This window comes from Tachypleus tridentatus, chromosome 3, assembly GCF_004210375.1.
Source record: "Tachypleus tridentatus isolate NWPU-2018 chromosome 3, ASM421037v1, whole genome shotgun sequence".
Lineage (NCBI taxonomy): Eukaryota > Metazoa > Arthropoda > Merostomata > Xiphosura > Limulidae > Tachypleus > Tachypleus tridentatus.
In genome coordinates, this window is record NC_134827.1 from 54,732,442 (window position 1) to 54,797,391 (window position 64,950).

At 35.9% G+C, this 64,950-nt stretch overlaps 2 protein-coding genes and 1 long non-coding RNA gene across 4 annotated transcripts; 2 read left to right on the forward strand and 1 right to left on the reverse strand.

Moving 5' to 3' along the window:
* Positions 1-1,317: 1,317 nt before the first annotated feature.
* Positions 1,318-33,640, forward strand: LOC143246890 (uncharacterized). Its single transcript, XM_076494146.1, has 3 exons — positions 1,318-1,450; positions 29,465-29,728; positions 33,504-33,640. The coding sequence occupies exons 1-3, from the start codon at positions 1,411-1,413 to the stop codon at positions 33,596-33,598; spliced, it is 399 nt and encodes a 132-aa protein (XP_076350261.1). The 5' UTR covers positions 1,318-1,410; the 3' UTR covers positions 33,599-33,640.
* Positions 33,641-37,279: 3,639 nt separating this feature from the next.
* LOC143246889 (uncharacterized) lies at positions 37,280-44,412 on the forward strand. 2 transcript variants are annotated; one of them, XM_076494144.1, is made up of 4 exons: positions 37,280-38,302; positions 39,581-39,842; positions 40,872-41,025; positions 41,339-44,412. In XM_076494144.1, the coding sequence occupies exons 1-3, from the start codon at positions 37,280-37,282 to the stop codon at positions 41,021-41,023; spliced, it is 1,437 nt and encodes a 478-aa protein (XP_076350259.1). In that variant the 3' UTR covers positions 41,024-41,025; positions 41,339-44,412. The 2 variants fall into 2 exon arrangements, with proteins under 2 accessions (XP_076350259.1, XP_076350260.1); XM_076494145.1 differs by having other exon boundaries at positions 40,875-41,025.
* Positions 43,974-47,350, reverse strand: LOC143246891 (uncharacterized). The gene is made up of 2 exons (XR_013026224.1): positions 45,928-47,350; positions 43,974-44,813 (listed from the first exon to the last, which is right to left on the reverse strand). It is a non-coding gene; the product is annotated as an uncharacterized LOC143246891 (long non-coding RNA).
* Positions 47,351-64,950: the final 17,600 nt, after the last annotated feature.

Below are 64,950 nucleotides of genomic sequence, written 5' to 3' on the forward strand. Positions count from 1 at the left end.
CGTTTCATTTCCACTCAGTGTTCTCCTGCGTTAACAGTAATGACGTTTCATTTCCACTCAGTGTTCTCCCTGCGTTAACAGTAATGACGTTTCATTTCCACTCAGTGTTCTCCCAGTTAACAGTAATGACGTTTCATTTCCACTCAGTGTTCTCCTGCGTTAACAGTAATGACGTTTCATTTCCACTCAGTGTTCTCCTGCGTTAACAGTAATGACGTTTCATTTCCACTCAGTGTTCTCCTGTGTTAAAACCGTAATGACGTTTCATTTCCACTGTTCTCTCCTGTGTTAACCGTAATGACGTTTCATTTCCACTCAGTGTTCTCCTGTGTTAACAGTAACACGTTTCATTTCCACTCAGTGTTCTCCTGTGTTAACAGTAATGACGTTTCATTTCCACTCAGTGTTCTCCCTGTGTTAACAGTAATGACGTTTCATTTCCACTGATTGTTTTCTCATGTGTTAACAGTAGTGACGTTTCATTTCCACTGATTGTTTTCATGTGTTAACCGTAATGACGTTTCATTTCCACTGAGTGTTTTCATGTGTTAACCGTAATGACGTTTCATTTCCACTGAGTGTTCTCCCGTGTTAACTGTAATGACGTTTCTTATCAAGTCCTTTTTAATCCTGTTTAACTTGCACCTTTTCATCAAAGTTAAATGAGAAATTTTCTCCAAACTTTATACAGAAGTTTTAAACTAAGCTGGATACGTAGCTGACGTAAACAGTTTGTTTTACAATCTGTTCCGAACAAACACATTTTTTAAACTGACTTAAGAATACTGTGATTATAAGGTAAACTGTTAGATGAAACATACATGTCTGGAGTAATTGTGTGTGTATTTGTGAACTGTGTTACTGTTTGAAAGGAGTCCTCCTACCTCTCACAGTCGGTGATTCAGAATTTAACAAACCGCTCTGTTTTGATCACCGCTTTTCAGTTAATTAATAAACCTTGCTTTTCTTCCAAGTCCTTGGTTCGGTGTTGACCTGAACTTTGAATTTAAAGTTTTGAATTGATAAACTCAGACCGAAGTTCAATGACCAATACTCTGCAGTTCGTTTAGTTCTGTAGAAAGTTTCTTTTCTTTCAATAAAATACTATTATATGTCGGTGTGAGCTGCGCGAGTCGAAAGTGGTATAAAAAAAGAGGTGAAAAGCCTGGGTATGAACCGGCCGGTTTCATTCATTAATAAACCATTCGTTAAACAGGAAAGTAGTTTCTAGTGGTATGTTGTATTTGTTTTGAGGTAACTAGACCGTGTAGAAACGGGTGAACGCGGCTTTCAGGCGCGATGTCTGAAAGCACGCATCTTACGACAACTGATCATGCGCAAATCTAAACCAATGATGAAAATTTATGTTAATGAATATAAGTTTACTGAAACAGTTTACTTCAGGGGAAGATGGACAGATGTCAGTACTATTGGGAAAGAGCTTATGTCGGTAGGTACTTGGTTACAAGTTCACTTTAAACAATAGTAAGTGTAAAGCGGACAGATGTCAGTACTACTGACATCACCTGTCAGAATATATGGGGTAAAAACCCCATCAATTATAAACAACCTAAACCTAGATCAGTAGAAGAAGACAGATGTCAGTACTACTGAGAATATTTTCTACTGTATGATCTTGTAACTTACAGTTTAATCACACTGTAACTATAACCCTAGTTTTACTTGTAACTTCATTGTATTGTCGTTATACAATACTCTGTGTTTGAGTTTTCTTACCAATGAGCATATTATATTGTTTTGTTTTTTAAATTTCGCGCAAAGCTACACGAGAGCTATCTGCGCTAGCCTTCCTTAATTTAACAGTGTAAGACTAGAGAGAAGGCAGCTGGTCATTAATATCCACCGCTAATTCTGTGAGTAACGAGCAGCTGGATTGACCGTAACATTATAACACCCCTATGGCTGAAAGGGCAACCATGTTTGATGTGATTGGGATTCAAACCTGCGCCCCCACATATGCGAGAGTCAAGCGCCCTAACCACCTGGCCATGCCGGGGCCGCATTTTATATTACAACTTGTATCTAGTAACAGAAGATAATTAAATGAAGTAATTAGTTCTCTTAACAGTACTTATCCATTGGTCAGAGATTAAAAGACTTAGTTCTCTTAACAGTACTTATCCATTGGTCAGAGATTAAATCCGAAGACATAATGAAGTACTAGCGGGAGGGCCCTCCTGTTGGCATGAATACAGGCCTGGATCCTTCTTACTTTGTTCCTAAACATCGCTATGCTAAAGCTGGCTTGAAATAGACTGAATAAAATATGATTACAAACTGCACAGTGACTTCCTCTAAACATCTTGTATGACAAGAAAGTCAATCGTTTGATTGTTATCATTTATAGAATGTCCCTCTATTGAATAAAAAACTAAGTTTTCCTTATTTACAGCAGGAGTTAAAATATTTGTGTAAGAATCAGAAACGAGTAGGTTTTCAAGTGAGTCCTGTTATAAAAATAGTGTGTTGTTTCTATCGTGTCAAACCAACTCTGTTTTAGTGTCATTATAAAAAACGGGGAAGTTAAGAAAAAATTTGGAACCGTGAAACATGTACAAATACATCACATCCGATAGGCGACCGTAGCGCCATCACACTGATTTATTTTCAGTCGCCTTCATCTACACTGCTAACATAATTCGGTTTATCTAGACGTGAGGTTTAATTTACGTCAATGTATATTCTACAAAATAGTATATAGTATTAGCGCTAAAGGGTATTGTTTTATTTTATATATATGTCTTTATTAATTATGCACTCACCACATTTGATTCAAAAATATGTTTGGCTTTTTGGCGTACAAAAGTAGTACGTCTTGGATTCTAACGAGAACGACTGGTTTAGAGCATTCTTAGCTACTTAAAGAAGTCAGCCTCTGTTCTGTAGATAGACCAGTGGCACAGTAGTCGGCCTGTAGATGTATTTGTACAGCTAGAAACAGGGTGTCAACAACCGTTGTGGACAGCGAGTAGATATTCCATTGTGCAGCTTTGTGCTTAACTTTAAGCAAAACAAACAAATGATGTGGATAAGCAGTGACCTCTGGTGGAGACTCTGATATTTTAATTCACTAGTATCAAATAGGGGACCCTCATGTTAATTTTGTTTCTGTACGTTATGCCATAATGCATCTTTTACCATTTCTATTGGCCTGGCATGGGCAAATGGATAAGGCACTCGACTCCTGAGGGTCGCGTGGTTCAAACCCGTCACACCAAACATGCTCGCCCTGTCAGCCTTTGAGGCTGTAATAATAATGTGACAATCAGTTCCACTATTCGTTGGTAAAAGAGTAGCCCAATAGTTGGTGGTGGATGGTGATGACTAGCTTCCGCTTTCCCTCACTCTACATTACTAAATTGAGACAGCTAGCGCGAAATACAAAACCATTTTTCTTTATTGTCCCCTGGTATTACGTCACTATGTATCAGTATATCCTAATTTTTTGATTGATTTTAAAATGTTCGTGTGAAGTTCCAGAAGGGATATCAACACACAACCTCAGTAGTGTTGTGAAATGATAAACCAGAAGAAATGCACACTGACTACCAAACCTTGAGAGACTTTTATTTGACCGAACGCTGTGCTGACAATTATGTTCCTATACTCGTGGTGTACAGAGCAGAAATAACCCCTGTGCAGCTTTGTGCTTAGCAACAAACGAACCAAACAGTGGAATTTGACTGTCATTTTGTAACGCACCCACAACCTCAAAGTGGGGCGAGAGAGTTTTGGTATTGTTGTCTTTTTTTTTCGTCAACGTAGTATGAACCATGAATTTCCGGATCCACACCCTTGGTACGCTAATCATTAGGCTATTGGTACTCACCGTATACCCAATAAGAAACACGATATATATTTCTATAATTCATAGTCTTATCTCAAACAGAAAGTTTGTGATTAAACGAACTTTATTTATTTAAAAGGAAGTAAACTGACAAAAGACTGAGTGAAGTGAAGAGATGCGACATTACACGGACATCCATTACCACGTGTTGTGGTAATTGTTATTAACATTAATACATTAAAACGCATCACTGCATTACTATAGATCCTACCATCAATTACTCTCCCCCAAGAGGGAGGCGCCCCACACTTTGTAAAACGCTGATCTACGTGATTTCATGTTGAGAATACTTGTTTACCGTATCCACGTTCGTCACGTCACAGAGAGAAACTGGACCATATTTTAGCTGGAAACCTTTATAATTATCTGTTAAAATCTGGGTGACCTCATATATAAATAAATGCATGTAGCCTACTTTATATCCTGTTTTAAAATGTCTTCATGATTCGACTGATGCGCTCCACTGTTGATCGGTGAGCTACTGTGTGTCTATATTTGTATATTCATGTTTTTATTCTTCAAGAATTTAAATTTTATTACTCATCATGCAGTTTGAGTAAAGTTAAAATGACAAATTTCGTTACTCCTGTCTTCTTCACCCAGTCATGTGTATATACCGTTTTCCTCCTTTATTGGTTCAAAATAAAATTTCAACAAGGGTTAGGTTTTCCACGTTTGGTTTGCTATAATTTCTAATCCTGTTTATTTCTGCTCTGTAAAAAATAAATTTGTTTGTTTTAATTACACGAACATCAGAATAGTCAGGGTATGGCAGTTAGTTTCACTGTTTCAAGTAGCTTTGTGTGAAATTCAACAAAACAAAGTAGATAGTGGGTTCTCAATGAAATTTTGCTACAGAAGGTGGAAGAACCCTTGTCTGTTTGCGTAGTGAGTCCCAATTTGTCTCACCGAGACAAGGGAAGGCAGCTAATTAACTCTGACACTGCCAACTGTTGGGATGCTCTTTACCAACGAATAGTGGAATTGACCATCACAGTATAAAAGCCCCACGGTTAAAAAAGACGATCGTGTTCAGTGATGGGATTCGATCCCGTGACCGAATGTAGTCCCTGACACCGAACTATCCAATCTTTGAAATGGACTCAATGTTTTTATTGTTATCTTTGAAGGAATACAAAAAGGTTATGTTAACACTGTAACACTGCTGAAATCACATTCAACCTTTTATACACTTAGTCAATAAATGAAGAAACGGAGTTTATCAAATTAAGATTATTGTTTCTGTTTAAATTCAGTGATGAATAATCCAGTAGCATAAAACAAGGTTCAATATGCTCAGAGCATGTTAAACCAATTACTTGATAGGTTTATATTTTTAGAAGATTTATTCTATCTATATAAATACTGATTTATATAAAACTTATGATCACCATACTACTTATAAAGAGAACAGGCCAGGTGGGTTAAGGTGTTCGACTCGTAATCTGAGGGTCGCGGATTCGAATCCCGGTCGCACCAAACATGCTCGCCCTCCCAGCCGTGGGGCGTTAAAATGTGACGGTAAATCCCACTATTCGTTGGTAAAAGTAGCCCAAGAGTTGGCGGTGGGTGGTAATGACTAGCTGCCTTTTCTCTAGTCTTACACTACTAAATTAGGGACGGCTAGCGCAGATAGCCCTCGAGTAGCTTTGCGCGAAATTCTAAAACAAACAAACAAAGAGAACATTTCTGAAAATTACTTATGATATGTTTCGAATGTGCGCCAAAATAATAAATAAATTACTCTTAAGAATAACATTTAAACAATATTTTCCTTTTAAGAAGTTCAGTTAACTCAGAAACGTGTTTTATAATCACAATGCTAATGGTATGCACGTGTATAAATGTGTGTGTATCTAAGTTCAACAGACAACTCATCCCAGTCTGTATCCTTTTCCTTCTGATGAAAATTAGGCCACACTCGAGGTTTGGAGTCCGTTTTGGACTTTCTCTAGAAATTCATGGTGTTGTAGCGCTTTAAATTGGCTATAATTCATGTTTTCCTATATTTACATAATATTAACCTGTGTGTATTTGACACAGATATCCTGTTTAAAGAAACCAAACTGTAATTTGTTCAGCGTAAATTGGTCTTTTGCGCTTATCGCTTCAAAAAAACATTCATAGAAATTAAAACTAATTAGCCTAGCTTTTTAGTAAAAAACACCTTATTGATTTATGAATAGCGATTGTTTTCTAAAGTTGTTTTTTTTATGTGTGGAAGGGTCTTTACTAAAACTAATTGTTAGCACTAAGTCTGTTTATAATAATAGATTTAGGGTAGACTTGTCCGCGTAGTGTGACTAAAGTATCAGGATTAGAGTCACCGTTACTGCAAAACCCACGTTCTGTACCTTGTGGCCATAAGTGTGCTACTGAGTAAGTTTAGTTATTAGGGCTTAGTTATATAGTGAAGGTTTTAGTGAGAAAGTAGGGTTAGCTGTAAGTAGTGATTACCAGGTGTAAACAGTTAATGTTCTATAAATGTTGGACAGTTTACTGTATAGTGAAGGCCTTTAGTGTAAAAGCAAGGTTAGCTGTAAGTGGTGATTAACAGGTGTAAACAGTTAATGTTCCATAAATGTTGGACAATTTATTGTATAGTGAAGGTTTTAGTGTAAACCTAGGGTTAGCTGTAAGTGGTGATTAACAGGTGTAAACAGTTAATGTTCTATAAATGTTGGACAGTTTATTGTATAGTGAAGGTTTTAGTGAGAAAGTAGGGTTAGCTGTAAGTGGTGATTACCAGGTGTAAACAGTCAATGTCCCATAAATGTTGGACAGTTTATTGTATAGTGAAGGTTTTAGTGTAAAAGTAGGGTTAGCTGTAAGTGGTGATTAACAGGTGTAAACAGTTAACGTTCTATAAATGTTGGACTGTTTATTGTATAGTGAAGGTTTTAGTGTAAAAGTAGGGTTAGCTGTAAGTGGTGATTACCAGGTGTAAACAGTCAATGTTCTATAAATGTTGGACAGTTTATTATATAGTGAAGGTTTTAGTGTAAAAGTAGGGTTAGCTGTAAGTGGTGATTACCAGGTGTAAACAGTCAATGTTCTATAAATGTTGGACAGTTTATTGTATAGTGAAGGTTTTATGATAAAATAAGTTAAGTTAACCCTAGTATAACTGTTTGACCTCTTGATGACCACTCTAGCTGTATGACCGTTTTAACTACACTACTATGTTCGACCTTGTGTTTACCATTCTATAATTGATATAACTTTTTTTTAAATCTGCAGACGAACTGTACGTAATGTATATATTGTCTGTATGTTCCAAACTGTATATCTCCAAAACGTGTCGGGCCGGCATGGCTAGGCGGTTAAGGCACTCGACTCGTAATCCGAGGGTCGCGGGTTCGAATCCCGATTGCACCGAAAATGCTCGCACTTTCAGCCGTGGGGACGTTATAATGTGATGGCCAATTCCACTATTCGTTGGTAAAAGTGTGGCCTAAGAGTTGGTGGTGGGTGGTTATGGCTAGCTGCCTTCCCTCTAGTTTTACACTGCTAAATTAGAGACGGTAGCCCTCTTGTAACTTTGCGAGAAATTCAAAAACAAACATACAAACAAAACGTATGTTTACATGAAATACAGACATGGCGGATAATTATGAGTCATTCGTTGGATTGTCTTAAGTGCACTTGCTCGTATCTCGTTACCATGAAGTGATTCTAAACTGAAAATATGACGTTTAGAATTTAAACTTTTGTGAACTGGCCTGTCTTGGACTCGATGATAGATCTCAAGCACAGATTAACTAGTTATCTAAACAGAACGTTTTAACATTCAGAACATGGAAAACTTTAAACCATGTGGTGACATTCCACTCGTTTCTTTCCTGAGAAGGGATTTATCTTACATTCCCTTAGACTTTTCTCTCTTATTTCCTCTCTCTTCTGATAAAATAACAAAGTCATGATTGGGTGTCATTATGAATATTTTAAGTAAATATTTGTATTATTGCTTGGAACTAGTTATGACATCGACAATCAGTCATGTCCTGTGCATTCAAAATACTTTTTTTTCATAATGACTCATTATAATGACCCTGATAAACTTCTGTTCAGTATATACTATAACATTTATGCTTATGCCGAAAACATTGCTAAACCTAATATCTGTGATAAAGGAATGCCGAAAACATTGCTAAGTCTAATATCTGTGATAAAGGAAGGCCGAAAACATTGCTAAGTCCAATATCTGTGATAAAGGAAGGCCGAAAACATTGCTAAGTCTAATATCTGTGATAAAGGAAGGCCGAAAACATTGCTAAGTCTTAATATCTGTGATAAAGGAAGGCCGAAAACATTGCTAAGTCTTAATATCTGTGGTAAAGGAAGGCCGAAAACATTGCTAAGTCTTAATATCTGTCATAAAGGAAGGCCGAAAACATTGCTAAGTCTTAATATCTCTAATCATAATCATAAGTCACTTCAAGTTTTCTCCATATTCATCTTGGATCGTCAGAGGTATGTAGAAATAATGCTGTCCATCTGTCTTTATGTATCATAAGTGATCAATCAAGCGGCCTATCGTACAACACCAGAACTCCCCAGCTGGACAAGACTTTTCGTTAGTAAAAGAGTAGCCCAAGCGTTGGCGGTGGGTGGTGATGACTAGCTGCCTTCCCTCTAATCTTGCACTGCTAAATTATGGACGGCTGGCACAGATAGCCCTCGAGTAGCTTTGCGCGAAATTAAAAAACAAACAAGATAAAGCTTTTAATTATGGTATCAGCAAAAAAAATTGCATATATATATGAAACTATTTGTGTAATATGTTTTAGTACTCTGGGGTAAAGACAAAAAAGCTGTCGCATTATTCTGAGATTATGGTGTAATTTAATACGTTAAAACTTCCAGAAGGTAAAAAAAAAAAAAGAGAATATATTGTAAATTATGTGATAAATATTTCTCCCATACCAGCGGTATAACAAGATTATTTCTAGTTTTAGCCACATTCCAAACATTTCGAATCTGTGTGGCCTGATTTATTTCAACCGATCCGTTCAGTTTTGTTTTTCTCCATTTGATTATTTGATTCCCGCCAGACTTGCAGTCTCAGGTTTGTGAACCAGTTTTGTAGGGCTGTATGTTCTATAACCTTTCTAAATTCAAGAATGTTGTTCGTGATGAACTGTTAAAATGATTTAATATATTACTCTCTGAAACTAGAAAAAAATTGTTGATTTAATGTGTGACTGATGTTGCACACCAGCAGACGCACGGTCCTTGACAGTCAGCAAGTTGAGTCCAAGGAAACCAAGATGATTGGAACTTAATGAACTACTGCAACCCTCGTCCGCTCTTCCTGTTGTTGAGGGTTCCAGGTCATTCTTCCGTTAGGTTTGGCCGTTGGGAACTTGGGGTTGGATCGTTCTTTATCAGGAACCTCATCCTCCACTTTGCCGTCATGGGTGACCCTACCAGAAGCGCAAGGCTCCCGACGGCATCGTTCTCAGAATCGCTGGCACGCGCAAGCCCTCTTGCCACAACAAAGTGACGATCCGACGAGAGAGTCGTTATTACACATACGTTTAAAAAATAAAGAGCCAAAAAGCTAATTGGAAGACGGGAATTGAGCAACACTCACCTTCAGTCCTGAGGATACTCTTGTCAGATCGATTAGTGGGAATTGATGTGACGTTTATAACGTCACAAAATATGATGTATCTCTATGATTCTTAAAGAGGCACTATTAACTCTACATTATTCTGAGCTCTTATTATTAACTTCACACCAACAGGTCCAACCCTCGCTCTGTCTAACATCAAACTTCACAAAGTCAGAGCAGTTATTCGTGCTGTTACGATAGAACATTTACCAAAGACAAAGTGACAGCCCTTACGTCACACCACATAAATTTTGTTTTACATTTCAATAGACCTTATAAATTATCGTCGCACTAAAAGTTAGGCAATCTGTATCAGGCCGCAGATGAAGGGTTTTATTGTCCAATCTGTATATCTACTTGTCTCTCTGTACCTATTTGTCACGTTCATTAAGGTTCATGATGAAGGGTTTTGTTGTCCAGTCTCTATATCTACTTGTCTCTCTCTACCTGTTTGTCACGTTCATTAAGGTTCATGATGAAGGGTTTTGTTGTCCAGTCTCTATATCTACTTGTCTCTCTCTACCTGTTTGTCACGTTCATTAAGGTTCATGATGAAGGGTTTTATTGTCCAATCTGTCTATCTACTTGTCTCTCTCTACCTGTTTGTCACGTTCATTAAGGTTCATGATGAAGGGTTTGTTGTCCAGTCTCTATATCTACTTGTCTCTCTCTACCTGTTTGTCACGTTCATTAAGGTTCATGATGAAGGATTTTGTTGTCCAATCTCTATATCTACTTGTCTCTCTCTACCTGTTTGTCACGTTCATTGAGGTTCATGATGAAGGGTTTTGTTGTCCAATCTGTATATCTACTTGTCTCTCTACCTGTTTGTCACGTTCATTAAGGTTCATGATGAAGGGTTTTGTTGTCCAGTCTCTATATCTACTTGTCTCTCTCTACCTGTTTGTCACGTTCATTAAGGTTCATGATGAAGGGTTTTGTTGTCCAGTCTCTATATCTACTTGTCTCTCTCTACCTGTTTGTCACGTTCATTAAGGTTCATGATGAAGGGTTTTGTTGTCCAGTCTCTATATCTACTTGTCTCTCTCTACCTGTTTGTCACGTTCATTAAGGTTCATGATGAAGGGTTTTGTTGTCCAGTCTCTATATCTACTTGTCTCTCTCTACCTGTTTGTCACGTTCAATAAGGTTCATGATGAAGGGTTTTATTGTCCAATCTCTATATCTACTTGTCTCTCTCTACCTGTTTGTCACGTTCATTAAGGTTCATGATGAAGGGTTTTGTTGTCCAATCTCTATATCTACTTGTCTCTCTCTACCTGTTTGTCACGTTCATTAAGGTTCATGATGAAGGGTTTTGTTGTCCAGTCTCTATATCTACTTGTCTCTCTCTACCTGTTTGTCACGTTCAATAAGGTTCATGATGAAGGGTTTTATTGTCCAATCTGTATATCTACTTGTCTCTCTCTACCTGTTTGTCACGTTCATTAAGGTTCATGATGAAGGGTTTTATTGTCCAATCTGTATATCTACTTGTCTCTCTCTACCTGTTTGTCACGTTCATTAAGGTTCATGATGAAGGGTTTTGTTGTCCAATCTCTATATCTAGTTGTCTCTCTCTACCTGTTTGTCACGTTCATTAAGGTTCATGATGAAGGGTTTTGTTGTCCAATCTCTATATCTAGTTGTCTCTCTCTACCTGTTTGTCACGTTCATTAAGGTTCATGATGAAGGATTTTGTTGTCCAATCTCTATATCTAGTTGTCTCTCTCTACCTGTTTGTCACGTTCATTAAGGTTCATGATGAAGGGTTTTGTTGTCCAATCTCTATATCTACTTGTCTCTCTCTACCTGTTTGTCACGTTCATTAAGGTTCATGATGAAGGATTTTGTTGTCCAATCTCTATATCTACTTGTCTCTCTCTACCTGTTTGTCACGTTCATTAAGGTTCATGATGAAGGATTTTGTTGTCCAATCTCTATATCTACTTGTCTCTCTCTACCTGTTTGTCACGTTCATTAAGGTTCATGATGAAGGGTTTTGTTGTCCAATCTCTATATCTACTTGTCTCTCTCTACCTGTTTGTCACGTTCATTAAGGTTCATGATGAAGGGTTTTGTTGTCTCATCTACTTGTCTCTCTCTCTGTTTGTCACGTTCATTATCTAGGGTTTTGTTGTCCAGTCTCTATATCTACTTGTCTCTCTCTACCTGTTTGTCACGTTCATTAAGGTTCATGATGAAGGGTTTTGTTGTCCAATCTCTATATCTACTTGTCTCTCTCTACCTGTTTGTCACGTTCATTAAGGTTCATGATGAAGGGTTTTGTTGTCCAATCTCTATATCTACTTGTCTCTCTCTACCTGTTTGTCACGTTCATTAAGGTTCATGATGAAGGGTTTTGTTGTCCAGTCTCTATATCTACTTGTCTCTCTACCTGTTTGTCACGTTCATTAAGGTTCATGATGAAGGGTTTTGTTGTCCAATCTCTATATCTACTTGTCTCTCTCTCTACATTAAGGTTCATGATGAAGGGTTTTTTGTCACTACTTGTCTCTCTCTACCTGTTTGTCATTTCATTAAGGTTCATGATGAAGGGTTTTGTTGTCCAATCTCTATATCTAGTTGTCTCTCTCTACCTGTTTGTCACGTTCATTAAGGTTCATGATGAAGGGTTTTGTTGTCCAATCTCTATATCTAGTTGTCTCTCTCTACCTGTTTGTCACGTTCATTAAGGTTCATGATGAAGGGTTTTGTTGTCCAATCTCTATATCTAGTTGTCTCTCTCTACCTGTTTGTCACGTTCATTAAGGTTCATGATGAAGGGTTTTGTTGTCCAATCTCTATATCTACTTGTCTCTCTCTACCTGTTTGTCACGTTCATTAAGGTTCATGATGAAGGGTTTTGTTGTCCAATCTCTATATCTACTTGTCTCTCTCTACCTGTTTGTCACGTTCATTAAGGTTCATGATGAAGGGTTTTGTTGTCCAATCTCTATATCTACTTGTCTCTCTCTACCTGTTTGTCACGTTCATTAAGGTTCATGATGAAGGGTTTTGTTGTCCAATCTCTATATCTACTTGTCTCTCTCTACCTGTTTGTCACGTTCATTAAGGTTCATGATGAAGGGTTTTGTTGTCCAATCTCTATATCTACTTGTCTCTCTCTACCTGTTTGTCACGTTCATTAAGGTTCATGATGAAGGGTTTTGTTGTCCAATCTCTATATCTACTTGTCTCTCTCTACCTGTTTGTCACGTTCATTAAGGTTCATGATGAAGGGTTTTGTTGTCCAATCTCTATATCTAGTTGTCTCTCTCTACCTGTTTGTCACGTTCATTAAGGTTCATGATGAAGGGTTTTGTTGTCCAATCTCTATATCTACTTGTCTCTCTCTACCTGTTTGTCACGTTCATTAAGGTTCATGATGAAGGGTTTTGTTGTCCAATCTCTATATCTACTTGTCTCTCTCTACCTGTTTGTCACGTTCATTAAGGTTCATGATGAAGGGTTTTGTTGTCCAATCTCTATATCTACTTGTCTCTCTCTACCTGTTTGTCACGTTCATTAAGGTTCATGATGAAGGGTTTTGTTGTCCAATCTCTATATCTAGTTGTCTCTCTCTACCTGTTTGTCACGTTCATTAAGGTTCATGATGAAGGGTTTTGTTGTCTCTATATCTACCTACCTGTTTGTCACGTTCATTAAGGTTCATGATGAAGGGTTTTGTTGTCCAATCTCTATATCTACTTGTCTCTCTCTACCTGTTTGTCACGTTCATTAAGGTTCATGATGAAGGGTTTTGTTGTCCAATCTCTATATCTACTTGTCTCTCTCTACCTGTTTGTCACGTTCATTAAGGTTCATGATGAAGGGTTTTGTTGTCCAATCTCTATATCTACTTGTCTCTCTCTACCTGTTTGTCACGTTCATTAAGGTTCATGATGAAGGGTTTTGTTGTCCAATCTCTATATCTACTTGTCTCTCTCTACCTGTTTGTCACGTTCATTAAGGTTCATGATGAAGGGTTTTGTTGTCCAATCTCTATATCTACTTGTCTCTCTCTACCTGTTTGTCACGTTCATTAAGGTTCATGATGAAGGGTTTTGTTGTCCAGTCTCTATATCTACTTGTCTCTCTCTACCTGTTTGTCACGTTCATTAAGGTTCATGATGAAGGGTTTTGTTGTCCAATCTCTATATCTACTTGTCTCTCTCTACCTGTTTGTCACGTTCATTAAGGTTCATGATGAAGGGTTTTGTTGTCCAATCTCTATATCTACTTGTCTCTCTCTACCTGTTTGTCACGTTCATTAAGGTTCATGATGAAGGGTTTTGTTGTCCAATCTCTATATCTACTTGTCTCTCTCTACCTGTTTGTCACGTTCATTAAGGTTCATGATGAAGGGTTTTGTTGTCCAATCTCTATATCTACTTGTCTCTCTCTACCTGTTTGTCACGTTCATTAAGGTTCATGATGAAGGGTTTTGTTGTCCAATCTCTATATCTACTTGTCTCTCTCTACCTGTTTGTCACGTTCATTAAGGTTCATGATGAAGGGTTTTGTTGTCCAATCTCTATATCTACTTGTCTCTCTCTACCTGTTTGTCACGTTCATTAAGGTTCATGATGAAGGGTTTTGTTGTCCAATCTCTATATCTAGTTGTCTCTCTCTACCTGTTTGTCACGTTCATTAAGGTTCATGATGAAGGGTTTTGTTGTCCAATCTCTATATCTACTTGTCTCTCTCTACCTGTTTGTCACGTTCATTAAGGTTCATGATGAAGGGTTTTGTTGTCCAATCTCTATATCTACTTGTCTCTCTCTACCTGTTTGTCACGTTCATTAAGGTTCATGATGAAGGGTTTTGTTCAATCTCTATATTGTCTCTCTCATGATCACGTTCAGGTTCATGATGAAGGGTTTTGTTGTCCAATCTCTATATCTAGTTGTCTCTCTCTACCTGTTTGTCACGTTCATTAAGGTTCATGATGAAGGGTTTTGTTGTCCAATCTCTATATCTAGTTGTCTCTCTCTACCTGTTTGTCACGTTCATTAAGGTTCATGATGAAGGGTTTTGTTGTCCAATCTCTATATCTAGTTGTCTCTCTCTACCTGTTTGTCACGTTCATTAAGGTTCATGATGAAGGGTTTTGTTGTCCAATCTCTATATCTACTTGTCTCTCTCTACCTGTTTGTCACGTTCATTAAGGTTCATGATGAAGGGTTTTGTTGTCCAATCTCTATATCTAGTTGTCTCTCTCTACCTGTTTGTCACGTTCATTAAGGTTCATGATGAAGGGTTTTGTTGTCCAATCTCTATATCTAGTTGTCTCTCTCTACCTGTTTGTCACGTTCATTGTCATGATGAAGGGTTTTGTTGTCCAATCTCTATTCTAGTTGTCTCTCTCTACCTGTTTGTCACGTTCATTAAGGTTCATGATGAAGGGTTTTGTTGTCCAATCTCTATATCTAGTTGTCTCTCTCTACCTGTTTGTCACGTTCATTAAGGTTCATGATGAAGGGTTTTGTTGTCCAATCTCTATATCTAGTTGTCTCTCTCTACCTGTTTGTCACGTTCATTAAGGTTCATGATGAAGGGTTTTGTTGTCCAATCTCTATATCTAGTTGTCTCTCTCTACCTGTTTGTCACGTTCATTAAGGTTCATGATGAAGGGTTTTGTTGTCCAATCTCTATATCTAGTTGTCTCTCTCTACCTGTTTGTCACGTTCATTAAGGTTCATGATGAAGGGTTTTGTTGTCCAATCTCTATATCTAGTTGTCTCTCTCTACCTGTTTGTCACGTTCATTAAGGTTCATGATGAAGGGTTTTGTTGTCCAATCTCTATATCTACTTGTCTCTCTCTACCTGTTTGTCACGTTCATTAAGGTTCATGATGAAGGGTTTTGTTGTCCAGTCTCTATATCTACTTGTCTCTCTCTACCTGTTTGTCACGTTCATTAAGGTTCATGATGAAGGGTTTTGTTGTCCAATCTCTATATCTACTTGTCTCTCTCTACCTGTTTGTCACGTTCATTAAGGTTCATGATGAAGGGTTTTGTTGTCCAGTCTCTATATCTACTTGTCTCTCTCTACCTGTTTGTCACGTTCATTAAGGTTCATGATGAAGGGTTTTGTTTGTCTACTTGTCTCTCTCTCTGTATATCATGATGAAGGGTTTTGTTGTTGTCTCTCTCTCTACCTGTTTGTCACGTTCATTAAGGTTCATGATGAAGGGTCTCTATTTGTTGTCCACCTGTTTGTCACGTTCTCTATATCTAATCTCTATTGTCTCTCTCTACCTGTTTGTCACGTTCATTAAGGTTCATGATGAAGGGTTTTGTTGTCCAATCTCTATATCTACTTGTCTCTCTCTACCTGTTTGTCACGTTCATTAAGGTTCATGATGAAGGGTTTTGTTGTCCAATCTCTATATCTACTTGTCTCTCTCTACCTGTTTGTCACGTTCATTAAGGTTCATGATGAAGGGTTTTGTTGTCCAGTCTCTATATCTACTTGTCTCTCTCTACCTGTTTGTCACGTTCATTAAGGTTCATGATGAAGGGTTTTGTTGTCCAATCTCTATATCTACTTGTCTCTCTCTACCTGTTTGTCACGTTCATTAAGGTTCATGATGAAGGGTTTTGTTGTCCAATCTCTATATCTAGTTGTCTCTCTCTACCTGTTTGTCACGTTCATTAAGGTTCATGATGAAGGGTTTTGTTGTCCAATCTCTATATCTAGTTGTCTCTCTCTACCTGTTTGTCACGTTCATTAAGGTTCATGATGAAGGGTTTTGTTGTCCAATCTCTATATCTAGTTGTCTCTCTCTACCTGTTTGTCACGTTCATTAAGGTTCATGATGAAGGGTTTTGTTGTCCAATCTCTATATCTAGTTGTCTCTCTCTACCTGTTTGTCACGTTCATTAAGGTTCATGATGAAGGGTTTTGTTGTCCAATCTCTATATCTACTTGTCTCTCTCTACCTGTTTGTCACGTTCATTAAGGTTCATGATGAAGGGTTTTGTTGTCCAATCTCTATATCTAGTTGTCTCTCTCTACCTGTTTGTCACGTTCATTAAGGTTCATGATGAAGGGTTTTGTTGTCTCTATATCTAGTTGTCTCTCTCTCTCTATATCTACTTGTCTCTCTCTACCTGTTTGTCACGTTCATTAAGGTTCATGATGAAGGGTTTTGTTGTCCAATCTCTATATCTACTTGTCTCTCTCTACCTGTTTGTCACGTTCATTAAGGTTCATGATGAAGGGTTTTGTTGTCCAATCTCTATATCTACTTGTCTCTCTCTACCTGTTTGTCACGTTCATTAAGGTTCATGATGAAGGGTTTTGTTGTCCAATCTCTATATCTACTTGTCTCTCTCTACCTGTTTGTCACGTTCATTAAGGTTCATGATGAAGGGTTTTGTTGTGTTGTCCACCTGTTTGTCACGTTCATTAAGGTTCTAGGGTTTTGTTGTATCTATCTTGTCTCTCTCTACCTGTTTGTCACGTTCATTAAGGTTCATGATGAAGGGTTTTGTTGTCCAGTCTCTATATCTACTTGTCTCTCTCTACCTGTTTGTCACGTTCATTAAGGTTCATGATGAAGGGTTTTGTTGTCCAGTCTCTATATCTACTTGTCTCTCTCTACCTGTTTGTCACGTTCATTAAGGTTCATGATGAAGGGTTTTGTTGTCCAGTCTCTATATCTACTTGTCTCTCTCTACCTGTTTGTCACGTTCATTAAGGTTCATGATGAAGGGTTTTGTTGTCCAATCTCTATATCTAGTTGTCTCTCTCTACCTGTTTGTCACGTTCATTAAGGTTCATGATGAAGGGTTTTATTGTCCAATCTCTATATCTACTTGTCTCTCTCTACCTGTTTGTCACGTTCATTAAGGTTCATGATGAAGGGTTTTATTGTCCAATCTCTATATCTAGTTGTCTCTCTCTACCTGTTTGTCACGTTCATTAAGGTTCATGATGAAGGGTTTTGTTGTCCAATCTCTATATCTAGTTGTCTCTCTCTACCTGTTTGTCACGTTCATTAAGGTTCATGATGAAGGGTTTTGTTGTCCAATCTCTATATCTAGTTGTCTCTCTCTACCTGTTTGTCACGTTCATTAAGGTTCATGATGAAGGGTTTTATTGTCCAATCTCTATATCTAGTTGTCTCTCTCTACCTGTTTGTCACGTTCATTAAGGTTCACGATGAAGGGTTTTGTTGTCCAATCTCTATATCTACTTGTCTCTCTCTACCTGTTTGTCACGTTCATTGAGGTTCATGATGAAGGGTTTTGTTGTCCAATCTACTTGTCTCTCTCGACCTGTTTGTCACGTTCATTGAGGTTCATGATGAAGGGTTTTGTTGTCCAATCTACTTGTCTCTCTCGACCTGTTTGTCACGTTCATTGAGGTTCATGATGAAGGGTTTTGTTGTCCAGTCTCTATATCTACTTGTCTCTCTCTACCTGTTTGTCACGTTCATTAAGGTTCATGATGAAGGGTTTTATTGTCCAATCTCTATATCTACTTGTCTCTCTCTACCTGTTTGTCACGTTCATTAAGGTTCATGATGAAGGGTTTTATTGTCCAATCTCTATATCTAGTTGTCTCTCTCTACCTGTTTGTCACGTTCATTAAGGTTCATGATGAAGGGTTTTATTGTCCAATCTCTATATCTAGTTGTCTCTCTCTACCTGTTTGTCACGTTCATTAAGGTTCATGATGAAGGGTTTTGTTGTCCAATCTCTATATCTAGTTGTCTCTCTCTACCTGTTTGTCACGTTCATTAAAGTTCATGATGAAGGGTTTTGTTGTCCAGTCTCTATATCTACTTGTCTCTCTCTACCTGTTTGTCACGTTCATTAAGGTTCATGATGAAGGGTTTTGTTGTCCAGTCTCTATATCTACTTGTCTCTCTCTACCTGTTTGTCACGTTCATTAAGGTTCACGATGAAGGGTTTTATTGTCCAATCTCTATATCTAGTTGTCTCTCTCTACCTGTTTGTCACGTTCATTAAGGTTCACGATGAAGGGTTTTGTTGTCCAATCTCTATATCTACTTGTCTCTCTCTACCTGTTTGTCACGTTCATTGAGGTTCATGATGAAGGGTTTTGTTGTCCAATCTACTTGTCTCTCTCGACCTGTTTGTCACGTTCATTGAGGTTCATGATGAAGGGTTTTGTTGTCCAATCTACTTGTCTCTCTCGACCTGTTTGTCACGTTCATTGAGGTTCATGATGAAGGGTTTTGTTGTCCAGTCTCTATATCTACTTGTCTCTCTCTACCTGTTTGTCACGTTCATTAAGGTTCATGATGAAGGGTTTTGTTGTCCAATCTCTATATCTAGTTGTCTCTCTCTACCTGTTTGTCACGTTCATTAAGGTTCATGATGAAGGGTTTTGTTGTCTAGTCTCTATATCTACTTGTCTCTCTCTACCTGTTTGTCACGTTCATTAAGGTTCATGATGAAGGGTTTTGTTGTCCAATCTCTATATCTAGTTGTCTCTCTCTACCTGTTTGTCACGTTCATTAAGGTTCATGATGAAGGGTTTTGTTGTCCAATCTCTATATCTAGTTGTCTCTCTCTACCTGTTTGTCACGTTCATTAAGGTTCATGATGAAGGGTTTTGTTGTCCAATCTCTATATCTAGTTGTCTCTCTCTACCTGTTTGTCACTTTCATTAAGGTTTATGATGAAGGGTTTTGTTGTCCAATCTCTATATCTAGTTGTCTCTCTCTACCTGTTTGTCACGTTCATTAAGGTTCATGATGAAGGGTTTTGTTGTCCAATCTCTATATCTAGTTGTCTCTCTCTACCTGTTTGTCACGTTCATTAAGGTTCATGATGAAGGGTTTTGTTGTCCAATCTCTATATCTAGTTGTCTCTCTCTACCTGTTTGCCACGTTCATTAAGGTTCATGATGAAGGGTTTTGTTGTCCAATCTCTATATCTAGTTGTCTCTCTCTACCTGTTTGTCACGTTCATTAAGGTTCATGATGAAGGGTTTTGTTGTCCAATCTCTATATCTACTTGTCTCTCTCTACCTGTTTGTCACGTTCATTAAGGTTCATGATGAAGGGTTTTATTGTCCAATCTCTATATCTACTTGTCTCTCTCTACCTGTTTGTCACGTTCATTAAGGTTCATGATGAAGGGTTTTGTTGTCCAATCTCTATATCTACTTGTCTCTCTCTACCTGTTTGTCACGTTCATTAAGGTTCATGATGAAGGGTTTTGTTGTCCAGTCTCTATATCTACTTGTCTCTCTCTACCTGTTTGTCACGTTCATTAAGGTTCATGATGAAGGGTTTTGTTGTCTAGTCTCTATATCTAGTTGTCTCTCTCTACCTGTTTGTCACGTTCATTAAGGTTCATGATGAAGGGTTTTGTTGTCTAGTCTCTATATCTACTTGTCTCTCTCTACCTGTTTGTCACGTTCATTAAGGTTCATGATGAAGGGTTTTGTTGTCTAGTCTCTATATCTACTTGTCTCTCTCTACCTGTTTGTCACGTTCATTAAGGTTCATGATGAAGGGTTTTATTGTCCAATCTCTATATCTAGTTGTCTCTCTCTACCTGTTTGTCACGTTCATTAAGGTTCATGATGAAGGGTTTTGTTGTCCAATCTCTATATCTAGTTGTCTCTCTCTACCTGTTTGTCACGTTCATTAAGGTTCATGATGAAGGGTTTTGTTGTCCAATCTCTATATCTAGTTGTCTTTCTCTACCTGTTTGTCACGTTCATTAAAGTTCATGATGAAGGGTTTTGTTGTCCAGTCTCTATATCCACTTGTCTCTCTCTACCTGTTTGTCACGTTCATTAAAGTTCATGATGAAGGGTTTTGTTGTCCAATCTTTATATCTACTTGTCTCTCTCTACCTGTTTGTCACGTTCATTAAGGTTCATGATGAAGGGTTTTGTTGTCCAGTCTCTATATCTACTTGTCTCTCTCTACCTGTTTGTCACGCTCATTAAGGTTCATGATGAAGGGTTTTGTTGTCCAGTCTCTATATCTACTTGTCTCTCTCTACCTGTTTGTCACGTTCATTAAGGTTCATGATGAAGGGTTTTGTTGTCCAGTCTCTATATCTACTTGTCTCTCTCTACCTGTTTGTCACGTTCATTAAGGTTCATGATGAAGGGTTTTATTGTCCAATCTCTATATCTACTTGTCTCTCTCTACCTGTTTGTCACGTTCATTAAGGTTCATGATGAAGGGTTTTATTGTCCAATCTCTATATCTAGTTGTCTCTCTCTACCTGTTTGTCACGTTCATTAAGGTTCATGATGAAGGGTTTTGTTGTCCAATCTCTATATCTAGTTGTCTCTCTCTACCTGTTTGTCACGTTCATTAAGGTTCATGATGAAGGGTTTTGTTGTCCAATCTCTATATCTAGTTGTCTCTCTCTACCTGTTTGTCACGTTCATTAAGGTTCACGATGAAGGGTTTTATTGTCCAATCTCTATATCTAGTTGTCTCTCTCTACCTGTTTGTCACGTTCATTAAGGTTCACGATGAAGGGTTTTGTTGTCCAATCTCTATATCTACTTGTCTCTCTCTACCTGTTTGTCACGTTCATTGAGGTTCATGATGAAGGGTTTTGTTGTCCAATCTACTTGTCTCTCTCGACCTGTTTGTCACGTTCATTGAGGTTCATGATGAAGGGTTTTGTTGTCCAATCTACTTGTCTCTCTCGACCTGTTTGTCACGTTCATTGAGGTTCATGATGAAGGGTTTTGTTGTCCAGTCTCTATATCTACTTGTCTCTCTCTACCTGTTTGTCACGTTCATTAAGGTTCATGATGAAGGGTTTTATTGTCCAATCTCTATATCTACTTGTCTCTCTCTACCTGTTTGTCACGTTCATTAAGGTTCATGATGAAGGGTTTTATTGTCCAATCTCTATATCTAGTTGTCTCTCTCTACCTGTTTGTCACGTTCATTAAGGTTCATGATGAAGGGTTTTATTGTCCAATCTCTATATCTAGTTGTCTCTCTCTACCTGTTTGTCACGTTCATTAAGGTTCATGATGAAGGGTTTTGTTGTCCAATCTCTATATCTAGTTGTCTCTCTCTACCTGTTTGTCACGTTCATTAAAGTTCATGATGAAGGGTTTTGTTGTCCAGTCTCTATATCTACTTGTCTCTCTCTACCTGTTTGTCACGTTCATTAAGGTTCATGATGAAGGGTTTTGTTGTCCAGTCTCTATATCTACTTGTCTCTCTCTACCTGTTTGTCACGTTCATTAAGGTTCACGATGAAGGGTTTTATTGTCCAATCTCTATATCTAGTTGTCTCTCTCTACCTGTTTGTCACGTTCATTAAGGTTCACGATGAAGGGTTTTGTTGTCCAATCTCTATATCTACTTGTCTCTCTCTACCTGTTTGTCACGTTCATTGAGGTTCATGATGAAGGGTTTTGTTGTCCAATCTACTTGTCTCTCTCGACCTGTTTGTCACGTTCATTGAGGTTCATGATGAAGGGTTTTGTTGTCCAATCTACTTGTCTCTCTCGACCTGTTTGTCACGTTCATTGAGGTTCATGATGAAGGGTTTTGTTGTCCAGTCTCTATATCTACTTGTCTCTCTCTACCTGTTTGTCACGTTCATTAAGGTTCATGATGAAGGGTTTTGTTGTCCAATCTCTATATCTAGTTGTCTCTCTCTACCTGTTTGTCACGTTCATTAAGGTTCATGATGAAGGGTTTTGTTGTCCAATCTCTATATCTACTTGTCTCTCTCTACCTGTTTGTCACGTTCATTGAGGTTCATGATGAAGGGTTTTGTTGTCCAATCTACTTGTCTCTCTCTACCTGTTTGTCACGTTCATTGAGGTTCATGATGAAGGGTTTTGTTGTCCAATCTACTTGTCTCTCTCGACCTGTTTGTCACGTTCATTGAGGTTCATGATGAAGGGTTTTGTTGTCCAATCTACTTGTCTCTCTCGACCTGTTTGTCACGTTCATTGAGGTTCATGATGAAGGGTTTTGTTGTCCAATCTACTTGTCTCTCTCGACCTGTTTGTCACGTTCATTGAGGTTCATGATGAAGGGTTTTGTTGTCCAATCTACTTGTCTCTCTCTACCTGTTTGTCACGTTCATTGAGGTTTATGATGAAGAGTTTTGTTGTCCAATCTGTATATCTAATTGTCTCTCTCTACCTTATTGTCACGTTCATTGAGGTTTATGATGAAGAGTTTTATTGTCCAATCTGTATATCTACTTGTCTCTCTCTACCTGTTTGTCACGTTCATTACGGTTCATGAAGCAGGGTTTTATTGTCCAATCTCTATATCTACTTGTCTCTTTCTACCTGTTTGTCTTCTTCAATTTGCTGATATGTAATCGTCTTTGTCTTTGAAGATTCTTTTGTGTCATACAGAATTAAGTACTCCAGTTAGTTTAGTAGAAGGAATGACTAGTAACATAATAACAACACAGATGGCAGCACTAGCTTCAAATTACTTCTTTACATGGTGAAAATATTACCCGCATTTTGTAGGAGTCAAAAATTTGTGTTTTCTTCTAAATTTTAATGTAAACATTTGGACTGTTGTAATCCTAACGTTGCTATAAACACTTATACCGCTGTAATTCTCTACTTGTTAATGTAAACATTTGAACTGTTGTAATCCTAACGTTGCTATAAACACTTATACCGCTGTAATTCTCTACTTGTTAATGTAAACATTTGGACTGTTGTAATCCTAACGTTGTTATAAACACTTATACCGCTGTAATTCTCTACTTGTTAATGTAAACATTTGAACTGTTGTAATTCTCACGTTGCTATAAACACTTATACCGCTGTAATTCTCTACTTGTTAATGTAAACATTTGAACTGTTGTAATCCTAACGTTGCTATAAACACTTATACCGCTGTAATTCTCTACTTGTTAATGTAAACATTTGAACTGTGGTAATTCTCTCCACTAAATTATCTTGCTTTCATTTGATTCGAGAAATATCACAAAGTTTCATAAGGGCTGTAAACTACTAATCGTCGGTAGTTTTTGAACTGATAGACTAGAGGGAAGGTAGCTAATAAACAATCACCATTTCTAATTAGATAGTTTAACCTGCTTATCCTCTACAACAAGGTGTACAGCACGATTTTGTTATAAGGGGACGCTAACCATAAACCCTCGGATTCATAAACGTCACATTGATCATGTCTCCTTTTGAAGAGATGAAAATCGTATGGATAATTTTAAAATAAAAATATACAGTACCAAAGCTCAGCCTGAATTCCTAAAGCTCAAACTGGTGTCGTTTTCTTACTGCATCTTTCGTTTTGGTAAAACGATTCTTGTTAGTGATTCTGGGTGTGTGTTTGTTGGTAAAACGATTCTCGTCAGTGATTCTGGGTGTTTGTTTGTTAGTAAAACGAGTCTGGTCAGTGATTCTGGGTGTTTGTTTGTTGGTAAAACGATTCTCGTCAGTGATTCTGGGTGTTTGTTTGTTGGTAAAACGATTCTCGTCAGTGATTCTGGGTGTTTGTTTGTTGGCAAAACGATTCTCGTCAGTGATTCTCGGTGTTTGTTTCTTGGTGATACGATTCTCGTCAGTGATTCTCGGTGTTTCTTTGTTGGTGATACGATTCTCGTCAGTGATTCTCGGTGTTTGTTTGTTTCTTATTTTTTTGCTTTTCACAAAACAATCAGTTTTTATCTCACTCATTTTGGTGCTTGAATTTTCTGAAACTGATCTATTCAATGTTTTTTCAAACTCGAAGATGTTCATCGTTCTGAACGTTTGTTACTGATACACTCACTAGAGGGAAGGCACCTGGTTAACAGCATCCCCTCATTAGCCACCCATAATCTTTAACTGATACACTCACTAGAGGGAAGGCACCTGGTCAACAGCATCCCCTCATTAGCCACCCATAATCTTTAACTGATACACTCACTAGAGGGAAGGCACCTGGTAAACAGCATCCCCTCATTAGCCACCCATAATCTTTAACTGATACACTCACTAGAGGGAAGGCATCTGGTCAACAGCACCCCTCATTAACCACCCATAATCTTTAACTGATACACTCACTAGAGCGAAGGCACCTGGTCAACAGCATCCCCTCATTAGCCACCCCTAATCTCAAACTGATACACTCACTAGAGGGAAGGCACCTGGTCAACAGCACCCTCTCATTAGACACCCATAATCTTGAACTGATACACTTACTAAAGGGAAGGCACCTGGTCAACAGCACCCCTCATTAGCCACCCATAATCTTTAACTGATACACTTACTAGAGGGAAGGCACCTGGTCAACAGCATCCCCTCATTTTGTCTGATTAAAACTGGGGCTAGTTTACGCTCTAATGACACACCCATGAGCATAAAGTGAAGGTTACTTTGCGGCAGTGGGACGCGAATTAAAACCTTCGAATTCACAGTTGGGCACGCTAATCGTTAGGCCACACCCATAGCACACACCGTAAATTTATAATACTAATTGTACACAAAGACGCACAAGTTAGAATGTATCACAAGATTGACACGAACCCGGAATTAACAAGCTAAGTGCATAACTCTAACTTCGGTGCTGAATGTGTAACTCTGAAATGTCTTCGCCATGTGTTCCTTTTAATATTTTTTTTCCTAAAGTCAATATCACGTTGGCATACGCACGTTCAGTGAGATGCACATTAACACAGAGATATAAAACATGACTTAGGCCCCGGGTTTGAGATTATTTAGTGAAACGTTTATGAAACAACCCAACATTGAAATTCCTTATTCGATCAAAAGTTTAATTTTCTTACACTGACTAAATATGACAGTGATATATTTATCCAACTCGTAATGTCTTCTAGCAATGTAATAACAATAACACGAAGTAACCCACAGTGGGCTCGGCATGGCTAGGTGGATAAGGCGTTCAACTCGTACTCTGAAGGTCGCGGGTTCGAATCCCCGTCGCACCAAACATGTTGGCCCTTTCATCCGTGGAGGTGTTATAATATGACGGTCAATCCCACTATTCGTTGGTAAAAGAGTAGCCCAAGAGTTGGCGGTGGGTGGTGATGACTAGCTGCCTTCCCTCTAGTCTTACACTGCTAAATTAGGGACAGCTAGCGCAGATAGCCCTCAAGTAGCTTTGCGCGAACTTCAGAAACAAACAAGAACCACAGTTAGATATTTAAAACAGAAGCCATACTGTGCCTAACATACAAAATTAGGCTTAACAGCCAAAATACAATCAACTCACTTGTATACGTTAGGTAAATGTAATCTTTTTTTTAATATAGATATATCTCCTCTTTGCACGTGTTTACACAAAGGATTCTAGTGTTTCAGGTGTCCGAATTCGTGGTTAATTTCTAGTGACTTCACGTTCTAGTGAATTTAATGAACTGAGTAAAATATGTCGGTCATCCCAGTTTTACACTGAAGACACCGGACATACTCCAAGGAGTAGGAAAAGTTCGATTTTATTTTTGTGATAAACTAACGATTTCTTTTCATCGGAACAAATAATCACCCTCGTTCACTACAAAGTTTCTCGTTGAAGCCCTCTAGCGGATGTAAAATTACCTATTTCAAGTAATTGGGAAAGTCTGTAACGTGGAGTCAAAACACTAAATTCGTACGTACGTGTCCGGACATCGCGATAAACATTAACAATGTAATTTCCACAATGTCTCATCCACCATAACACCCTAGAAATAACGTACGTGAATCTTTAAATGTCCGGAAGATTGGGAGAGCTGTGGTCTATGAGATATATCATATGATATAAGGGAGTCTTTATATATTAGTGTAACTATAGTATTAATACTTACTTTGTGGCTATTCAATCCTGATCCAAGTATATTCTCAAAACGAGTTAAGTACTGAAACGTTTTGGATTTCCTGTACGAAATCTTAAGCAAATGAAAATGTGCCGTATTACGTTCAACCGCACAACGTCTACAACATCTAGTGCCGACGAGACCTTTCGCCCAATACCAAGTCTCATCAGGTCGGCTGAGATACGACTGGTATAAAAGCGGTCTAGGTGTTTCACGTCATCGGATTTCAGTTACTCTGTTGCTAAGTGACAAGTAATCCTAAACCATCTGTACAATTTTTCTGTTGCCAAGTAACAAGAGAACTTAAGTATCTTTAGCTATTATAAAAGCTATGTAACATTAAAACATAAATACAACATAATTGTAATTATTATATTCTTTGTTGCAAAGTTGGAAATGATCCTACACATGTTATTCGCTTAGAATTATCCTTTTACAAAGTGTAACTAACAATAGATCCAACACGTTATAAATTGTTAGAATTGTCCTGTAGTGTAACTAACAATAGATCCAACACGTTATAAATTGTTAGAATTGTCCTGTAGTGTAACTAACAATAGATCCAACACGTTATAAATTGTTAGAATTGTCCTGTAGTGTAACTAACAATAGATCCAACACGTTATAAATTGTTAGAATTGCCCTGTAGTGTAACTTACAATAGATCCAACACGTTATAAATTGTTAGAATTGTCCTGTAGTGTAACTAACAATAGATCCAACACGTTATAAATTGTTAGAATTGTCCTGTAGTGTAACTAACAATAGATCCAACACGTTATAAATTGTTAGAATTGTCCTGTAGTGTAACTAACAATAGATCCAACACGTTATAAATTGTTAGAATTGTCCTGTAGTGTAACTAACAATAGATCCAACACGTTATAAATTGTTAGAATTGGCCTGTAGTGTAAGTAACAATAGATCCAACACGTTATAAATTGTTAGAATTGTCCTGTAGTGTAAGTAACAATAGATCCAACACGTTATAAATTGTTAGAATTGTCCTGTAGTGTAAGTAACAATAGATCCAACACGTTATAAATTGTTAGAATTGGCCTGTAGTGTAAGTAACAATAGATCCAACACGTTATAAATTGTTAGAATTGTTCCGTAGTGTAACTAACAATAGATCCAACACGTTATAAATTGTTAGAATTGTCCCGTAGTGTAACAATAGATGCAACACTCTATAAATTGTTAGAATTGTCCTGTAGTGTAAGTAGCAATAGATCCAACACGTTATAAATTGTTAGAATTGTCCTGTAGTGTAAGTAGCAATAGATCCAACACGTTATAAATTGTTAGAATTGTCCTGTAGTGTAACTAACAATAGATCCAACACGTTATAAATTGTTAGAATAGTGTAACTAACAATAGATCCAACACGTGTTAGAATTGGCCTGTAGTGTAAGTAACAATAGATCCAACACGTTATAAATTGTTAGAATTGGCCTGTAGTGTAAGTAACAATAGATCCAACACGTTATAAATTGTTAGAATTGTCCTGTAGTGTAACTAACAATAGATCCAACACGTTATAAATTGTTAGAAATGCCCTGTAGTGTAACTAACAATAGATCCAACACGTTATAAATTGTTAGAATTGTCCCGTAGTGTAACAATAGATCCAACACGTTATAAATTGTTAGAATTGTCCCGTAGTGTAACAATAGATGCAACACTCTATAAATTGTTAGAATTGTCCTGTAGTGTAAGTAACAATAGATCCAACACGTTATAAATTGTTAGAATTGTTTTCTTACCAAATATGAAGTATTGAAGATCTCTGTAACTTTCTAAAATTGTTTATTGCTAACAACTGACTTTATAAACTGTAAAACTTGTAGATTGTTTATTTATTTAAAATACTGACCCATATGAACACAAGTGATGTGTGCGCTAGCCACCCCTAATACTGATCTATCACACCCACAACTAATTTGCGAGACCCACCTACAACTTTTGGACCATTACGCTCGTGCTGTATAATCGTCACTATAACATACCAACAGCTTCAAAGTGCAGTGTGCCGTTTTGTAGTGACAGTACCCTCAAATTCACAGTCTGGCACACTGTCTAGTCGGCCACCCCGGAAGAAGTGTTAGATACAATGCTGTATTGATAATTAACGTGTTTTATTAATTGTAAAATAACAATGGTTTGTTTGTTGTTAAACACAAAACTACACAATGGGCTATTTGTACTGTGCCCACCTCTGGTACCAAAATCCAAATTTCGTCATCACAAGTAAGGGAATGGACAGTATTTGAGTATTCATATATCTTGTTAATTATACGTATAATAATAAAACTCTTTTGATGTTGGCAATATTAGATTCTTTATGTGTGAGTTATTACACGTACAGTACATATTAAGTGCTTATTTCTTCAATAAAGTTTCACATTTCCACTGGACAAGCCGAGGTTTACAAACGATAATTGTGTCTGTATTACTCTTCGAGGTTTTTGTTGCAAGTCGAATCGTATCTCATCTTTATCATAATTTAGTTCATATCATTAATTAAAAACGAAAAGGTTCAAACTACAATATTAAGTAAGGTATGATATACAACGATCTATTGTAGTCTATAACCCATTGAACGCCGGAAACCAGAAAAACAGGATGGCCGGTCTTTCGGAAACAGGATGGGATTGTTGTCGGGTGCAGTAAGCAGGCGCCATCTGGCTAATACATAAAATTACCTGACTATTAAGTTTGTCAAACCAAAGTCACTTACTACTGCCTTCATAGTTTGATTTAGATTAAGTGTATATGTTATATACTTTTATCCAACAAGCCATTAGTAAACCTGTCTGATTTCTTTCTCTCTATGCGTATTTATACACATGCAGTACCCCGCTGGTACAGCGGTAAGTCTACGGATTTGCAACGCTAAAATCAGGAGTTCGACTCCCTCGGTGGATACAGCAGATGATCCGATGTTGTGACTTTGATAAAAAAAAGCACGCACACACACACCAAATCGACATACAAATAAGAAAATAAATGATTGTTTGTTTTAAGCCCAAAGGGCTATCTGTACTCCATTCACCACGGGTATTGAAACCTGGTTTTAGCAGTATAAGTTCGTAGACATTCTGCTGGAGGGGCGTCATGTTGCATCACTGGCTGCCAATACGTTTGTTGACTGTGTTACAATCAACTGTGTAGGGTATTAATTGGGCAACTTTTTTATTTCACAGATGCTGAACCTCTCGATGGTTTCTCAATGACCCAAAGCCCTAGTAATGAAGCCATAGATCATACAGCGAAATTAGAGACTTTATCGCTGTCGTCTCGACAACAGATCAGCTCTGACACCTCTGCATCTGTGTTGGAAAAGCAAGTCGGAGTAGAAGTGTTGGAAACATCTCCAACAGAAGACATTGGGTCAGCAAAAAGTGACGAGTCCTTTCTAAAGGTTGAGACTACGAATTTATCATGGTCTGAAGATTCAAGTGCAACAGGTAGGCAGTCGCTTCTAGATGGCGTTTTAAGACATAATAGTTAATTACTACATTTTGTTATAATTACATGTCATTATCACGTATTCAGCGATTTACTCTTATGGAAATGTTCTCACCTTCGTAATATTCTGTTTATAATTAAGACAGAACCGGTGAACAATGGTTACGTCTTGGTTGCAAATCAAAATTAACAACAATAAATTTGAAAAACGACTTAAAACTGGTTAGCTCAGGTGATTAGTGAAAACAGAGTGATGACTTCATTATTTGTAGAGAGTTCGCACGTTGTTTATGTACAGTGTTTGTTTTTGTAACAGTGATGTAATTATTAATGTGAGTCTAGTAGCATATTTGGAATCAGAACTAGTTTCACGAGTCTCGTTTGCAAGAGAATATTAGATCTTTGATCACTTATTACTGAATCTAAAGCTACTCGTGCACTTTCCTTCAAGCTTACTAAAAGTAAACTATTTTGGTGGTGAGAAACATGTATAACACGGTATTGAGAATCGTTTCGGATTTGTAAGGTGCACAGTTTTGTTGCGCTATTATAACACGTAGGCATAATTAATTTAAAATTTGTTTGTGTGTTATTACAACAAAAACACACAAGTTAGTCAGAATTCTGAAGTGTTATTACAACAAGTACGTGCGAAGTTTGCAACATCGTCGCTAGGCAGAGAGAAAACTTGTTCATTTTGTTATTACACACGTATAGTATAAAATTAATCTGACTGTTACTACTGGGTTTGATCAGTTATGGACTTCAGATGTAATCAATTTTGGGTACTTCGTCCACGAACTCTTCCGTCAGTATGATTCTTTCGTTGGACGCGGTCCTGTGACAGAGCTCCAAGCTCAAATCCATGCGTTAGAATTGTGACAATAAATTATTTAGTGTGTATGGTGGGTTGTAGGGTACCGTTCAGGGATAGCCTTCCTCTGGTTCTAGTTGAATATTATGGAGTAGCTGGTGGCAGGTGGAAAGTCGTCTGGTATTGTGACGTGTTACATACCGATTCTTCCAGATTTTCACGTAATGCTGAAAGCCTGGCATGGGGGCATCATTATGTGACGGTCAATCCCACTGTTCGTTAGTAAAAGAGTAGCCCAAGAGTTGGCGGTGGGCGGTGATGAATAGCTGCCTTCCCTCTATACTTACACTGCTAAATTAGAGACGGCTAGCGCAGATAGCCCTCGAGTAGCTTTGCACGAAATTCCAAGAAACAATAGCTCACGAGCAGCTCAGCTGACGGTCTCAAAGTGTAAATCCCGTGTCCGACACACAAAACGTTAAGCCACGACCGACCCTAAGCGTTTCTGTGTAGAACGTAAACACAATAACAGGTGATTACATTTTAGTGTTAAAAATAAAATGTAAACTAGTTCTTCATAACCTCAAAACGCATGAATGTTACAGCGAACACTTTGAACTTGTGGATTCTTTCCATTCGAAGTGTGGTGACTGAGAGATTCGGATATTCGGTCTGACAACTACAGTTCACGTGATGGTGGTGGCTGCTACTGTCAGTAATACCTTGGACCCGTTCATATTAGGTTGTTCTTGTACTTCAAATGACTATGTTTATTTTTTATTGGTTGCCTCTGTTTTCTCGCAGTTTCTGTATTGTAATCGGAGATGATCCTTTTATCATACGATTTCAGTGAAACTCGATTTGGAGACCCAGTGAAACTAGTCAAACACACCAGATGAACTGTTCCATGTCTCATTTATTGTGACTACTCAGTAAAACTAAACCAGATGAACTGTTCCATGTCTCATTTATTGTGACTACTCGGTAAAACAAAACCAGATGAACTGTTCCATGTCTCATTTATTGTGACTACTCGGTAAAACTAAACCAGATGAACTGTTCCATGTCTCATTTATTGTGACTACTCGGTAAAACTAAACCAGATGAACTGTTCCATGTCTCATTTATTGTGACTACTCGGTAAAACTAAACCAGATGAACTGTTCCATGTCTCATTTATTGTGACTACTCGGTAAAACTAAACCAGATGAACTGTTCCATGTCTCATTTATTGTGACTACTCGGTAAAACTAAACCAGATGAACTGTTCCATGTCTCATTTATTGTGACTACTCGGTAAAACTAAACCAGATGAACTGTTCCATGTCTGATTTATTGTGACTACTCGGTAAAACTAAACCAGATGAACTGTTCCATGTCTGATTTATTGTGACTACTCGGTAAAACTAAACCAGATGAACTGTTCCATGTCTGATTTATTGTGACTACTCGGTAAAACTAAACCAGATGAACTGTTCCATGTCTCATTTATTGTGACTACTCGGTAAAACTAAACCAGATGAACTGTTCCATGTCTCATTTATTGTGACTACTCGGTAAAACTAAACCAGATGAACTGTTCCATGTCTCATTTATTGTGACTACTCGGTAAAACTAAACCAGATGAACTGTTCCATGTCTCATTTATTGTGACTACTCGGTAAAACTAAACCAGATGAACTGTTCCATGTCTCATTTATTGTGACTACTCGGTAAAACTAAACCAGATGAACTGTTCCATGTCTCATTTATTGTGACTACTCGGTAAAACTAAACCAGATGAACTGTTCCATGTCTCATTTATTGTGACTACTCCGGTAAAACTAAACCAGATGAACTGTTCCATGTCTCATTTATTGTGACTACTCCTGTAAAACTAAACCAAATGAACTGTTCCATGTCTCATTTATTGTGACTACTCCTGTAAAACTAAACCAGATGAACTGTTCCATGTCTCATTTATTGTGACTACTCGGTAAAACTAAATCAGATGAACTGTTCCATGTCTCTGTCTCATTTATTGTGACTACTCGGTAAAACTAAATCAGATGAACTGTTCCATGTCTCATTTATTGTGACTACTCGGTAAAACTAAATCAGATGAACTGTTCCATGTCTCATTTATTGTGACTACTCGGTAAAACTAAATCAGATGAACTGTTCCATGTCTCATTTATTGTGACTACTCGGTAAAACTAAATCAGATGAACTGTTCCATGTCTCATTTATTGTGACTACTCGGTAAAACTAAACCAGATGAACTGTTCCATGTCTCATTTATTGTGACTACTCCTGTAAAACTAAACCAGATGAACTGTTCCATGTCTCATTTATTGTGACTACTCCTGTAAAACTAAACCTGATGAACTGTTCCATGTCTCATTTATTGTGACTACTCGGTAAAACTAAACCAGATGAACTGTCCCATGTCTCATTTATTGTGACTACTCGGTAAAACTAAACCAGATGAACTGTCCCATGTCTCATTTATTGTGACTACTCGGTAAAACTAAACCAGATGAACTGTCCCATGTCTCATTTATTGTGACTACTCGGTAAAACTAAACCAGATGAACTGTTCCATATATAATTTATTGTGACTACTCAGTAAACCTAAACATACTAGATTAGCTGCGTTCGATATCTAATGTATTGCAATTGGTTGGGTGAAATTATTATGTTATAGTTATATTTAATGTGATAATGCAAAATAGTCTTCTTCATACAAGTTTTCTCTAGAAAGGGAATCAGATACTCGTTTGAAAAGACAAGTGTAGTTTAAAGCAATAACAGTCTATCTCTAAGGTGGTTTTTTTGCTCCAGTTACCTTTATGCTTCAGGTATTTGTCTTGTTAAAATGCCCATTATATGCAAGTAATAAACTTTCAAATAGTAATATATAATCACTTCTGCAGTCGATTGTTTTGGTTTTGTTTATTTTCTGTTTTTCTTTGCTGTAGATGATAGCATCAGTGACTGTGTTAACATGGAGCTGATTAGTAACAGTAATCCAAATGTTAACGAGTTTTCCACAAGTCATCATCTTTTACCCTAGAAGTTTCACGTCAGCCTCCTGACGGTCATGAATTTCCTCCAAAGTACAGTGAACCTAGCCTTTGACAACTCCCAGTGGTGGAGAGGATTCAGGAGTGTTCCTTGATGATCAACCGGGTGATCCATCTCAAGGATCTGGTCCTTTCCATAATAAACATAGTGATAAGGATCATGCTACGGAACTACTAACCGAAGAAAAGACAATGAAACAAGCAACCTACTGTGTCTTAAACGGCCTCTCACAAACTGAACTTCCAAAGGATGTTATAGATTATGAAAAGTCCATTAAGAAGAAGAGGTCACCAACCCCTCCGCCCAAGCCATTTGTTAGTCCAAGTTTCAATCCTAAGAACCAGCCTTTGCAATTAAGTAGTTCTTCTCTTGTTGAAGACAACACTTTCGACAGGACTATAAAGAAACTGACTGAAACTACTTCTGATAAACAGATGAAATACATATCGAGTGGGGATATTGAATTGGTCCAAAATAAACCAGGTGTTTCATGTGAAAACAAAACTTTATTGACCAAACAAGTTGCAGCAAAAGACACATCGATATGAATCAGAAGAACCATGAAAATCTAAAACTTAGTAGCAACTTCTACCACAATCAGTTCAACCATATACCAGTCAGTGTTAAAGATCGTATTGCAATGTTTTCACGTACTGCTTCAGATACCAGTGTTGTTCCATCCGATACCACACAGAAAACAGGTCAATCTTCTGAGCAACCAAAGGAAACAGTTACATCCAAAACTCGAGAGCTGTCTCAATCTTTGAACAACCAGAGGGAACTGTTACTTCCAAAGCTCGAGAGCTGTATCAATCTTTCGAGCAACCAAAGGAAACAGCTACATCCAAAACTCGAGAGCTGTATCATTCTTTCGAACAACCAGAGGGAACTATTAGCTCCAAAACCCGAGAGCTGTATCAATCTTTGAGCAACCAAATGAAACAGCTACATCCAAAGCTGGAGAGCTGTCTCAGTCTTTTGAAGAACCAGAGGGAACTATTAGCTCCAAAACTCGAGAGCTGTATCAATCTTTCGAACAACCAGAGGGATCTATTAGCTCCAAAACCCCAGAGCTGTATCAATCTTTTGAGCAACCAAAGGAAACTGCTACATCCAAAACTCGAGAGCTGTATCAATCTTTTGAGCAACCAAAGGAAACAGTTACATTCAAAACTCGAGAGGTGTCTCAATCTTTGAGCAACCAAAGGAAACAGCTACATCCAAAACTCGAGAGCTGTCTCAATCTTTTGAGCAACCAAAGGAAACAGCTACATCCAAAACTCGAGAGCTGTCTCAATCTTTTAAACAACCAGAGGGAACTTTTCCTCCAAAACTCGAGAGCTTTATCAATCTTTGAAGCAACCAAAGGAAACAGTTACATCCAAAACTCGAGATCAGTATCTTTTTGATGATTCTGGTAAAAATATTGGTGTTAAAAACCAACACATGGGATCGAATGTTGGTAATGAAAAGCAATACATAGGAATGAATGAAAAGCTGTTGACGTTAGTGGTGCTCCTTTGGGTAAAGATGAAAATCTTGTGAAAAGAACTGGAATTTTGTCAATGAAACATGTCCACAAAGCACTGAGGATCCTGGTTTGGAGCAATCCACTAAGAAGGAGGGTTTTCTTTCAGAAAAGTATAAGCTGAACACCTCAAACAGGAGCAAACCTTCCAGCAGCCTGGATAAAGACCACCAGTCATCCATACATCTTGGTAATTTTGGAGTTAGCTGTAGCGAAATTAACATGACATCCTCTCGAAGCCAGGAGGACTTGCTGAACCGACCCAGCAATTGGAATTTTCTTTCTTTATTGCAAAAAGCCTCCAAAAGCAATGGTCCAAAATTTAAAGGGCTAGTCATTCCCGAAAGGCCCATCAGCACAAACTCTGCGATAAAATCATTACCCACAATAGCCAGTAAAACTGCCAGAAATTCAAAACCTGAACCAGTTAAGGCATTTGCTAACCAGATGTGGAAGAATGAAACAACTCATACACCAGAAAAAACAAAGTCTTTACCCAGAGATCTAAATATTATCTCAAGGTCTTTGGTGATAACAAAAGATGTAGTAGATGGAACAAGTAATCAGACACTGTTGTCAGAACCACCATGGAAAAGTTACAATCCTAGCCTCCCCAAATATTCTCCAGCTTTCAAAAGAAGGTCTCTTCAGTTACCACGATCAAATGTTACTTCTTCTGTTTCACCAACTCCTCCATCATCTCTGACTTCTCCTGCCTCCCCTTCTAGTATAAGTAGCTCAAACAATTCTTCTCTTGGTATTACTTGTCCTTCAACAGTTACAAAACAAAGTGTTTTCCAATTTTCATTGTCGCACAGCAAACCTGTAACCCCGGTTCTTCCAGAAAACCTACCATGCCACCTGCTCCAGGTTCATCAGACAGTGAAGGAAAAGATTATGAACAATCAACTAGACCCATCATTTCTCTAGATGATGAACTGGAGAAGCCTAACAAATTTTCAAAACAAACTAAAAGTTCTTCTGTGCTGACTGCATCATCCTCAGAACAAAATGTGAATTTCACGAATTCAAAGCACAGAAATAGTAACAATCCTTGTCCAAATAAACATCAGAAACAAAGTCCACAGTTTTCAAACAGTAAGAACTCTTATAATTCTTCAAAACTAAAGTACAACTTACCGCCCTTAGATCAAACAGACGCCTCTAGTTCTGCCAGCAATCCAGTATCTAGAACAAACTCCAATGGGTCAAGAGATTCTATTAAAGAAGTGAAAGATACATCTTCGCTTATAAACTTGGAAGTTCAAGGAAGGTTTCTAGCTAAACCAGTGTGTATTGACATTGGAGATTCTGAAGCAATGGTACTGGGAAGTATCTCAGAAGGGGAAAATAACAGCGAAAACTTTCCTTCATTTCCACCTACTGTCTTAAATAGACAGTCATTGGTAGGAGATAAAGACAAAAATTACACTGTCGAACACGACAGTAACCAAAAGTGTCCTCAAAATGGAAGTCTGTCTCGATTTACTTTTAAAGATCGCCCTTATTCTTACAAAGTTGAAAGTGACGATGACTCTTTATCAACTATTAGCCAGATAACTGAAGATTCAAGACAAACTGTCGATGGGTCGGTATCTGACACAGCATCAGATTCTCTGGATCATCCTGTTGACGCAGAATTCAAGCCACGTCTTCTTAGCCAACAAAAAACTGTGCTTCGCAGACGTCAAGAAGGCCCATCTGATGAGTCTAAAACTTCAGAGCATTAGCCGAGCGATGGGAGCAGAAGTCGTTTGATGATATTTCATCACCTCCTAATCATCCTATTGTCTCAAAAAGAGACTCCCAGACTTTGAACACAAAATTCCCTCCTTCACTCATGCCAAAAGGAAATGAGATTCAACAGTATTCAAGAAGAAACAGTGTTTTCAATCAGTTTACAAACAGCACCACTGCTTCAGATGTGAAGATGAGAGAAAGTCGTTCATGTGGTCCTAGGCCCACGTCTTTAATAGAGGAAAGAGATAAGAAAAAGGTGGATAGTTTTTGGTCTAAGAGGTCACTGTCCAACACCCTTTTCACGCTTAAAGGAGAATCCACAGATGGAAAGTCAGTGGGCTCTAAAACACCTTCAATGGCAGTCGGGAATCCTTGGATGAATTGGGTAGGAGGAATAGGTATATGTCAACTTCTACAAGATCAATGAGTGTCAGTGATATTCTCAAAAATTTTGAAAATAAAAACACCAGTCAAGAAACATCCTTGTTACCGAAATCAAAGCCCATTGGCCACAAATCTTTTGAGAGTTGTTCCAACTTGTACAACAGATATGAGGGTCGCAAAATATCCGACGAGTGTTCCAGTTCAGTTGTCCAATCTGGTAGTCGTAATGGTCCAAAAGGATCAACTCCAACTTTCAAATGTAATAGTTTCGGCTTGGCTGATGTTAACTCCAGCCCAAACTTCAATTCTGATATTCATCTGTCTTCTGGTGACTGCACCAACACGACAACTTTTCCTGATAATCGTCAGACTTCTGAATTCACAAACACGAGTGTTCAATGTGTTAATGGCCGAGCACGTGGTAAGCCTTCTGATAATCTACAAGCCACCAGTTTATCTAAAGACCAGTCCACTTCCAAAAGCTCATATCCAGTACTTGAATCTGGTAATTTGGAAGTAACTGAAACTCAGAACACACTATTTTTGCGTCAGCCTAAAAGATATTTGAAACCACATTGTGATAAGCCTATCACAGCAGATAAGCCTACTTATCCAAGAACATATGACAACGAGAATTGCATGCCTACTAAAACTGGCTCTGTCCAGATTGTAAATAAACGAAATTCTGATATACTTGATTTCACCTCGACTTCAAGCCGAGATAAGATGCACAGCTCACAATATAAGCGTTTCTCTTCAGTCGATTCTTCTGCAAGCGACACTGGAAAAAACAGCTCTCTGGAATACCAGTCAGGGACTTCTCCAGCGTCTGACCACTCCGAATCAAGAATAACTTTGTCTTCCACCATCTCTCTCGAAGATCGACAGCAAATGCTTGAAGAGGCCAATCGATTCCTCCTGGAAGAACCAATGAGTGATGGTCAAGAAGTAAGTGTCGTTGTCATCCAAAGAAAATCCCAGGTGGGAAGTGTTGGAATAACTCTAGCCGGAGGGGCTGATTACGAAGTTAAAGAAGTTACGGTAAGCTAAGTTTTTGTTTGCCTTCAACTGATAAACTGGTGGAGAAACAGGAATCTGTGCAGAGTCAATAATGTAACAGTTAAATCGTAAACCCTAGTCTTAACTGTTTAATATATGCAGTTAGAAGCGAATAACGTAGAGAAGAAATATTTACGATTACTTAGCTTACAATAAATCATCCCATACTCTACCATTGGTTGACAACATATAATTTTGGTGTGTAAGTTTTATACAATGCTTACGAAACTACATCATTTAACAACTACGGAAAAATAACAATGAAGTACAATGTCAGTCAGATAATGGTAAATGTATACAACTATTTTTGTTTAACTTGTAAAATCCCCCGTCTATAGATTTTCAACGCTAAGATCTAGGGTTCGATTCTCCTCTGTGGACTCAGCATATAGCCTGAAGTGGGTTTGCTATAAGAAAACACACACACACAACTCGTAAAAGTGTTTAATGTAATTGTTCTATCGTTAATTGAAAATATAAAAGAACTTTAGTTAACCCAGAGAGGGCGTTATAATGTTTCGCTCAATCTCACTATTCGTTGGTAAAAGAGTAGCCCAAGAGTTGGCGGTGGGTGGTGATGAATAGCTGCCTTCCCTCTAGTCTTACACTGCTAAATTAGGGACTGCTAGCGCAGATAGCCCTCGTGTAGCTTTGTGCGAAATTCAAAACGAACAAAACATATCAGCTACAACTGTCATATCCCAGTCAGCCGTGAAGGTCCTGGTCGTAAACGAAATGCCTCTTCGGCATTAGATATAACAGACACAGTGTGTTTTACTTTCACCATGAATCAGTAATTAATAATACACACAGTTACTTGTCGTTTGTGTTCTGTTCACTTGTCCATTTAACGTGCCATGGATGCATACCAACTTATAACTTTGTATTGTTTTCAATATTATTGGACAGCTGGGGCACCAAGTTTTGGTTATACTTGCCAGGAATCGTATGTAAGTAAACAAATTCTTCCCGAGTTCATAGTTCCCTGGTGGGTCAGTAATAACTTTACGAATTTACAATGCCAAAATTCAAGGTTTGATACCGCTCGTTGAACAGAGCGCGGAGATAACCTGTTGTGCGGCTTTGCGTTTAAAAACCCATGAACTGACTGGTCGTGATTTTCAGAGCGGATAGCGCCATCTATTAACAAACTTTGTCTCCAGCTGCAGTTTTCTGACTGATTATAAGACAAGATCAATCGAACTTTAAATGTGTGGGCAGTTTTGTTCAACGGTCTTTACCAAACTTTTTTTTTTTCAGATTCATAAGGTCATAGCTGGAAGTCTGGCAGAGAGAAATGGTCAGATTAAGAAAGGAGATCGAGTCCTGTCCATAAACGGCTGTAACCTCAAAGGGCTAACACATCAAGAGGCTTTAGACATTCTTAAAGCTCCGCGTAATGAAATAGTTCTGGTTCTAGCAAGGAAGAGATCCACAAATTCCAGATTTCCAGAGCCGTGTATCAGTTCTTCGTTAACCAATGGATATCATTCACTTCCAAATAAGCTAGAGCAAATCAGAGGTAAAAAACAAACAAACGGTTATGTTTAGATTACAACAGAATCTGGAACGGCTTTGTGCACGAACTTTTTTAAAAGCAGGGGAATATATAAGATTATTGTGATTTATTTTAGGAAACTCTTTAAAGTAATTGTTCAGTTCTGTAGTTTTACCTCATTTGTTCTAATTATCGGTCAAACAAAGCTCAAAAATCACGTGAATGTTTTATAAACTGCGTCTAGATTCGTTGTGTTTTGTTTTTTGAATTACACGTGTTTCAAAGTTGCCAAAATAAAATTGACATCTCAGGCCCGGCACGGCCAGGTGGGTTAAGGCGTTTAACTTGTACCCTGAGGGGCGCGGGTTCGAATCCCCGTCGCACCAAACATGCTCGCCCTTTCAGCCGTGGGAGTGTTATAATGTTACGGTCAGTCCCACTCTTTGTTGGTAAAAGAGTAGCCCAAGACTTGGCAGTGGTGATGACTTACTGCCTTTCCTCTGGTCTTGCACGGCTAAATTTGGGATGGCTAGCGCAGATATCCCTCGTGTAGCTTTGCGCGAAATTCAGAACTCAAACAAACATGATCTCAGAGCCACCTATACAAGTGTTTTTTTCTATTCGATTTTTTTCTTGCTATTTTAATGCCAGTTGAACAAGAATATTTGTATCTCTCCATAATTAAAATATATATGTGTTCTTTTTTTTTCCTGTGGACTATTTGCATCTAGAGGATAACAGAGCTGTATAATACAATCTGTTTGCATAATTTAAGTTTCGATACCCGTGGTGGGCACAGCCCAGCCTATATATATGTAAAACGGCTCGTTTGGGTTGAGAAAATATTGTATGTAAAATATGTAAAATATTTTCTCAACCCAAACGAGCTGTTTTACATATATATATTTCTCTACAAGTGGGGTTTCACGACATCACAGCCTAGCCTAATCGATTATGTAGCCTTGTGCTGAACAAGAAATGTGTGAGAATAGGCTTAACTCCTGAAACGTTTGTGTGAGTATAGGGCTAACTCCTATGATTTGTTTTGTTTAGCAGAGCCATCTGCCTCTACCTCTACCTATACAAAAGAAAAGATCATCACTGTGGAGTTACAGAAAGATAAGACAGGGATCGGTTTTAGTTTAGATGGAGGAAAGAATTCTCCTGTTGGAGATCGCCCTTTAACAATAAAAAAAAGTATTTAAAGGTAAATTTTTGAATCTATAAAATTATTTTTAGTATAAAAAACATTCGTTATTTCCTTATCCAGCACTGTGAAATGTTTATAATACACTTTGATTTTGTGTTTTTATTTTTAACGAAAGATAAACAAACTTATGATTGTTATTTTTACGACCCATAAAAATACATATCGCAGTCTTCATTGGTTACTCAACTATCGGAAAAACAAACTACATTCAACTCTTATATTTTTATGTTTTCAACGTTTACGAATATATTTTATAGCCCTAGCGGGAAAACGTGACATTTTAATTTATTTTGCTGTGGTTATTGACAAGGTGGAGACACTGACAGATTGGGGCTTTTGAAAGCTGGGGACGAAATTCTTTCCTTGAACAACCAAACCCTAACCGGAATGACAAGGACCGAGGCTTGGAACTTCATGAAAAACTACCAGAAGGGCAAGTTTCTGTGACCGTTAAACAACGTTGACGTCACCATCACCGAAGTCTTTGATTGGCTATCTAACGTGCTCGACGGTTTTGACGTGCTGATTGCTTTTTTACCTTAATTTTTGGCATAACGACCAGTAATGGAAGTCGTATCGACTGTGTGTATCGTAGATTGTTTCCAAAAGTACATATTTTGAAACTCCAATTAAAATGGAAGTTTCGGGTCAGGTTCGTGTATTGTACACCGTATATATACTGATACCATGTGTAATCATATATGTATATCAGCTTTAATAATAACTTGTGAGATGTACTAAAATAAAGTTAATTATGCCACAAAGAGGTTATTACACAGATAAACCCGACAAGACGATAAAATTCCAAGTCATTCTTTTACGGCACCAGGACTACATCCACTACAGGAATAATTACACCATTACTCGACAGAGGGCGATATGTGCACTTTGTCTCATACCAATTCTTGTTAAGCAGACAAGAATCTTTAATTTGATCGGTGCGCTTACGTGAAGGTATTTACGTGATTAAAGATAGTTATCCCTCTGGATGGGAACAACTGAAGACAAAGATGTCTTATCATTTGAGTTTTCTACTTTTGAGACATTATTATGGTTAACACAACTCCTGGTGGTGTAATTATAAAATGTGAGACGAGATTTGTATGATGATGGAAGTCAGCTTCACATAACTGGGTACTGTAACCTTCAGACACTGTTCATTTGATTGTTTTGTGTCGTGCCAATAATTACTCGATTGACGAACATCCAGCTCTGACACTTGAATGAGTATGTGTGTGTGTGTTGTTATTATTTGTTTGTTTGTTTTTTGGAGGGGGGTTGTAAAGTTCCGAACCATAAGAAAAAAGTGTTCACAATTTGCATTCCGTGAGGACGATCACAGTTATTATTATTAATTATAATGCTATTATATGATAATAGATGGCACTGTGAGTTTGTAAGATATTAACATAAAGTTAATTAGTAGGAGTTTGTGTGCAAACATTAAAACCCTTTGTTATTATTAATTGAACACAACAGTACCATAAGTTCGTCTGTCGTAGTAAAACATAGTTTTCTGTTTGCTAAGTGTTGTACTTATATGTTGATATATACGTAATAAAATTATTGGTTATGATTTAACAACATTTGAAAAACTGAATATTTTTAGGTCCGCGTTAGGTATAATGACAGAGCAACATATTACTAATACTAATTTTTAGAATTACAAACAATTTTACGTAAAAAAAAGGCTTAACTTGTTCTTTAATTACGGTTTCGTTAATCGATCGAATTAGCAACTCTTGAAAAACTGATGTGGTTATTCACCGGAAAAATTAGAACTTGGTAAATTCTCCCTACTGGTAGTATTTGTTCAAATGTCAAAAATCCGTGAAATGAGTATTTCTAAAGTGTCAAAAGACGACACTTCGTTAAACAACTTAGCTTAGAAATAACAGATTATATTTCCAGTTATTTAAACATATGAATCAGTACATGTTGATTAATATGGTTTCTCCGCATTCATTTGAATAAAAGTGTTTATTTTAAGAGTTATTTGACCAGAAGTATGTAACATCAAAAATATTTGTGCGAATATGCTACTCTCGTTATGTGACTTAGTATGTTGGTTTTTTGGCATATGTTCATGGTGCTGTGATATATATATAGTATATAAATAAATATATAACTATTATCAGAGAGAATCTAACTCGACATTTCTATGTGATGTTTAGGACTAACCATCATATAGATGTTGATTTAAAAGATCGTAATAATATTGTGTTTGAGTAATACCGATTAAAACTTTGGTTGTCTGTTTCATTATTCGTGTATATATTACATTAATGACAATTAACACGTGTAGAATTTATGGGTTCGCCGGTGATCGGTACGCTGATGGTGTGGGGATGGGTGAATTTCATCTTTGTATCACTCAATTTTCCTGTGTGGTTTAAAAATAAACTCAGCCACAGAACAAAACGATGTAACCAAAGGACAACTCGAAGATGTTGTCACATCCAACATGCCTTGTAATCCATGTTGATCGTATTTATAGGCCTGATGTTTGCGAAATCTTGAAATGTAAATGTCTGGTCAGTGTAGATTAGGGCTCACCCTGAAGACATGAAATTCGAATGAACTTGAATTATTTAAAAAAAAGTAAAAAAACGCGTCATTGATTTTAAATATGTATATGTTTGTTGAGTTTTGTTTAGACTTGTTTAACCTATGCCATTGATTTCTCTGTAATTATTTGTCAGGTTTCTCTCGTGTATTTGTTATGTTTTTCTATCTTCTCCCATAAACGGATATTTAAAGTTATGAAAAATACACTTGGCGAACAACAGTGATACAGAGTTTCATTTAATACATATTACAGCTCAGTTTGGACAGAAAACAAACTCAAAGGTTCTGTATTTCCTCTCCTATTTTGCCGATTGTCTTTTAAAACTAGTGTAGAACGAAACATTTCTTAGAGTGGAATAAAAACATAGGAGAAACTATTGTGTCAAAACTTTATTGTCGCTTTCAAAAATCTCGCCAACTGGTGGTTCAGTGGTTGGTCTGATGACTTTTAATTTTGGAATTTGATTTCAAATCCCGCTATAGAAACAACACAAATAGCTTATTTAGCTTTGTGTTTAACAATGAACAAAATATTCGATATTGTTACTTGCAATGTCACCTGTTGAAATCGCGAATACAATTATTATAATTTACGGAATGTCTTTGTACATAACATTGTTAAACTAGCGTCTGGTTACCATATTTACAAAAACAACGTAATATTGTGAAAGTATGCATAACATTTAGCTACAGAGAATTATAATTATAAAATATTAATTGTATTTTACGAAATAATTATGAAGTCTTCCCTTTTAAACGCATTTACTGTAAAGTGAAAACAACACTGGAAGTCTGAATAAAGCTTATTTTCTGCCATTAATCCTTATCTGTGTAGATTTCTTTTATAATTCCTTTTAATTTAACTTTTCCCATTCAGGACAGTATTTAAACTTGTATAGTCACAGAACTGGTTAGCGCAGTGTTATAGAAGATTTAATGTGTGATAGCCCAATATTAAACTTTAATTGTATGTAGACAGTTCCTAAACATTTCACTCTTCGATAGCTGCGTTATTATTCTTAAATGTAATAATTCATAACCAGTTTCATATAACTATCAGCGTTTCCTATCAAACACATAATCCACGGTTATTAAACAAATCGCGCTCACACTTAAGATCAGAACTTGCAATATAAGAATGTAATAGTTGCACAAAAGTTGGCGATGGGTGTTTCTAAATCTCTGTCATCCACCTAGTTCATCTGTTCCAAATAACCCTGGAAGAGACAAATAACACAATGTAATTTTTTTTTTTTTTTTTTTTTACTTTTACTTGTTCCTGGACAGAAAGTGTTATTTCCCAATTACTTATGTCAAAAGTAAAATGGAAAAGACCTATTTTTCTTTTCAAACTTTGCTTTAGTGACCTGGGAGCATATAATGAAGACATGATGGGAGACTATATTTGGGGGCTGATACGTGAAAGTGATTTACATTACAGTCGCAAATCTCGAAAAACCACTCACTTCTAAACGGCCCGGCATGCCCAAGCGTGTTAAAGGCGTGCAACTCGTAATCCGAGGGTCGCGGGTTCGCATCCCCGTCGCGCCAAACATGCTCGCCCTTTCAGCCGTGGGGGCGTTATAATGTTACGGTCAATCCCACTATTCGTTGGTAAAAGAGTAGCCCAAGAGTTGGCGGTGGGTGGTGATGACTAGTTGCCTTCCTTCTAGTCTTACACTGCTAAATTAGGGACGGCTAGCACAGATAGCCCTCGAGTAGCTTTGTGCGAAATTCACAAACAAACAAACACTTCTAAACATTTTTGTATAACTTTAGTATAAATACATGTAAATCTTGATTCATATGTTGTTTTATTCAGACCTTATGTAAATGAAAATGTACAAATTTGCCTGTTTTACATAGAAAATAGGTTAATTTCTAAATTTCATTATCAGATCACAAAAGCAAAGTTTGAAGGGAATAACAGCCATTTTCTGTACTTTTACAATATAAGCAACTAAGAAATAACAAATAATACCCAGAAACAAAATTTGTGTCATACCAATGTTTAATGTACCAAATTGCTCCATTTCTTGGCTTAGTGAATTTTAATACATTTCTGTTTGATGTTCCACGTTTAATAGATGAAAGAAAAACATTAAGTACTTTTATCAAGCACAAATATATCTATATTTCGATCATCAAACAATAATCGCCCATTAAATATATCACTGATGTTGCGAAAGTTTCCAATTGAATTCTCTGGATTCATGATCAACAGGTAATTCAACGTTTTAAGAAAATTATTTTAAAGGTTTGCATGTTCCCTCCAACAATAATTCGTGTTTTATTTTTATCTAAGATCAAAGTTTGTAGAAACCTAATCACCTTGGTTCAAAATTTTACTGGCTGTTCCTTATACATTCAGTGCTTCCATGATCTTCTTCCTATGTAAAGATACATTTCATGTTTTGTAAAATAATAACAAAATAAACGTCTGTTGATCAGTTTTTAAAATTATTTATTGGTAACAACTATTTGCTCTACACAAATATATCCACTTACATAAAGATAATTTTGTTATTATAAAATCGAAACAAACAAAGTGATTCAACAGAACTAGGGTTGTTTATTGTGACAACACTGCTACAGTTACTACTACTATTTAACACATTAACAAGTCAGTTCCTATAATCATGTGATCAGAACTACTAAACAAACAAAGTGATTCAACAGAACTAGGGTTGTTTATTGTGATAACACAGTTACAGTTACTACTACTATTTAACACATTAACAAGTCAGTTCCTATAATCATGTGACCAGAACTACTAAACAAACAAAGTGATTCAACAGAACTAGGGTTGTTTATTGTGATAACACAGTTACAGTTACTACTACTATTTAACACATTAACAAGTCAGTTCCTATAATCACATCATAAGAACTACTAAACAAACAAAGTGATTCAACAGAACTAGGGTTGTTTATTGTGATAACACAGCTACAGTTACTACTACTATTTAACACATTAACAAGTCAGTTCCTATAATCACATCATCAGAACTACTAAACAAAGTGATTCAACAGATCTAGGGTTGTTTATTGTGATAACACAGCTACAGTTATTACTACTATTTAACACACTAACAAGTCAGTTCCTATAATCATGTGATCAGAACTACTAAACAAACAAAGTGATTCAACAGAGCTACAGTTACCACTACTATTTAACACACTAACAAGTCAGTTCCTATAATCACATCATCAGAACTACTAAACAAACAAAGTGATTCAACAGAACTAGGGTTGTTTATTGTGATAACACAGCTACAGGTACCACTACTATTCAACACATTAACAAGTCAGTTCCTATAATCATGTGATCAGAACTACTAAACAAACAAAGTGATTCAACAGAACTAGGGTTGTTTATTGTGATAACACAGCTACAGTTACTACTACTATTCAACACATTAACAAGTCAGTTCCTATAATCACATCATCAGAACTACTAAACAAACAAAGTGATTCAACAGAACTAGGGTTGTTTATTGTGATAACACAGCTACAGTTACCACTACTATTCAACACATTAACAAGTCAGTTCCTATAATCATGTGATCAGAACTACTAAACAAACTGATTCAACAGAACTAGGGTTGTTTATTGTGATAACACAGCTACAGTTATTACTACTATTTAACACATTAACAAGTCAGTTCCTATAATCACATCATCAGAACTACTAAACAAACAAAGTGATTCAACAGAACTAGGGTTGTTTATTGTGATAACACAGCTACAGTTACTACTACTATTTAACACATTAACAAGTCAGTTCCTATAATCACATCATCAGAACTACTAAACAAACAAAGTGATTCAACAGAACTAGGGTTGTTTATTGTGATAACACAGCTACAGTTACTACTACTATTTAACACATTAACAAGTCAGTTCCTATAATCACATCATCAGAACTACTAAACAAAGTGATTCAACAGAACTAGGGTTGTTTATTGTGATAACACAGCTACAGTTACTACTACTATTTAACACATTAACAAGTCAGTTCCTATAATCACATCATCAGAACTACTAAACAAACAAACTGATTCAACAGAACTAGGGTTGTTTATTGTGATAACACAGCTACAGTTATTACTACTATTTAACACACTAACAAGTCAGTTCCTATAATCACATCATCAGAACTACTAAACAAACAAAGTGATTCAACAGAACTAGGGTTGTTTATTGTGATAACACAGCTACAGTTACTACTACTATTTAACACATTAACAAGTCAGTTCCTATAATCACATCATCAGAACTACTAAACAAACAAACTGATTCAACAGAACTAGGGTTGTTTATTGTGACAACACTGCTACAGTTACTACTACTATTTAACACATTAACAAGTCAGTTCCTATAATCATGTGATCAGAACTACTAAACAAACAAAGTGATTCAACAGAACTAGGGTTGTTTATTGTGATAACACAGTTACAGTTACTACTACTATTTAACACATTAACAAGTCAGTTCCTATAATCACATCATCAGAACTACTAAACAAACAAACTGATTCAACAGAACTAGGGTTGTTTATTGTGATAACACAGCTACAGTTACTACTACTATTTAACACATTAACAAGTCAGTTCCTATAATCACATCATCAGAACTACTAAACAAACAAAGTGATTCAACAGAACTAGGGTTGTTTATTGTGATAACAGAGCTACAGTTATTACTACTATTTAACACACTAACAAGTCAGTTCCTATAATCATGTGATCAGAACTACTAAACAAACAAAGTGATTCAACAGAGCTACAGTTACCACTACTATTTAACACACTAACAAGTCAGTTCCTATAATCACATCATCAGAACTACTAAACAAACAAAGTGATTCAACAGAACTAGGGTTGTTTATTGTGATAACACAGCTACAGTTACCACTACTATTCAACACATTAACAAGTCAGTTCCTATAATCATGTGATCAGAACTACTAAACAAACAAAGTGATTCAACAGAACTAGGGTTGTTTATTGTGATAACACAGCTACAGTTACTACTACTATTCAACACACTAACAAGTCAGTTCCTATAATCACATCATCAGAACTACTAAACAAACAAAGTGATTCAACAGAACTAGGGTTGTTTATTGTGATAACACAGCTACAGTTACCACTACTATTCAACACATTAACAAGTCAGTTCCTATAATCACATCATCAGAACTACTAAACAAACAAAGTGATTCAACAGAACTAGGGTTGTTTATTGTGATAACACAGCTACAGTTACCACTACTATTCAACACATTAACAAGTCAGTTCCTATAATCACATCATCAGAACTACTAAACAAAGAAACTGATTCAACAGAACTAGGGTTGTTTATTGTGATAACACAGCTACAGTTACCACTACTATTCAACACATTAACAAGTCAGTTCCTATAATCATGTGATCAGAACTACTAAACAAACAAAGTGAGTCAACAGAACTAGGGTTGTTTATTGTGATAACACAGCTACAGTTACTACTACTATTCAACACACTAACAAGTCAGTTCCTATAATCATGTGATCAGAACTACTAAACAAACAAAGTGATTCAACAGAACTAGGGTTGTTTATTGTGATAACACAGCTACAGTTACCACTACTATTCAACACATTAACAAGTCAGTTCCTATAATCATGTGATCAGAACTACTAAACAAACAAAGTGATTCAACAGAACTAGGGTTGTTTATTGTGATAACACAGCTACAGTTACTACTACTATTCAACACACTAACAAGTCAGTTCCTATAATCATGTGATCAGAACTACTAAACAAACTGATTCAACAGAACTAGGGTTGTTTATTGTGATAACACAGCTACAGTTATTACTACTATTTAACACACTAACAAGTCAGTTCCTATAATCATGTGATCAGAACTACTAAACAAACAAAGTGATTCAACAGAACTAGGGTTGTTTATTGTGATAACACAGCTACAGTTACTACTACTATTTAACACATTAACAAGTCAGTTCCTATAATCACATCATCAGAACTACTAAACAAACAAAGTGATTCAACAGAACTAGGGTTGTTTATTGTGATAACACAGCTACAGTTATTACTACTATTTAACACACTAACAAGTCAGTTCCTATAATCACATCATCAGAACTACTAAACAAACAAAGTGATTCAACAGAACTAGGGTTGTTTATTGTGATAACACAGCTACAGTTACTACTACTATTTAACACATTAACAAGTCAGTTCCTATAATCACATCATCAGAACTACTAAACAAACAAAGTGATTCAACAGAACTAGGGTTGTTTATTGTGATAACACAGCTACAGTTACTACTACTATTTAACACATTAACAAGTCAGTTCCTATAATCATGTGATCAGAACTACTAAACAAACAAAGTGATTCAACAGAACTAGGGTTGTTTATTGTGATAACACAGCTACAGTTACTACTACTATTTAACACATTAACAAGTCAGTTCCTATAATCACATCATCAGAACTACTAAACAAACAAAGTGATTCAACAGAACTAGGGTTGTTTATTGTGATAACACAGCTACAGTTACTACTACTATTTAACACATTAACAAGTCAGTTCCTATAATCACATCATCAGAACTACTAAACAAAGTGATTCAACAGAACTAGGGTTGTTTATTGTGATAACACAGCTACAGTTATTACTACTATTTAACACACTAACAAGTCAGTTCCTATAATCATGTGATCAGAACTACTAAACAAACAAAGTGATTCAACAGAACAGAGCTACAGTTACCACTACTATTTAACACACTAACAAGTCAGTTCCTATAATCACATCATCAGAACTACTAAACAAACAAAGTGATTCAACAGAACTAGGGTTGTTTATTGTGATAACACAGCTACAGTTACTACTACTATTCAACACATTAACAAGTCAGTTCCTATAATCATGTGATCAGAACTACTAAACAAACAAAGTGATTCAACAGAACTAGGGTTGTTTATTGTGATAACACAGCTACAGTTACTACTACTATTCAACACATTAACAAGTCAGTTCCTATAATCACATCATCAGAACTACTAAACAAACAAAGTGATTCAACAGAACTAGGGTTGTTTATTGTGATAACACAGCTACAGTTACTACTACTATTCAACACATTAACAAGTCAGTTCCTATAATCATGTGATCAGAACTACTAAACAAACTGATTCAACAGAACTAGGGTTGTTTATTGTGATAACACAGCTACAGTTATTACTACTATTTAACACATTAACAAGTCAGTTCCTATAATCACATCATCAGAACTACTAAACAAACAAAGTGATTCAACAGAACTAGGGTTGTTTATTGTGATAACACAGCTACAGTTACTACTACTATTTAACACATTAACAAGTCAGTTCCTATAATCACATCATCAGAACTACTAAACAAACAAAGTGATTCAACAGAACTAGGGTTGTTTATTGTGATAACACAGCTACAGTTACTACTACTATTTAACACATTAACAAGTCAGTTCCTATAATCACATCATCAGAACTACTAAACAAAGTGATTCAACAGAACTAGGGTTGTTTATTGTGATAACACAGCTACAGTTACTACTACTATTTAACACATTAACAAGTCAGTTCCTATAATCACATCATCAGAACTACTAAACAAACAAAGTGATTCAACAGAACTAGGGTTGTTTATTGTGATAACACAGCTACAGTTACTACTACTATTTAACACACTAACAAGTCAGTTCCTATAATCACATCATCAGAACTACTAAACAAACAAAGTGATTCAACAGAACTAGGGTTGTTTATTGTGATAACACAGCTACAGTTACTACTACTATTTAACACATTAACAAGTCAGTTCCTATAATCACATCATCAGAACTACTAAACAAACAAAGTGATTCAACAGAACTAGGGTTGTTTATTGTGATAACACAGCTACAGTTACTACTACTATTTAACACATTAACAAGTCAGTTCCTATAATCATGTGATCAGAACTACTAAACAAACAAAGTGATTCAACAGAACTAGGGTTGTTTATTGTGATAACACAGCTACAGTTACTACTACTATTTAACACATTAACAAGTCAGTTCCTATAATCACATCATCAGAACTACTAAACAAACAAAGTGATTCAACAGAACTAGGGTTGTTTATTGTGATAACACAGCTACAGTTACTACTACTATTTAACACATTAACAAGTCAGTTCCTATAATCACATCATCAGAACTACTAAACAAACAAAGTGATTCAACAGAACTAGGGTTGTTTATTGTGATAACACAGCTACAGTTACTACTACTATTTAACACACTAACAAGTCAGTTCCTATAATCATGTGATCAGAACTACTAAACAAACAAAGTGATTTCAGAACAGAGCTACAGTTACTACTACTATTTAACACACTAACAAGTCAGTTCCTATAATCACATCATCAGAACTACTAAACAAACAAAGTGATTCAACAGAACTAGGGTTGTTTATTGTGATAACACAGCTACAGTTACTACTACTATTCAACACATTAACAAGTCAGTTCCTATAATCATGTGATCAGAACTACTAAACAAACAAAGTGATTCAACAGAACTAGGGTTGTTTATTGTGATAACACAGCTACAGTTACTACTACTATTTAACACATTAACAAGTCAGTTCCTATAATCACATCATCAGAACTACTAAACAAACAAAGTGATTCAACAGAACTAGGGTTGTTTATTGTGATAACACAGCTACAGTTACTACTACTATTTAACACATTAACAAGTCAGTTCCTATAATCACATCATCAGAACTACTAAACAAACAAAGTGATTCAACAGAACTAGGGTTGTTTATTGTGATAACACAGCTACAGTTACTACTACTATTTAACACATTAACAAGTCAGTTCCTATAATCACATCATCAGAACTACTAAACAAACAAAGTGATTCAACAGAACTAGGGTTGTTTATTGTGATAACACAGCTACAGTTACTACTACTATTTAACACATTAACAAGTCAGTTCCTATAATCACATCATCAGAACTACTAAACAAACAAAGTGATTCAACAGAACTAGGGTTGTTTATTGTGATAACACAGCTACAGTTACTACTACTATTTAACACATTAACAAGTCAGTTCCTATAATCACATCATCAGAACTACTAAACAAACAAAGTGATTCAACAGAACTAGGGTTGTTTATTGTGATAACACAGCTACAGTTACTACTACTATTTAACACATTAACAAGTCAGTTCCTATAATCACATCATCAGAACTACTAAACAAACAAAGTGATTCAACAGAACTAGGGTTGTTTATTGTGATAACACAGCTACAGTTACTACTACTATTTAACACATTAACAAGTCAGTTCCTATAATCACATCATCAGAACTACTAAACAAACAAAGTGATTCAACAGAACTAGGGTTGTTTATTGTGATAACACAGCTACAGTTACTACTACTATTTAACACATTAACAAGTCAGTTCCTATAATCACATCATCAGAACTACTAAACAAACAAAGTGATTCAACAGAACTAGGGTTGTTTATTGTGATAACACAGCTACAGTTACTACTACTATTTAACACATTAACAAGTCAGTTCCTATAATCATGTCATCAGAACTACTAAACAAACAAAGTGATTCAACAGAACTAGGGTTGTTTATTGTGATAACACAGCTACAGTTACTACTACTATTTAACACATTAACAAGTCAGTTCCTATAATCACATCATCAGAACTACTAAACAAACAAAGTGATTCAACAGAACTAGGGTTGTTTATTGTGATAACACAGCTACAGTTACTACTACTATTTAACACATTAACAAGTCAGTTCCTATAATCACATCATCAGAACTACTAAACAAACAAAGTGATTCAACAGAACTAGGGTTGTTTATTGTGATAACACAGCTACAGTTACTACTACTATTTAACACATTAACAAGTCAGTTCCTATAATCACATCATCAGAACTACTAAACAAACAAAGTGATTCAACAGAACTAGGGTTGTTTATTGTGATAACACAGCTACAGTTACTACTACTATTTAACACATTAACAAGTCAGTTCCTATAATCACATCATCAGAACTACTAAACAAACAAAGTGATTCAACAGAACTAGGGTTGTTTATTGTGATAACACAGCTACAGTTACTACTACTATTCTAACACATTAACAAGTCAGTTCCTATAATCACATCATCAGAACTACTAAACAAACAAAGTGATTCAACAGAACTAGGGTTGTTTATTGTGATAACACAGCTACAGTTACTACTACTATTTAACACATTAACAAGTCAGTTCCTATAATCACATCATCAGAACTACTAAACAAACAAAGTGATTCAACAGAACTAGGGTTGTTTATTGTGATAACACAGCTACAGTTACTACTACTATTTAACACATTAACAAGTCAGTTCCTATAATCATCATCAGAACTACTAAACAAACAAAGTGATTCAACAGAACTAGGGTTGTTTATTGTGATAACACAGCTACAGTTACTACTACTATTTAACACATTAACAAGTCAGTTCCTATAATCACATCATCAGAACTACTAAACAAACAAAGTGATTCAACAGAACTAGGGTTGTTTATTGTGATAACACAGCTACAGTTACTACTACTATTTAACACATTAACAAGTCAGTTCCTATAATCACATCATCAGAACTACTAAACAAACAAAGTGATTCAACAGAACTAGGGTTGTTTATTGTGATAACACAGCTACAGTTACTACTACTATTTAACACATTAACAAGTCAGTTCCTATAATCACATCATCAGAACTACTAAACAAACAAAGTGATTCAACAGAACTAGGGTTGTTTATTGTGATAACACAGCTACAGTTACTACTACTATTTAACACATTAACAAGTCAGTTCCTATAATCACATCATCAGAACTACTAAACAAACAAAGTGATTCAACAGAACTAGGGTTGTTTATTGTGATAACACAGCTACAGTTACTACTACTATTTAACACATTAACAAGTCAGTTCCTATAATCACATCATCAGAACTACTAAACAAACAAAGTGATTCAACAGAACTAGGGTTGTTTATTGTGATAACACAGCTACAGTTACTACTACTATTTAACACATTAACAAGTCAGTTCCTATAATCACATCATCAGAACTACTAAACAAACAAAGTGATTCAACAGAACTAGGGTTGTTTATTGTGATAACACAGCTACAGTTACTACTACTATTTAACACATTAACAAGTCAGTTCCTATAATCACATCATCAGAACTACTAAACAAACAAAGTGATTCAACAGAACTAGGGTTGTTTATTGTGATAACACAGCTACAGTTACTACTACTATTTAACACATTAACAAGTCAGTTCCTATAATCACATCATCAGAACTACTAAACAAACAAAGTGATTCAACAGAACTAGGGTTGTTTATTGTGATAACACAGCTACAGTTACTACTACTATTTAACACTATAACAAGTCAGTTCCTATAATCACATCATCAGAACTACTAAACAAACAATCAGTGATTCAACAGAACTAGGGTTGTTTATTGTGATAACACAGCTACAGTTACTACTACTATTTAACACATTAACAAGTCAGTTCCTATAATCACATCATCAGAACTACTAAACAAACAAAGTGATTCAACAGAACTAGGGTTGTTTATTGTGATAACACAGCTACAGTTACTACTACTATTTAACACATTAACAAGTCAGTTCCTATAATCACATCATCAGAACTACTAAACAAACAAAGTGATTCAACAGAACTAGGGTTGTTTATTGTGATAACACAGCTACAGTTACTACTACTATTTAACACATTAACAAGTCAGTTCCTATAATCATGTCATCAGAACTACTAAACAAACAAAGTGATTCAACAGAACTAGGGTTGTTTATTGTGATAACACAGCTACAGTTACTACTACTATTTAACACATTAACAAGTCAGTTCCTATAATCACATCATCAGAACTACTAAACAAACAAAGTGATTCAACAGAACTAGGGTTGTTTATTGTGATAACACAGCTACAGTTACTACTACTATTTAACACATTAACAAGTCAGTTCCTATAATCACATCATCAGAACTACTAAACAAACAGAAAGTGATTCAACAGAACTAGGGTTGTTTATTGTGATAACACAGCTACAGTTACTACTACTATTTAACACATTAACAAGTCAGTTCCTATAATCACATCATCAGAACTACTAAACAAACAAAGTGATTCAACAGAACTAGGGTTGTTTATTGTGATAACACAGCTACAGTTACTACTACTATTTAACACATTAACAAGTCAGTTCCTATAATCACATCATCAGAACTACTAAACAAACAAAGTGATTCAACAGAACTAGGGTTGTTTATTGTGATAACACAGCTACAGTTACTACTACTATTTAACACATTAACAAGTCAGTTCCTATAATCACATCATCAGAACTACTAAACAAACAAAGTGATTCAACAGAACTAGGGTTGTTTATTGTGATAACACAGCTACAGTTACTACTACTATTTAACACATTAACAAGTCAGTTCCTATAATCACATCATCAGAACTACTAAACAAACAAAGTGATTCAACAGAACTAGGGTTGTTTATTGTGATAACACAGCTACAGTTACTACTACTATTTAACACATTAACAAGTCAGTTCCTATAATCACATCATCAGAACTACTAAACAAACAAAGTGATTCAACAGAACTAGGGTTGTTTATTGTGATAACACAGCTACAGTTACTACTACTATTTAACACATTAACAAGTCAGTTCCTATAATCACATCATCAGAACTACTAAACAAACAAAGTGATTCAACAGAACTAGGGTTGTTTATTGTGATAACACAGCTACAGTTACTACTACTATTTAACACATTAACAAGTCAGTTCCTATAATCACATCATCAGAACTACTAAACAAACAAAGTGATTCAACAGAACTAGGGTTGTTTATTGTGATAACACAGCTACAGTTACTACTACTATTTAACACATTAACAAGTCAGTTCCTATAATCACATCATCAGAACTACTAAACAAACAAAGTGATTCAACAGAACTAGGGTTGTTTATTGTGATAACACAGCTACAGTTACTACTACTATTTAACACATTAACAAGTCAGTTCCTATAATCACATCATCAGAACTACTAAACAAACAAAGTGATTCAACAGAACTAGGGTTGTTTATTGTGATAACACAGCTACAGTTACTACTACTATTTAACACATTAACAAGTCAGTTCCTATAATCACATCATCAGAACTACTAAACAAACAAAGTGATTCAACAGAACTAGGGTTGTTTATTGTGATAACACAGCTACAGTTACTACTACTATTTAACACATTAACAAGTCAGTTCCTATAATCACATCATCAGAACTACTAAACAAACAAAGTGATTCAACAGAACTAGGGTTGTTTATTGTGATAACACAGCTACAGTTACTACTACTATTTAACACATTAACAAGTCAGTTCCTATAATCACATCATCAGAACTACTAAACAAACAAAGTGATTCAACAGAACTAGGGTTGTTTATTGTGATAACACAGCTACAGTTACTACTACTATTTAACACATTAACAAGTCAGTTCCTATAATCACATCATCAGAACTACTAAACAAACAAAGTGATTCAACAGAACTAGGGTTGTTTATTGTGATAACACAGCTACAGTTACTACTACTATTTAACACATTAACAAGTCAGTTCCTATAATCACATCATCAGAACTACTAAACAAACAAAGTGATTCAACAGAACTAGGGTTGTTTATTGTGATAACACAGCTACAGTTACTACTACTATTTAACACATTAACAAGTCAGTTCCTATAATCACATCATCAGAACTACTAAACAAACAAAGTGATTCAACAGAACTAGGGTTGTTTATTGTGATAACACAGCTACAGTTACTACTACTATTTAACACATTAACAAGTCAGTTCCTATAATCACATCATCAGAACTACTAAACAAACAAAGTGATTCAACAGAACTAGGGTTGTTTATTGTGATAACACAGCTACAGTTACTACTACTATTTAACACATTAACAAGTCAGTTCCTATAATCACATCATCAGAACTACTAAACAAACAAAGTGATTCAACAGAACTAGGGTTGTTTATTGTGATAACACAGCTACAGTTACTACTACTATTTAACACATTAACAAGTCAGTTCCTATAATCACATCATCAGAACTACTAAACAAACAAAGTGATTCAACAGAACTAGGGTTGTTTATTGTGATAACACAGCTACAGTTACTACTACTATTTAACACATTAACAAGTCAGTTCCTATAATCACATCATCAGAACTACTAAACAAACAAAGTGATTCAACAGAACTAGGGTTGTTTATTGTGATAACACAGCTACAGTTACTACTACTATTTAACACATTAACAAGTCAGTTCCTATAATCACATCATCAGAACTACTAAACAAACAAAGTGATTCAACAGAACTAGGGTTGTTTATTGTGATAACACAGCTACAGTTACTACTACTATTTAACACACTAACAAGTCAGTTCCTATAATCACATCATCAGAACTACTAAACAAACAAAGTGATTCAACAGAACTAGGGTTGTTTATTGTGATAACACAGCTACAGTTACTACTACTATTTAACACATTAACAAGTCAGTTCCTATAATCACATCATCAGAACTACTAAACAAACAAAGTGATTCAACAGAACTAGGGTTGTTTATTGTGATAACATTCAACAGCTACAGTTACTACTACTATTTAACACATTAACAAGTCAGTTCCTATAATCACATCATCAGAACTACTAAACAAACAAAGTGATTCAACAGAACTAGGGTTGTTTATTGTGATAACACAGCTACAGTTACTACTACTATTTAACACATTAACAAGTCAGTTCCTATAATCACATCATCAGAACTACTAAACAAACAAAGTGATTCAACAGAACTAGGGTTGTTTATTGTGATAACACAGCTACAGTTACTACTACTATTTAACACATTAACAAGTCAGTTCCTATAATCACATCATCAGAACTACTAAACAAACAAAGTGATTCAACAGAACTAGGGTTGTTTATTGTGATAACACAGCTACAGTTACTACTACTATTTAACACATTAACAAGTCAGTTCCTATAATCACATCATCAGAACTACTAAACAAACAAAGTGATTCAACAGAACTAGGGTTGTTTATTGTGATAACACAGCTACAGTTACTACTACTATTTAACACATTAACAAGTCAGTTCCTATAATCACATCATCAGAACTACTAAACAAACAAAGTGATTCAACAGAACTAGGGTTGTTTATTGTGATAACACAGCTACAGTTACTACTACTATTTAACACATTAACAAGTCAGTTCCTATAATCACATCATCAGAACTACTAAACAAACAAAGTGATTCAACAGAACTAGGGTTGTTTATTGTGATAACACAGCTACAGTTACTACTACTATTTAACACATTAACAAGTCAGTTCCTATAATCACATCATCAGAACTACTAAACAAACAAAGTGATTCAACAGAACTAGGGTTGTTTATTGTGATAACACAGCTACAGTTACTACTACTATTTAACACATTAACAAGTCAGTTCCTATAATCACATCATCAGAACTACTAAACAAACAAAGTGATTCAACAGAACTAGGGTTGTTTATTGTGATAACACAGCTACAGTTACTACTACTATTTAACACATTAACAAGTCAGTTCCTATAATCACATCATCAGAACTACTAAACAAACAAAGTGATTCAACAGAACTAGGGTTGTTTATTGTGATAACACAGCTACAGTTACTACTACTATTTAACACATTAACAAGTCAGTTCCTATAATCACATCATCAGAACTACTAAACAAACAAAGTGATTCAACAGAACTAGGGTTGTTTATTGTGATAACTACAGCTACAGTTACTACTACTATTTAACACATTAACAAGTCAGTTCCTATAATCACATCATCAGAACTACTAAACAAACAAAGTGATTCAACAGAACTAGGGTTGTTTATTGTGATAACACAGCTACAGTTACTACTACTATTTAACACATTAACAAGTCAGTTCCTATAATCACATCATCAGAACTACTAAACAAACAAAGTGATTCAACAGAACTAGGGTTGTTTATTGTGATAACACAGCTACAGTTACTACTACTATTTAACACATTAACAAGTCAGTTCCTATAATCACATCATCAGAACTACTAAACAAACAAAGTGATTCAACAGAACTAGGGTTGTTTATTGTGATAACACAGCTACAGTTACTACTACTATTTAACACACTAACAAGTCAGTTCCTATAATCACATCATCAGAACTACTAAACAAACAAAGTGATTCAACAGAACTAGGGTTGTTTATTGTGATAACACAGCTACAGTTACTACTACTATTTAACACATTAACAAGTCAGTTCCTATAATCACATCATCAGAACTACTAAACAAACAAAGTGATTCAACAGAACTAGGGTTGTTTATTGTGATAACACAGCTACAGTTACTACTACTATTTAACACATTAACAAGTCAGTTCCTATAATCACATCATCAGAACTACTAAACAAACAAAGTGATTCAACAGAACTAGGGTTGTTTATTGTGATAACACAGCTACAGTTACTACTACTATTTAACACATTAACAAGTCAGTTCCTATAATCACATCATCAGAACTACTAAACAAACAAAGTGATTCAACAGAACTAGGGTTGTTTATTGTGATAACACAGCTACAGTTACTACTACTATTTAACACATTAACAAGTCAGTTCCTATAATCACATCATCAGAACTACTAAACAAACAAAGTGATTCAACAGAACTAGGGTTGTTTATTGTGATAACACAGCTACAGTTACTACTACTATTTAACACATTAACAAGTCAGTTCCTATAATCACATCATCAGAACTACTAAACAAACAAAGTGATTCAACAGAACTAGGGTTGTTTATTGTGATAACACAGCTACAGTTACTACTACTATTTAACACATTAACAAGTCAGTTCCTATAATCACATCATCAGAACTACTAAACAAACAAAGTGATTCAACAGAACTAGGGTTGTTTATTGTGATAACACAGCTACAGTTACTACTACTATTTAACACATTAACAAGTCAGTTCCTATAATCACATCATCAGAACTACTAAACAAACAAAGTGATTCAACAGAACTAGGGTTGTTTATTGTGATAACACAGCTACAGTTACTACTACTATTTAACACATTAACAAGTCAGTTCCTATAATCACATCATCAGAACTACTAAACAAACAAAGTGATTCAACAGAACTAGGGTTGTTTATTGTGATAACACAGCTACAGTTACTACTACTATTTAACACATTAACAAGTCAGTTCCTATAAGTCATCAGAACTACTAAACAAACAAAGTGATTCAACAGAACTAGGGTTGTTTATTGTGATAACACAGCTACAGTTACTACTACTATTTAACACATTAACAAGTCAGTTCCTATAATCACATCATCAGAACTACTAAACAAACAAAGTGATTCAACAGAACTAGGGTTGTTTATTGTGATAACACAGCTACAGTTACTACTACTATTTAACACATTAACAAGTCAGTTCCTATAATCACATCATCAGAACTACTAAACAAACAAAGTGATTCAACAGAACTAGGGTTGTTTATTGTGATAACACAGCTACAGTTACTACTACTATTTAACACATTAACAAGTCAGTTCCTATAATCACATCATCAGAACTACTAAACAAACAAAGTGATTCAACAGAACTAGGGTTGTTTATTGTGATAACACAGCTACAGTTACTACTACTATTTAACACATTAACAAGTCAGTTCCTATAATCACATCATCAGAACTACTAAACAAACAAAGTGATTCAACAGAACTAGGGTTGTTTATTGTGATAACACAGCTACAGTTACTACTACTATTTAACACATTAACAAGTCAGTTCCTATAATCACATCATCAGAACTACTAAACAAACAAAGTGATTCAACAGAACTAGGGTTGTTTATTGTGATAACACAGCTACAGTTACTACTACTATTTAACACACTAACAAGTCAGTTCCTATAATCACATGATCAGAACTACTAAACAAACAAAGTGATTCAACAGAACTAGGGTTGTTTATTGTGATAACACAGCTACAGTTACTACTACTATTTAACACATTAACAAGTCAGTTCCTATAATCATCATCAGAACTACTAAACAAACAAAGTGATTCAACAGAACTAGGGTTGTTTATTGTGATAACACAGCTACAGTTACTACTACTATTTAACACATTAACAAGTCAGTTCCTATAATCATCATCAGAACTACTAAACAAACAAAGTGATTCAACAGAACTAGGGTTGTTTATTGTGATAACACAGCTACAGTTACTACTACTATTTAACACATTAACAAGTCAGTTCCTATAATCATGTGATCAGAACTACTAAACAAACAAAGTGATTCAACAGAACTAGGGTTGTTTATTGTGATAACACAGCTACAGTTACTACTACTATTTAACACATTAACAAGTCAGTTCCTATAATCACATCATCAGAACTACTAAACAAACAAAGTGATTCAACAGAACTAGGGTTGTTTATTGTGATAACACAGCTACAGTTACTACTACTATTTAACACATTAACAAGTCAGTTCCTATAATCACATCATCAGAACTACTAAACAAACAAAGTGATTCAACAGAACTAGGGTTGTTTATTGTGATAACACAGCTACAGTTACTACTACTATTTAACACATTAACAAGTCAGTTCCTATAATCACATCATCAGAACTACTAAACAAACAAAGTGATTCAACAGAACTAGGGTTGTTTATTGTGATAACACAGCTACAGTTACTACTACTATTTAACACATTAACAAGTCAGTTCCTATAATCACATCATCAGAACTACTAAACAAACAAAGTGATTCAACAGAACTAGGGTTGTTTATTGTGATAACACAGCTACAGTTACTACTACTATTTAACACATTAACAAGTCAGTTCCTATAATCACATCATCAGAACTACTAAACAAACAAAGTGATTCAACAGAACTAGGGTTGTTTATTGTGATAACACAGCTACAGTTACTACTACTATTTAACACATTAACAAGTCAGTTCCTATAATCATCATCAGAACTACTAAACAAACAAAGTGATTCAACAGAACTAGGGTTGTTTATTGTGATAACACAGCTACAGTTACTACTACTATTTAACACATTAACAAGTCAGTTCCTATAATCACATCATCAGAACTACTAAACAAACAAAGTGATTCAACAGAACTAGGGTTGTTTATTGTGATAACACAGCTACAGTTACTACTACTATTTAACACATTAACAAGTCAGTTCCTATAATCACATCATCAGAACTACTAAACAAACAAAGTGATTCAACAGAACTAGGGTTGTTTATTGTGATAACACAGCTACAGTTACTACTACTATTTAACACATTAACAAGTCAGTTCCTATAATCACATCATCAGAACTACTAAACAAACAAAGTGATTCAACAGAACTAGGGTTGTTTATTGTGATAACACAGCTACAGTTACTACTACTATTTAACACATTAACAAGTCAGTTCCTATAATCACATCATCAGAACTACTAAACAAACAAAGTGATTCAACAGAACTAGGGTTGTTTATTGTGATAACACAGCTACAGTTACTACTACTATTTAACACACTAACAAGTCAGTTCCTATAATCACATCATCAGAACTACTAAACAAACAAAGTGATTCAACAGAACTAGGGTTGTTTATTGTGATAACACAGCTACAGTTACTACTACTATTTAACACATTAACAAGTCAGTTCCTATAATCACATCATCAGAACTACTAAACAAAGTGATTCAACAGAACTAGGGTTGTTTATTGTGATAACACAGCTACAGTTACTACTACTATTTAACACATTAACAAGTCAGTTCCTATAATCACATCATCAGAACTACTAAACAAACAAAGTGATTCAACAGAACTAGGGTTGTTTATTGTGATAACACAGCTACAGTTACTACTACTATTTAACACATTAACAAGTCAGTTCCTATAATCACATCATCAGAACTACTAAACAAACAAAGTGATTCAACAGAACTAGGGTTGTTTATTGTGATAACACAGCTACAGTTACAAGTCAGTTCCTATACTATTACTAAACAAACAAACACATTATAACAAGTCAGTTACCTATAATCATCATCATCAGAACTACTAAACAAACAAAGTGATTCAACAGAACTAGGGTTGTTTATTGTGATAACACAGCTACAGTTACTACTACTATTTAACACATTAACAAGTCAGTTCCTATAATCACATCATCAGAACTACTAAACAAACAAAGTGATTCAACAGAACTAGGGTTGTTTATTGTGATAACACAGCTACAGTTACTACTACTATTTAACACACTAACAAGTCAGTTCCTATAATCACATCATCAGAACTACTAAACAAACAAAGTGATTCAACAGAACTAGGGTTGTTTATTGTGATAACACAGCTACAGTTACTACTACTATTTAACACACTAACAAGTCAGTTCCTATAATCATGTCATCAGAACTACTAAACAAACAAAGTGATTCAACAGAACTAGGGTTGTTTATTGTGATAACACAGCTACAGTCAGTTCCTACTACTATTTAACACACTTAACAAGTCAGTTCCTATAATCATGTGATCAGAACTACTAAACAAACAAACAAAGTGATTCAACAGAACTAGGGTTGTTTATTGTGATAACTACAGCTACAGTTACTACTACTATTTAACACATTAACAAGTCAGTTCCTATAATCACATCATCAGAACTACTAAACAAACAAAGTGATTCAACAGAACTAGGGTTGTTTATTGTGATAACACAGCTACAGTTACTACTACTATTTAACACACTAACAAGTCAGTTCCTATAATCACATCATCAGAACTACTAAACAAACAAAGTGATTCAACAGAACTAGGGTTGTTTATTGTGATAACACAGCTACAGTTACTACTACTATTTAACACATTAACAAGTCAGTTCCTATAATGCTACATCATCAGAACTACATCAAACTACTAAACAAGTGATTCAACAGAACTAGGGTTGTTTATTGTGATAACACAGCTACAGTTACTACTACTATTTTAACACATTAACAAGTCAGTTCCTATATAATCA

What these genes read in the sequence shown, in the direction of transcription:
- LOC143246890 (XM_076494146.1), top strand. Translation starts at nt 1,411, where the DNA reads ATGGACAGATGTCAGTACTATTGGGAAAGAGCTTATGTCG. An exon ending in TTGGGAAAGAGCTTATGTCG is followed by an intron (nt 1,451 to 29,464) that starts GTAGGTACTTGG and finishes TTTATTTCACAG; the next exon opens with ATGCTGAACCTCTCGATGGT. An exon ending in TGAAGATTCAAGTGCAACAG is followed by an intron (nt 29,729 to 33,503) that starts GTAGGCAGTCGC and finishes TCTTTGCTGTAG; the next exon opens with ATGATAGCATCAGTGACTGT.
- LOC143246889 (XM_076494144.1), top strand. Translation starts at nt 37,280, where the DNA reads ATGTCAACTTCTACAAGATCAATGAGTGTCAGTGATATTCTCAAAAAT. An exon ending in ACGAAGTTAAAGAAGTTACG is followed by an intron (nt 38,303 to 39,580) that starts GTAAGCTAAGTT and finishes TTTTTTTTTCAG; the next exon opens with ATTCATAAGGTCATAGCTGG. An exon ending in TAAGCTAGAGCAAATCAGAG is followed by an intron (nt 39,843 to 40,871) that starts GTAAAAAACAAA and finishes TGTTTTGTTTAG; the next exon opens with CAGAGCCATCTGCCTCTACC.